This window comes from Cornus florida, unplaced genomic scaffold (genome assembly GCF_030987335.1).
Source record: "Cornus florida cultivar Cherokee Brave unplaced genomic scaffold, ASM3098733v1 CherokeeBrave_3.0.0_Hap2_Chr06, whole genome shotgun sequence".
Lineage (NCBI taxonomy): Eukaryota > Viridiplantae > Streptophyta > Magnoliopsida > Cornales > Cornaceae > Cornus > Cornus florida.
Window position 1 is genome coordinate 106598681 of NW_026775576.1, and position 72089 is coordinate 106670769.

The 72089-nt window shown below is 35.9% G+C and overlaps 1 long non-coding RNA gene across 1 annotated transcript; it reads right to left on the minus strand.

Annotated features, from left to right (window-relative positions):
* Positions 1 to 42985: 42985 nt before the first annotated feature.
* LOC132313720 (uncharacterized) lies at positions 42986 to 47560 on the minus strand. Its single transcript, XR_009483460.1, has 2 exons — positions 47258 to 47560; positions 42986 to 43278 (listed from the first exon to the last, which is right to left on the minus strand). It is a non-coding gene; the product is annotated as an uncharacterized LOC132313720 (long non-coding RNA).
* Between the last annotated feature and the right edge of the window lie 24529 nt (positions 47561 to 72089).

Below are 72089 nucleotides of genomic sequence, written 5' to 3' on the forward strand. Positions count from 1 at the left end.
GGGGTGTTATTGTTCAATTTTGCATTCAAAAATAAAAAATGACAATTATGTATTCTTATCATGGTTGGGGGTGTTTTTGTTCAAGTTTGCAAATTTGGGGGCAATTGGAACGCACTCTCCCTAAGTTGTATATTTCTATCTTTATTACAAATTTGATGGGGTGTGAGTACAAATTACCCTTAGTTACACTTTTATTGGACCACTGTTTTGTACTTTTATTTATTTATTTATAGTTTCTCCAATTTATCCTTTTTTATTATAAATATCTATCTGTATAAAACGTCTACGTTTTAGAAACTCCTCGACTCATTCTTGTTCTATAAGGATTATTATACGATCTTTAGTGTAAATTGTTTTCTGATTAGGAGAAGAATTATCACTATATATATATATATATATATATATATAAAGGGTCAAGTGCAAAAAACACCCCTATGGTATGCTTACGGTGCATATTGCACCCTTTCCGTGCAAAAAAACACTCTTAAACTATGACATTTGTGCAAAAAACACCCCTTAGCAATTTTGTGATATGACTAAAATATCCCTCAAATTATTGTAAATTTACAAATTATACACACACACACACACGTATATACACTCATATATATACACACACACACACACACTGATATATATATATTCATGAGTTGAGTACTGGTTTGTTTAAATCTTGAACCTTAAACGAGCCGATCCTAAATTAAACTATTCGCAAACAGTTTAGTTTATTTGCAGTTCAATAATAATGTTAACAACATTTTTATTTGGGCCAAATTTTAGCCCACAACAGGAATCTATCTTTAGTGAATTTGCAGAAACGTGGAATTGCATTAACCTCTATGTGTCACAATTGTTGGAAGAGTTTGGACACAAATGATCATTTATTTTACAATTGTTCTTATGCTCATGCAATTTGGCAAGAAATTTTCAGTTTGCTGCAAATGGACATACCAATTTGTGAATCACTGATGCAAGTTGTTGATTGGTTTTGTTTGCAAACAACTACAAAATCTATAAAGACAAAGTTGTTGAGTGCTATTTTTGCAACTACTGTTTGGAAGATTTGGTCTATCAGAAATGCTGTGCTTCATGCTGGATGCAAAGTTCAAGCCTTTTTTGTTGCTGAAACTATAGTTTGGGAAGTTTTATCATACCTTAAACTTAGTTTAGAAGACTTTACAATTGTGTTTTCATAGATTCATGTTTAACTTTGTCAGTTTTTTATTTTTTCCGGTATATACTGGTTTTGGGCTTTTTGCACTTGTACTAATTTTCTTTTGTATATAATTCCCTTCCCATTCAAAAAAAAAAAAAAAAAATGGTTCAACTAATTTGGCCAATTGGACTCTTAATTACGCAAATGAGGCAGGCCCGGAAAAATATAACTATTTCATTGTTTTGCAAATAACTCTCCTCTCGTACAAAATACCTCCTCTCAAACGTGCACATAAAAGCTACAATATAATGACTATTTTAACAACTATTTTGCCCTTATTTATTTATTTGTCTCTTCAGTAAGAACACTATATCCCTAAGGACCATCAACCTCAGACATTTTACTCACCAAGTTATCGTTCTTAGTGAAGTTCACGCCTTCCACTTGCATGATCTTTTTACATTTGTCCACCATCGATCAACCTCGACCTTCTACTTTAGAAGGTGAGGAAGTACCACCAAGTTACCGTTCTTAGTAAATTGCCATCTTCCACTCGCATGATCCTTTTACATTTGCCTACCATCAAACTACCAATAAGTGCTCTTGTGAAAAGAGGATAGTCGATGATGTGTTTAAAAGAGTCATCAACCTTGACCTTTTACTTTAAAATGTGAGGAAGTACTAACAAGTTACCGTTCTTAGTAAAACGCACGCCTTCCACTCGCATAATCCTTTTATATTTGTCTGCCATCGAACTACCTATAGGTACTCTTGTGAAAGGAGAACGGTCGAGGATGTGATTAAAAGAGTCTTTGAGAAAGAGCTAATGGTTGCGGATTGACATGTGAAAGGTGAAGAACAAACTAATAATGCTGAAGGAGAATAGAAGTAAAAATATGTTGATATATAATTAAGGGAAAATTGTATAAAAACCCCTTCTATTTTCACTTTTTGACATAAAACCCTCTCAACTATCCCAATGTTGCAAAGCGATGCTATAATGACAAAAATGCCTTTTAATATAATTTTTTTTTTTTTAAGTTTTCTTTTCCTTTTAAGTTTGTTAAAAAATAGAAATATAAGAAAATTAAAAACCATTAAATTGATGTTATGATGACAAAAATTCCCCTTAATATAAATTTAAGAAAATTTAAGCTTTGTTTATATTTTCATTTTAGGTTTTCTTTTTCTTTTTTTTTTTCTTTTTTTTTTAAATAAAAATTTAAGAAAATTATTCATGTGTATTTTTATTTTCTTGTAGATGCACTATTAATTTTTTTTTTTTTTCAAAAATAATTCTTAACAACACAAACGAGCACCATTTTTTAAACTAATTTATATTAAGAAGTATTTTTATTATTATAACATCTCTTTGCAACAATTAAGTAGTTAATGGGAGTTTAATGTCAAAAATATTATGCTAGTTTTGTGTTAAAAATTGAAAGTCAATGGGATTTTAAAGCCACATTGAAGAAAGTGCCACCTAATGTGGTTTTTTTTTTTTTTTTTTTTTTGAATAATAATTTCGACAGTACTTTTTTAACAAGCTAGCTCATATATATATATATATATATCTAGTTGGATGACACTTATTATATATGTTTCTTCTTGATTGGCAATTCACCATATCAAGAGATTGAAGAAGTGTCCCAGATTTAAGCGACGAAGATTTGACAAAAAGTGACACATTGAAGACCTTTGAGGGCTTTAATTATATTGATGACGTACCCAATCAATATTCAATTCAAGGATTGTTTTATTCATCATATCAATAGAAATAAGACCATCCATGGTCTCCACTGTGCCACTTTTCTCTGCAGATTGGCAATTCACAATCATCTGTCTCTCATTCTTTGATTTGGCCATGGCCTGCAATCTCATCTCATCGTCAACCGATAGGGTTAATTAATTGATTTGTGTTTTGATAATGATCTTAATTTCAATAGTACGTATCAGAACTTTGAATCCCTTTGAAAAGGATACAAGTACTAGTCAAAAATTCTTTATCGTTCACAATTTCTGCTCACTGGAAAAAAAAAATAATAATAATAATAATAATAATAATTTCAAATGCTCAAATCAAATCCAAAATTGACGAATATCTCAAATCTTCAATGGAATGTAAAATATAATACAGATAACCAAGAAATCTCAATTCATTTGCTCAACACCTCATGCCGCATCAATAGCAATATATTTCACACTACTTGAGGCTACTACTTACTACTAACACAAGAATAAATCCAATGAATGAAGTTTACAAGAACTGACACAACCGAAACCTAAACTCGATCAGGCGCCAACCATATTAAAAACTTTTCTGTTCATTGCACCTTTGTTTTTTTTTATTTATCCGTTCACTTTTGTTTTCTATCGTTCAGAAGTAAAACAAAAGATAACAGAAAGCTCACCCACAAAACTGGCTGGTCAATTTTTTTTCTTTTCCCATTTCTCAGTAGCTGTGCCGAGTTGAAGTGCATTGGAAGGTATACTCAAGCATGACGATCTCAAACAAGAACTGGACAGCAATTAGGTTTCAGCGGCCGGTTTTTGGATGTTTCATTCCACTAGTGTTAAAAGGTGATGCACTGCTACTTGAACCTGGACTATCTTCTCTGAAATTTGAATTCAGCAGAGCTAGTTCACGCAATTGCTGCCTCTTTATAAAATCCTGGGACTCATCCTGTACAAGAAAAACTTTACTAAAAACTGGGAAACATAGAGACAAGTGAGACAACCAGCAAATGTGAGCACGGGGCATGTAGTTACCATATATAAGATGCGTATTTGGAAATTAAAAGTGGGAATGTGGGATCAACTCTTTTTCTTTTTTCTCTCCAACTTTGCACACCAATTGATTCAAATGGTGTTTTCAACTGAGATCTATAAAGCCTGCAGATCCCACCGAATGATTTCTACTGGCATTTTTAGAATCCTCTTTTAGGTTACATCGTTAAAAGAGAACAAAAGAAACACAAGGGTTACCTAAACTAATTAGAATATCTAATCTTTGAACTCCCAGAATGATCAACCCATTTCCTTTGTTTGAACTCCCAAAAGAATATAAGATATTTCTTCAAACTTGCCACCTCGAACACCAAAATAGTCGAAAATACAAACTACAATATGATCTAAAGGCCAATAACAAGATAAAACATAAGGTTTTGTTTTTAAGTCATTTCCCAAAAATTGCTTCCGAAAACCCATATAGTAAAAGACTCGTGAAAGGGTCAAGTCTGCAGATCAGGATTGTCTCTCCACTGTCACTGATTTCCACTGGTGCATGGACACCATAGTGTCATATTAAAGTGAAGATTGATTGTTATCCCCTAGATGCACCAGTAAAAATCAGCGATGGATCCTGATCTCAAGTTTGCTGTAACTTAACCACATGTACCACGATGTTACCACCTCACTGCTACATATATACCATTATGTCTACTAAACAGATACTATTATGTATTCTTTTCGCATATATTAAGTCATATAAAAGATGGAAAGCAATTAAAGCGTGTGGCATTATATAAAAAATGAGAAATTGCATGGAATGTCCAAAGATAAAGCAGGAAGCATTAGGTTTGAGATAAATACCACAGGTTTGAGTAATTCTTCTGTAATTTCCTGTGCCTGTCTCAGCCTTATATCAATAATATTGGCAGGCAAATCACCCTCGATCAAGATGTGGAGAGGTTCATTGAGGTGCTCATAGCCTGGTCTTCCCCGTAGCTTCTCTTCCTTGAGATTGAAAGCATTAAAATATAATTAAGCTTGCATTGTACAGCCAATTTCAGTTGGAAATAAAGACGAAAATAATTGTAATGGATTTCCAACGTAATATTGCCCTTCATTTTCCTGTTGGTTTTGACTGAGGCATTATCAGGGAAAAACTATCAATAGTATCAGAAGAGATGAGAAAAACTATATGAATCACCTTGTCTGGGTCCTTTATGGACCCGTTTTAAACCCTAAACCCTAAACCCTAAACCCTAATAATAGAAGTTAAACAAAATTGAACTAACACCAACAGAAGTTAATAACTCAGTACCATTCTCTAATAATAGAAGCCTTCACATAAAATGAACAAGAAGATTTTAACTAATCAATTATAATCAATCAAAGTATATATAAGAGCTTACATTTCGATTATTATCCAAGGGAATTTCTAAGCGCAAATTTTTTTTTAGCGTATATGAAGTAGGACTTGCTGGTGCCCTGTGCCAGTCCATTGCCATTCCAGGAGGTCCACCTAATATCTGTCATGTAATTAAGAACCTCAGCGCTTAAAATAAGCTTGTTTAATAAGAAAGAAAGAAAAACGAAAGTATATTGATCAGAAAAAACAGTAAAAGGAGCATGAGGATGTTAGGTACACCAGGGAGTAGGGACGGATGATGAGAATTAATAACGTGCATGAACGCCCAATGAACTCAATATTTACCATTTAGAAAATCAACTGAGGTGAAACTTCAATAAACAATTACTTAAAAAAAAAAAAAAAAAAAAACCTATACAGCCAACAACTGCAATAAGAGAAATAATGTGTACCAAGGAACTTGAAAATGGGTAGTAAAAGAACCAACACCCTTATCACAGGTCATAACTCTAATTTTCAGGATATTCATAATTTCATCTGACACATCAGATTATTCGTAATATACTAATTTGCAAGGCATCCCTACTTCCCACTTACAATTTTGTTGCAAATCCAAATAATGATCATAAAATTATAGCACAAGGGTAGTGCAAACCATCTTTCTAGATTCTGAATAACAGCCACTACAAGAAGGAGAATGGTTGTAAAGGAACCAAAAAAACTTCATTAAAGAACAAATGAAGCTGGAGTAGGAAATTCTAAGCCTTCAATAACAAATTTGATTCATCATGTCAATGGTACAATTTTATATCATTTCAAAACTGGTTATATACTCTACAGAATCCCATAAATGAAGAAGATGGTCATAAAAAGGAAATAAAGAAGAAAAAAGAAAGATCAAGGGTAGTGCAAACCATAAGAACACCATCTCTAGTAGCAAGAACAAGAATGTCAGCACAAGAAACCACCCCTGGGCAAACTTCACAGCCAATTTTGCCTATATTATGAGATCCTTCAGAAAACAAAAGAACCAATTCAACCATGAATCATTTTGCTCAAGAGAATACAAATTTGAGAATGTGAAAACCATAAATTTTAGTGGATACCTAGAAGTGCAACAGTTTCCCTTTCACTGAATCCTCTGAGTCCAAACAAACGAAGTGTTTCTGTGATATTGCCGTCTGGCTTTGGGATTTCAGCCATAGCTCTTTGAAAGACAAACACATTAATGATCTGAAAACCAGAGGAAGTTAGCAGGATTCATAAATAACAACCGAATAACAGAGAAAGTGATAGAAAATGGGAAGATCGAAATCAGCGAATTAATCAAGTAAAACAGCAGTGCTAAAATATTTAGAAATCTGATCCATTATGTCAAGAGTACAATTTTACATTAGAAAGAACAATTATAATAATAATAGCCATTACAAGATGGAGAATGGCTGTAAAGGAACCAAAAAACTTCATTCAAGAACAAATGAAGCTGGAATAGGAAATTCTAAGCCTTCAATAACAACTTTGATTCATCATGTCAATGGTACAATTTTATATCATTTCAAAAGTGGTTTTATACTACAGAATCCCATAAATGAATAAGATGGTCATAAAAAGGAAATAAAGAAGAAAAAAGAAAGATTAAGGGCAGTGCAAACCATAAGAACACCATCTTAGTAGCAAGAAACCACCCCTGGGCAAACTACTTCTCATATCATTAAGAACCACAAAATTAAGAACAATTAAATCAAAACCAGATGAAAAATAAAGAACAAAACTCACAATAATATACACAATCAAGAACAACTCAATTCTCATATCATTGTAAAGGAATTCAAAACCTAAGAACAATAACAACTCAATGCACAAATAATTAATGGTGCAGGAAAACATTTCAAAGAAATAAATATATACAAACCAAGAAGAAAAAACTCAATTCCCAGATGATTAATGTCACAGAATCACATTTAAGAAACAAAAGAAGAAAAAAAAAATGATTATACACAAAACAAAAGAACAATTGAAAAAAGGGCAAAAAGCCATCTCAAAGTCCGGATCAATAATGATAAAACCCAATTGAAATAAAGAGAAAAAAATAAGAAGATAGACAAGAAATTAACATCAAACCTCAATGAAGCAATCGTGGAACAATAGACGCAGTAGTTGCGCTGGGGCGGTCCTGTGCTCGAAGACTATTCGACTCATGGTTGACCTGACGATTCTCGCCGCATTAGGGCACGTTTCTCGGTAGAAATCGTACTCGAGATTGAGGGCACCTCCTTCGATACCAGAAAGAAAATCTACAGAAATCCAAGAATCGATTAAAGATTGGGAAGCAGAGGGTTCTGTGTCACCTTTGGGGCTTCTCAGAGATATGACAACGGAGACGATAAGTACCAGAAAGACCCATTTGCTCATCATCGTCATGTTCGACATGGAAGCTAGGTTAAAGAAACTGAAAGAATTTTTAGAGAGAGAAACGAAAAAGTTCAGAGAGAGAAAACAAAAGCGGGAAATGGGAGCGAAGAAGACGAAGGTATGTAGTTATGTATGAACGTGATTTTCCCGATCCGGCTTGGTCTTAAACCTTCTTTTACATACGGTGCAGATAACCAAACATTGCCGATGAGAAACTCGCTGGTGTTCCACAAGTGCCTTTAATGAGTTAAAAGTCCTAGTGCACAAATTGCAAGCCGGCATGTCTGTAGAGGTCTCTGTAAAAATGGGAAGCTAGATTGAAGAAACTGAAAGAATTTTTAGAGAGAGAAACGAAAGAAAGAAAACAAGCGGGAAATGAAAGCGAAGAAGAAGAAGAAGAAGCCCTCTTTCAATATTGATAACCGCTCAAAGTAATTAAACTTTTTTTTACCCTCGGAGTATATACAATTCATGTATAATTTTATCCGGTAGTACCAACTACAATTAATTTTCGGCCTTTTTCAAGACAAGAAAGCTTTCTTTAAAATAGATAAAAAGAAAATTATTACAATCACGCCAGCTCTAGGAGTAAAAACATTTGAGGAATATACTGTGGCTTTAAATGTAAATTGAGCAATAGCTGGTGTACAAAGAATTAGTGGAACAGTAACAGATTTTGGAATTGATGGTGATCAGGATTTTTTATTCAGTGTGAGTTCACACTAATGACGTGTCTTGCAATCAACGTAATATGGACTATGTTAGTGTTTATCCACGTAGGCCGAGTTAATTTATGCGAATTATTTTGATAATTATTTCAAATATTAGGAGTTCGGATTTAGTAATCGAGGTAGACGCAGTAATCGTGAATTTCAGGTAAAACTTGATCTATTTACTTTCAGTATTCTTGGACTAACTTGAAGAAGTTGAATAATTTTTTTAGTATTTTTTATGTTCCTGAAAACAAGTAAGTTTCACTAGTTGCCTTCAATTGGATCGTGGTATAAGTGAACAATTGTTAATGACTAATTTTTTTACTACCAAATTATGAGGAGTTGTTATTTCAAAAATATGAATTGATGAAAAGAGAGTCCATCGGTCAAAAAGTCTACAAATAAAATTTACAAAAAGATAATGGCATCAAAGAAAATTAAAATTTTTGTTAAAGCAAGGAAACAAAATTATTATTATCCTTGGTAACAGTATCTTTTTTGTAAATTTTTTGACAAATAGACTCTCTTTTCGACAATTTTAAATTTTGAAACATTAACTTCTCATACTTTGGTGGTAAAAATTTAGTTATGTACAATCGTTTAATCTTATACCACAATTGAATAAGTTGTGATCCTTGCCTCATTCGATAAAACTATATTTGTTCTCACCAAATTGAAACACACAAGTGAAACTTGTTTGTTTTCAGGTACATAAAAAATGCTCAAAAAATTAATCAACTTCGTCAAGTTAGTCCAAGAGATCTTCAATAATGAAATTCCATTGAAAGTAAGTAGATCAAGTTTTACCTAAAATTCACGACTGTTGCGTCTACCTCGATCACTGAATCCGATCTCTTCATCATCAAAATAATCCACATACGGTGGAGGCCTACATGGATATACAAATAACACAACCCATGTTCGGTTGGTTGCGAGACACATCATCAACACGAACTCGAATTCAACCACGAACTTGGTTCCCACCAATCCCAAAACCCGTTGCTATGAACCGTTCTTCAGTATGCATGACTACCCAAGGGGGCATCACTCTAGGATCATCGTCGACAAAGTGGGTGCTACTAAAACGAGCAATCGTCATTAGCCCAGGGTGCTAAATCAAGTGTCTGATACTAATTGATGTACGAAAGTTATGAATTGACAAAGTAGGGTAACTTTGAATACACAAAGTTGAATAAAAATTACAAAGTAATTGAAATATTATTAATCAAAAGTTTAAATTATGCTCTTGCAACATGTATATTTATAATAAAGAAAACCTAACACTAGAAGGAAACTAAAAACATAAGGAAACTAATCATAGAAATAAGAAAAAAAAAATAAAAAAAATCAATACCTAATCAATAAAAATTACTAAATATAAAGTCTTAGAGCATTCCGACTTCTTTAAGGCTCTGAACAAAAATCCAGAAATAATCATCACTCTTCCTACGACAATAAATGTGATTTCGGAACCCTAAACGAAGTTCTTCAGCCGAAAACCAACATGACCCACAAGCAAAATTTAGTGGGTTTTTTCCAATGAATTGTTTCCACAAACCAACAACACTCTATAGTAAAAAATGGTCTTATAGAATTCTTCATAATTCTGTCCCATATAAAATAAAATTAATAATTATTTTGGGTTATTATAATAATTATTGTGTAATATGAGCCATATGACTAAAAATAATGACGGTTGTTGGATTGCTTACTATTTGAATTTTTGATTTTAAAGTTTTCGCCTCTTGATTTTTTCAAAATAAATTTACTCTTTAATTTATGAGTAAGGATACAATAAGTGATATGGGCCGGTTATAGCTCGCTGGCCTGGGATCGGGGCAAACAGTTCAAGTATAGCCCAAACAAAAGCACCACGGAATGGGCCGAGCTTGGAGGATCCACTGAAGAGGACCGAGTCCATTAGAAAGAAGGCCCAAAAGAGAAAGATCAGCAGCATTGGTAGTTGCCTATAAAAGGGCGGTGAAGAGAATGAAATAGGGGATTGATTTTTCTTTATTGAAAATGTAATAAGATTCTGTAAAAAGAAAGATAGAAAAATCTTTGCATCTTCAATTGGCGCCGTCTGTGGGAACGACGAAGAAAATCGATTCGAGCTTGATCAATGTCATGTTGATTCAAGCAAATTCGTGAACACAAAGTTTGATTTCTGGAAGTTGAATCCAGATCAGTGAGATTGTAGTTTGTTCAGAGAAGATTCTTGATTATTGTTGATTTTGAGGCATTCGCTTTGGAATTACGTAACTGTGATTTGTTCAATTGCAGTTAGATCCGCTGAGTTCAAAGCTAAAAAAGCTCAGATATAGCAAACGGTGACCACTATTCGGTGAAGTTGAGTCCAGATCTGACAGAATTCGCATCGGTGACGCTCAGATCTAATTAGGAATTCGTGATTCATGCCTTTGCTTCGCTCCGGAATCATGATAGGGGGTGAGAACTCCAATACGGTAGAGAATGTCCAGCAAATGAAACTTGATGAGTTGATGAATATGATCGAAGCTCTCAGGAGAGAGAATGCAGATTTAAGGACTGAAATGTAGCGTCAAGAAGTTCCGGTGATTTCGCGACAGCTCCCGGCAGGAGAAGAAGTTGCATGTACCGATGCGGCACAACATGGCGACGAGATAGGGAACAATCAAACAGATCTTCACCGCGATGAGGTCCGGCTAAATGATTTGCCGTCAAATCCTCGTCGTGTTGATGATCGCAAAGGATCAACTCACGTGGATCCACGACGTGAGCAGACCAGGCGAAACGAAGCCATAACTTTCGATCCATGTCAAAAAGCGACCAGCCGAAGAGAAGCAATGGAGTTTGATCGTCACACAGCTGTACCGCTGTGGCACAAAGAACTTATTGAGGATAGATCATTTGATTCAACTTATCGGCCTTCCATGGCGACGTTCGACTATCGCAGCTCAGAGAGAAGATCTGTAGATCAGAGAGCAATCGCGGGGTTTTAGAGGGAAAATGAAGCCCTTCGTTCAGCAGCTCGAACGGTTGATTCACCGTTCACCGATGAAATTCTGAATGCTCCGAGTCTGAGGAAATTTTCCATGCCCGTTTTCATTCTGTTCGACAGAACGACCGATCCGATTGATCATGTGTATCATATCTAGTTGAAAATGGCTCTGAACACTGAGAAAGATTCCTTGATGTGTGAGTGCTTCCCTACAAGTCTAACTAGACCAGCTCTCAATTGGTTCAAGAACCTGCCGAGGGGCTCAGTGGATAGTTTCCGAAGCCTGTGCGATCGGTTCATAAGTCAATATTATGGAAATAAGCGTCCAACAAAGGACATTTCGAGCCTATTCACAATAAAGCAATATGAGGATGAGCGTCTCCAAGCTTCCCTAACCAGGTTTAACCTAACTAAGAGTATGGTGATTAAATGTCATCCTTATACCGCAGTTCAAGCGTTTATATTGGCCATGACTCGTGGCAATCCATTTCACACAAGCTTGGTCGTGAATACGCCAAAGACTATGGATGAACTTAACGAAAGAGCTGATGGATTTATGCGCTTGAAAGAAGAAGAGGCAATTAACGCTCGGAAGACATCCGTCATATCCACAAAGGAGAAAACTAAAGCAAAGATTAGACAAAAGCAGGTTCAGCCACAACGTCAGACCTTGTGGAAATCTGAGAAGAGGCCCAAGGAGGAAGAGCTGGTTATTCCGTTGAAAGTCACCTTAGTAAGGCTGTACCAAGAAAATAAAGATAAGTTCCGATCTCCTTTACCGATCAGACAACCCCTCGAACAGAGGGATCAGTCTAAGCATTGTGCATTTCATTCTGACTTTGGCCATCAGACTAATGAATGCAAGAACTTAAGGAGACAGGTAGAGATGCTGATAGCCAGAGGGGAGTTCGCAAGTTATATTTAAGGCTCGGCGGTGGAACAGAACCGACTAATGGAGCACGTGAAGAGGAATCAGAAGTCGAACTCTCACAGTACACAACCAATTCGAATAATTAATGCAATTCACGGTCGGCCTGAGCCTACTGAGGAGTCAGATGAGCTGCTCCGAACACGCCTTCGCTAGGCACGAATGAAGAGGAGGATAGGCAGTGTCAACAATCTGCACCAACAGAGCGTATCAACACAAATAAAGTTTGACAGAACAGATCTATTGCGTGTCCAGATCCCTCATGAGGACCCGTTGGTCATCAGTTTGACAGTAGCCGAATGTTTGGTACGCAGAGTTCTGATTGATCCTGGGAGTAGTGCGAACGTCATGCCGAGGGGTACATTTGATCGGCTTGAGATCAAGCCAGACCGGCTCAAGCCCACTGGGAATCCCTTGCTAGGGTTTGATGGAAAATGAGTGGAGCCCATCAGTACGGTGGAGGTAGCAGTACACGCTGCAGATAGGGTTTTGATGGAGACCTTTGTAGTTGTCGAGATTCATCCTTCTTACAACCTTCTGATGGGCAGAGGTTGGATCCACAGAGTTCAAGGTGTTCCATCCACTCTGCATCAAATAATGAGATGCCTGGGGCCAGACGGAACCAAGGTGATTGACATTCATGGGGACCAAGTTGCAGCTAAGGAGTGTTATTCAGTAACGCTGAAGTATGTTGGAAAAGGGAAAGCTCCCATCTGTTCAGCAAGCCCGAGATAGTAATTACAGGAGCCTCCCCCCAAGCAGAGTAGGGAGGAGGAGCCAGTGGACTTGACCGAAAAACCCCTGGTTGATGTACAGATTGATCGGTTTCGACCAGAGCGAACAACTAGAGTGGGGGAACGACTGGCTATGGAGGAGAAACAGGAGTTAATAGATTTCTTGTCTCAGAACGCCGATGTATTTGCGTGGAGCCACCTAGACATGCTTGGAATCGATCCTTCCGTGTCATGTCACTCCTTGAACATAAATCCCAATGCAAGACCTGTAAAGCAGAAGCAACGAATGTTTGCTCCAGAGCGTAACCGGATCATAGTCGAGGAGGTTGACAGGCTACTTGATGCGGGATTTATAAGAGAAGTGTATTATCCTGACTGGTTGTCAAACGTTGTTGTTGTGCAGAAGAAGAATGGGAAATGGCGAGTGTGCATTGATTTCACCAATCTGAACAAAGCCTCTCCGAATGATAGCTTTGCGCTGCCGAAAATTGATCAAATGGTGGATGCTACTACTGGGTATGAGCGTTTAACCTTTTTAGACGCTTATTCAGGTTATAATCAGATCCCCATGGATTCTGCTGATGAAGAGAAAACTTCTTTCGTTACCGAACGTGGGACCTATTGCTACAAAGTCATGCCATTCGGACTGAAGAACGCCGGAGCAACTTACCAAAGACTTATTAGCAAAATTTTCAAGGGTTAAATAGGGAAGACCGTGGAAGCTTACATTGATGACATTGTGGTAAAAAGTAAGAAGAAGGTTGACCATTTGAAACATCTACAAGACGTATTTGATGTGTTGAGACAATATGGAATGAAGCTCAATCCAACCAAGTGCTCATTCGGCGTGAGTTCTGGTCAATTCCTGGGACACGTGGTTAATCATAGAGGCATAGAAGCTAGCCTTGCCCAAGAAGGAGCTCTGACTAAGAATGCCGAGCCGACGACACTCAAAGAAGTGCAAACACTTACGGGACGGATCGCTGTATTGAGCCGGTTCATTTCCAAATTGTCAGATCGCTGCAAACCATTTTTTGACACAATACGAAGCCATGGCAGACAAGTTTGGGGGGATAAAAAGCGCCTAGCATTAATTGCTCTGAAAGAATATATGCAGAACCTTCAGGTCCTGTCAACTCCAGAACCAGGCGAAAAACTATTTTTATACCTCGAGGTATCCAGCATCGCGACAAGTGGCGTTTTGATCCGCTTTGTAGAGGGGAAGCAATATCCAGTGTTCTATGTTAGCAAGACAATGACTGAGGCCGAACGACGTTATTCAAAGGCGGAGCGGGTGATACTCTTGCTAGTGCACGCGAAAAGAAAGCTCAGGTATTATTTTGAATCCCACCCTATCATTGTTCTAACCACTTTCCCTATCAGAATAATCCTGCACAAACCAGACCTCTCAGGAAGGATGACGAAATGGGCCATAGAGTTAAGCTCATTTGATATCATATACGAACCCAGAACGACAGTCAAAGGGCAAGCGGTGGCAGATTTTTTTACTAGAATGTGATTCAAAAGACATGGAAGAAAACCTTCATGGTTGCTTGTGGAAACTCTTTATCGATGGATCCTCAAATCAGATGGGGGCAAGCATTGGGATCAAATTACAGACACCAGAAGGTACGTCCTTAAGTCAAGCGCTCCTACTTGAATTCAGAGCTACCAACAATGAAGCAGAGTATGGGGCACTGCTGGGAGGACTTAAGCTTGCCAAGGAGCTGAAGGTCAAGAATTTGACTGTCTTTAGTGACTCGCAATTAATTGTTCAGCAGGTGAATGGCGAGTATGAAACCAAAGATGAAACGATGGAAGCATATCATTCTGCTGTTATGCGGGAAGCTAAAAACTTTGAAAAAATTGAATTCATTCAAATACCGAGAGAACATAACGAGGATGCCGATCGGCTAGCATGTAGTGCTTCGGGTTCTGGAGAAACATTGGCAAGGGTGATTCCAGTAGGAGTATTAAACCAGCCATCTATTTTTGAAGAACCTTCGGGCTCAGATCCTTGGCAAGTGAATGTTATTCCATATGAGCCAAGTTGGATTGATCCGATCATAACTTACATCCGGGATGGTACTCTGCCTGAGCAAAGAGATGAGGTTAGGAAAATCAAATCGAATGCTGCAAAGTACGCCATGGTGCATAACCAGTTATACAGAAGATCTTTTTCCGGGCCTTACTTAAAATGCGTCACCCCCACAGAGGCTCGGCAGATACTGCGAGCTACTCATGAAGGTGTATGTGGAAACCATTCAGGAGGAAGGTCTTTAGCACACAAAACAATGACACAAGGGTACTTCTGGCCGAACATGTCGCGAGATACGGAAGAATTATCCAGAAGGTGCGATAGGTGCCAAAGGTTCGGACTACTGATCCACCAACCACCTGAGGACTTGCACGTAATGGCCACACCATGGCCTTTCGCACAATGGGGGATGGATGTGGTTGGTCCTCTGCCAACTGCCAGAGCTCAGAACAAGTATGTGCTGCTGGTTACAAATTACTTTACTAAGTGGGTGGAAGTAGAGCCGTACCCGAGCGTGACTCAGACTCATGTAAGACGGTTCATTTGGAGTAATATTATTTGCCGTTTTGGTGTTCCGAGGTCAATCATCATGGATAATGGGACCAACCTTGACAGCAAGCAAGTAAGAGAGTTGTTGGAAGAATATGGAGTTAATCAAAAGCTGGCAACAGTAAGTCATCCCCAGGCTAATGGGCAAGCAGAAATCACAAATAGAACAATCTTTGCTTGTATCAAGAAGAAGCTTGAGATAAGAAAGGAAAATCGTTAGACGAACTGCCGAACGTCTTGTGAATAGCCATAACAAGAAGAAGCTTGAACGTCTTGTGAACGACCCCAAGGCGATCGACCGGAAAAAGCCCATTCGCCATGGCATATGGTACCGAGGTAGTTATACCGGTTGAACACTTGGTTCTGACTGTTCGAAGCTTGGCATGGAACCGAGAGCTTAACGACAGTTTGTTGAGGTTTAACCTCGATATGTTGGAGGAAAAAAGAGATGCAGCAGCAGTAAGGCTTGCATCCTACCAACAGACACTTATGAATAGCCATAACAAAAAGGTAAAGCACAGAGACTTTGCATCAGGTGATCTGGTTCTGAAGAAGAAGGTAGGAATGGTTAAGAAAATGGTGGTACCTTGGGAAGGCCCATATAGAGTTGCAGAAGTCTTAGGGAAGGGAGCTTACACTTTAGAAACCATGGCCGGAAGGCTGGTCAACAAGCCATGGAATGCTACGTCTTTGAAAAGGTATTATCAATAGAAAATCGAGTTTCAATTTTATCATTGATCATTCTCAAATTGTGTACGCATGAATGAATGGAATTTTGAAATCTATAAAGAGTTATCTTTTTATGAAAAAATTGAATGTTTAAATATCAACAAAGTAAGTGGCAGCTGGCACTATGAGCAGAACGCCAAAAACTTGCCAAAAAATAAAAGAGTGAAAGTGGCAAGTGGCATTCTAGCTGAGCGCCAATCACTCAACAAAGTAAGTGGCAGCTAGCACTATGAGTCGAACACCAAAAACTTGCCAAAAAATAAAAGAGTGAAAGTGGCAAGTGGCATTCTAGCTGAGTGTCAACCACTCAACAAAGTAAGTGGCAGCTGGCACCATGAGCAGAACGCCGGAAACTTGCCAAAAAATAAAAGAGTGAAAGTGGCAAGTGGCATTCTAGCCGAGCGCCAACCACTCAACAAAGTAAGTGGCAGCTGGCACTATGAGCCGAACGCCAGAAACTTGCCAAAAAATAAAAGAGTGAAAGTGGCAAGTGGCATTCTAGCCGAGCGCCAACCACTCAGTAAAGTAAGTGGCAGCTGGCACCATGAGCCGAACGCTAGAAACTTGTACAAAAAACTTTTGCTGTGACACACTAGCTGAAAACCAACCACTGACATACAGAGAAGAACCAGATTAGATAACATTGAATCATTAAATCAAGGGATTTATGGTAAGAGTTCGATCAAAAGTCGGCTATCTCATTAATGATGAAGTTTAAGAGTTACAAAAAATGATAAGGTATACAGATGGCAAAAATACAAAAGAAGGAAGGTCAATACATCAAAAAGGTTCTAACTAGAAGCATTTGCCCCGTCAGCTTCTTGATGGTGCTGAACGGCCTCCTCATCATTGTTGGCGTTACCATCTTCATAGGGAGGAGAATCGAGCTGAAAGACAGAATCATTCTGCTGAGTCCTATCCTCAATAGCATTGGAAGAATCATTCCGTCGAGGGTTATCTTCAGCAGCAGTGACAGATGGAGTCACGGTGGACAGAGAAAGAACGTCCAAAGTCGGAGCGGTAGAAGGAGTAGGAGTGATCCGGGAAGAGGCAATCTCTTGGCACTCATCAAATATGCCCTCAGCAGGGGTGGAGTCTGGATCTGCACAAATACCCGGAGGATCAATCTCCAGCTCCCTATCAACCTCATCAGGGGTAGAACCAGTCTGACCCTCACCCGGAACACAATCGGCATAACCCTCTCGGAACCCTTGAGCATATCTGAGGGCCCCAACTCTGGAAAACCGAGCGTGCAGGGCTAGTATACCACCATTTACCCTACTAATGGTGTCGAGTAAATCATTACGCTCGTCCAAGACCCTTTTCTCAAAGGCCATCCGAGCGGATTGCTCATCACTCAGAAGGCATAGCAGTTCTTCCTTTTCAGCCTTAAGGGATTCTTACTCGGTATGCCAGACGCTCTTCTCGAGCTGCAAAACATTCCTCTCATCCTGAAGAGAGTCCGTCTCATTCCTCAGGGAGTCTCTCTCCTTTTCAACTTTGCTAAGCTGAACCATGAACCCGGTCTTCTGAGAAGCCAAAGCATCGTTCTCCTTATTAGCTGCACTAAGGCTATCAGAGAGCGTGCGAACCTTGGCATTCACCAGCTCAACCTGTTTTTGCATAGCCATCATCCCGAACAGGGTCTGTAGAGATATACATGACAACTGGTTAAGCCGAGCAGATGGTTAGAAGAAATCAAGTGTAAAGACTGTATAAAGATTCATTGACTAAGAGACAGAAGTTACCTCCATGGCAGATAAGGGATATCGGCTGAACACTTCTTTCTAAGACAGACCTTTGGCTACCTCAATGTCCTTAGGAGTCCACATGCTCCTGTAGTATGCCATAGCGGTCTGATCATCTTTGAACATGGTCTCATTCGGCTTTACAGACGATCCGTCTGTTCGAATGAAGCGAGGGTTCCATGGTGCCGTTCCTGAGGCAGAGGCATGCCCAGAAGGGGTAGGAGGCCTAGTTAGAGGAGGCCTGGTTAGAGGTTGCACGGACACATTCGGCCTAGAAGGCCTAACCCTTTGTGACAAAGGAACGTCATCGAGGCTAAGGGCACTATCAGGCTGATGCCTTTTTCCTCTTGTCTTTTCCCGTGCGGAAGCAGTAGTAGAGCTGGGAAGGTTGCTGACAGAGGGGGTCACGTTCGAACTAATGGTCGTTGTGTTGGAGATCGGGTCAATGGCAGTCCCGATTGGATCGGTGGAAGGAGTGGTATCAGAGATGGTGGCGGAGGAAGATACTAAAGCTGGAGAAGAAGTTGTTGTAGGGGCAACAACGGGCCTGGGGGCAGTTTTCCTCCTGCCAAAGGAAGGGATCTGGAGTTGACTCATTGTCTTGCCGAAGGCTGAGAGAGCAAGGAGGTTATCTGAAGTAAGGAGGTCCGAGTAGGAGGGAATGCTGGTCAGAACGTACTGCTTCAGGTAGTTATCCCTATCCTTGCACACACCGTAGCTCAAATCATCACAAGGAATGCCTAAGGAACGGCACAAGAAAGTACAAAAATGAGGAATGCAAATCTCGTAAGGACAGTCACTCTTATGGATTTTGTATTTTTTATAAGAAGAGACAGAGCACTCTCCAAAAGCGCTCGGGATAGGGAAATCCTCTGTAGTTGGAGAAAACCAGGCTCCCCTAACCCCGATTATATTTTTCCTCCAACCCTTCTCGGTTTTGATCTTATCTTTGCAGATGGACCTCTTCTCAATGGGGTAGAAGTGGTAAAACGGTTCATCAGTTCTAATTTAACCTTGTAACAGAGGAGAAGATCTATGAGGTCCAGATCTAGACCTCTGTCACGGATCAAAAGCAACATAACATATAAAATCCTAAGGAAGTTTGGGTTTACTTGCAAAAGGGAAAGTTTCAGTTTATTAAAAACGTACCAAAAAAAGGGATGTAAAGGGAACCTGAGGAGGTTAAGATGAAGATGTGAAAACAGAACCTCATCGGGAAGAAGGCCAGCACCGGTTCTAATATTCACCTCTTTAGGGTAGTTTCTAATTTGTATATCGTCAGGAAGGTGAAGTCTCATGCAAAGAACATCTAGATCTACAGTCATGGTGAGAATGAACGAGGATTTTAAAGAAGAAAAAGAGGTCTTCCGAAAGAAAAAAGGCAAATGAAACTAACCTCAGAGAGTGAGAACGTCAAGGAGTACTGCAAGGTCGCTGGAAAAATGAGCTTTTGTAAGAAATAGCCGGAGAATATTCGAGCAATGAAAAAGTGAGATGGAGACGGTAAAGAGAATCGATGGAACATCTATGAGGCTTATAAAGACAAGGTGGGCCCGAGGGCCGAGGAGTCAGGAACGCTAGGAGTTTTTTGAATCTCGAAGCACCGACCCCAAATCCAACCGTCCATTCTCCCATGCGATCTTCTCGAGCCGTCAAGTCATGATTAGCAGTCTTTAATAATTACTCCCTAATTATTAGGGAGTAATTATGGCGGCAGTTGAGGATACAATAAGTGATATGGGCCGGTTATAGCTCGCTGGCCTGGGATCGGGGCAAACAATTGAAGTATAGCCCAAACAAAAGCACCACGGAATGGGCCGAGCTTGGAGGATCCACTGAAGAGGACCGAGCCCATTAGAAAGAAGGCCCAAAAGAGATAGATCAGCAGCATTGGTAGTTGCCTATAAAAGGGCGGTGAAGAGAATGAAATAGGGGATTGATTTTTCATTATTGAAAATGTAATAAGATTCTGTAAAAAGAAAGAAAAATCTTTGCATCTTCAATGAGTTTTCCATATTAATCATTTTATTGTTGTGTATTGTCTTCTCTACATATATTTGATCACTAATAATGATCAACATATAACCAGCAAATGGTGGAGATGATAATATATATATATATATAAATTGATTATCTGTTTTTGACACCGTACCATGACGTATATGGACAATACAAATTAAAATTAGCGTTGGGGAAGACATGGAGGTATTTAGATTGGATAGAACCTTTGGACATTTTTTTTTTTTTTAACAGGATGTGTATCGACTCTACAATACAAGTATCATTTAAGTTAGGAGTGCGGTTCAAAAACGAAATTTTAAAGACTTACTTTTCGAATCCCTACCGTATACCCTGGGACGGACTCAGCTTATTTGTTTAAGCGATGAATTAACTTTTTTATGTTGATATTAACTTTTTGGTACATTTAAAATATAAAGTGTTGTAGTACTTATTTGTTATAAAATTGATAATTTAGAGTGTTTATGCAGGTGAAGGGGTATGATATGCGAGACAAAAATAATGTTTTATGCACTTACACGTGTTTATAATAATTAATTGTTTGAGGTGGAAAAGTAAGATTTTGAAAAAAATTACCATTTTTTTTCCCCTAATGAATTGACTTTGTGTTCTGATAATGATTTTTCAACCATTGGTATTCAGATTAAAAAAATGGTAATTTTTCAACCATTAATTGGTTTGTGTTCTGATAATGATTTTTCAACCATTGGTATTCAGATTAAAATTTATATAAATGGCATGACAAGGGACTATATATGCTTAATATTCTGCAATTCACTATCATCAAGCCATGGTATATATGGCATGTTTTCTTTTTCTGCATGAGTTATTATACATATTGTGTATGATAATATATTTCATTCTTCATTTCATGCTCGTCCGATTATATATATTTCAATTCCAAGATTTAATATAAAATATATTTGCATACCATTATACATATCATGGTATACAAACACCCTTACCCAAAAAATAAAAAAAAAACCTATACTTCAATATCCAATAATATTTGAACGGGGTTTGGACCTCACCAGATAACATCGATAAGTTATAACTTGTATTTCAATGTCTCATCCGGATGAATAGGTCATCCTCCTTTCACCTTTGGGCTTCTCAAAAAGAAATGACACCGAAGAAGAGAAGTGGCAAAAAGACTCGGAAGAAACTAAAAGGTAGGACAACGAAAAGATTTTGAGACAGATAAGTAAAAGGGAAGAATAAACGCACTATTTATAACAACTAATCGTAATTAGGACTGCAAATTGTTCGTTCAATTGTGGGCTCAGCTTGAGATCGTGACTCAAAAGGCTGAGCTCTAGCTCAGATCATTATTATTTAAAAAAGTTCAAGCTTTGCTCATTTAATACAAAAGTCGTTCAGTTTGATTTGAGCTCTAGTTTGAGATCATTTTCACTTCATCAACCTATACAAGCTTACATAAGCATATGATTATAAACTTGTTCATGTTCCCAAACATATAAGAGTTTATATGAGTTTTATATTCACGAGTTGAGTTTAATGTTGTTGAGGGTTGTACTAAAAAAGTTTAGAGATTGAGTGTTGGTTTGTTTAAATCTTAAAGAGTCAATCCTAAATTAAATTATTCCTAAATAGTTTGGTTCATTTGCACTCCTATAATAATGTTAACAACTTTTTTATTTGGGCCAAATTTCAGCCCTTGACTGGATCAAGTTTGCCTAATTGGGCCAACTGGACTCTTAATTACGCAAATGAGGCTATACTTGAGGCCCGGATAAATATAACTATTTCATTGTTTTGCAAATAACTCTCCTCTGGTACAAAATACCTCCTCAAGTTAAATGTGCACATAAGGCTACCAATAAAATGACTATTTTAACAACAATTTTGCCCTTATTTATTTATTTGTTTCTTCAGTCAGAACACTATATCCCTAAGGACCATCAACCCCGACATTTTATTTTAAATTTGAGGAAGTATCATCAAGTTACCGTTCTTAGTGAAGCTCACTTCTTTTACTCGCATGATATTTTTGCATTTGCCCACCATCGAACTACCTATATGTGCTCTTGTGAAAAGAGGATAGTCGATGATGTGTTTAAAAGCGTCATCAACATCGACCTTTTACTTTAAAATGTGAGAAAGTACCACCAAGTTACCGTTCTTATTAAACTCACGCCTTCCACTTGCATGATCCTTTTACATTTGTCCACCATCGAACTACCTATAGGTGCTTTTGTGAAAAGAGGATAGTCGAGAATGTGTTTAAAAGTATCATCAACCTCGACCTTTTACTTTAAAAGGTTAGAAAGTACTACTAAGTTATTGTTCTTAGTGAAACTTAAGATACTAATAGGCCTGTATCCTACTAGGGAAAAAAAAAACTCACGCTTCCACTCCTATAATCATTTTATATTTGTCCAATCGAACTACCTATAGGTACTATTGTGAAAAGAAGACAATCGTGGATGTGTCTAAAAGAATCTTTGAGACAGAGCTGATGGTTGCGGATTGACATGTGAAAGGTGAAGAACAAACTAATAATGCTGAAGGAGAATAGAAATAAAAATATGTTGATGTATAATTAAGGGAAAACTGTATAAAAACCCCTTCTATTTTCACTTTTTGACATAAAACTTATAAAAAAATTTTAGACAAAAACCCCTTCAACTATCCCAATGTTGCAAAGTGATGCTATAATGACAAAAATGCCTTTTAATATAATTTTTTTTTTTTTAAAGTTTTCTTTTCCTTTTAAGTTTGTTAAAAAATAGAAATATAAGAAAATTAAAACCATTAAATTGATGTTATAATGACAAAAATTCCGCTTAATATAAATTTAAGAAAATTTAAGCTTTGTTTATATTTCATTTTAGGTTTTCTTTTCTGTTCTTATTTTTAAAAATGAAAATTTAAGAAAATTATTCCAGTGTATTTTTTATTTTCTTGTAGATGCACTACTAATTTTTTTTTTTTTTTTTCAAAAATAATTGTTAACAACACAACGAGTTATTTGTATTAATTTTAATCTTATATTGACGAGCACCATTTTAAAAATAATTTATATTAAGGAGCATTTTTATCATTATAATATCACTTTGCAACAATTAAATAGTTAATGGGAGTTTAATGTCAAAAATATTATGCTAGTTTTGTGTTAAAAATTGAAAGTGGATGGGATCTTAAACCAACAAAGTACCACCTAAAGCCACGTTTACCATGCGTTTTGTTTCTGCTATTTATTGTTTTGGAACTGTTATAGTGTCAATTTTGGCAACAAAAACATGTTTGGTCTGGCCTTATTTTATTTTACACAGTACTAAAACACTTCGTGAACAATAGCCCAAAACTAAAACACCAAAAATATGTTTTTTCTTGTTTTGACAACTAGTCATGGCCAAAAAGTATAATTGTGCATATTTCTGTTTCCGACATTTCCACAGCAAAATATCGTTCTGAAATGTGCTTCCCATTTTTTTTCCAAAACACTACTACAGTAAAAACACTGTTTTTGTTTTAGCCAAAAACAAAATGCCTAAAATAAAGTGAATGCCAAACGGGCCCTAAGTTTGATGGATTTTTATTTTTATTTTTTTAATTTCGACAGTACTTTTTTAACAAACTAGCTCATATATATATATATATATAGTTGGATGACACTTATTATATATGTTTCTTCTTTGATTGGCAATTCACCATATCAAGAGATTGAAGAAGTGTCCCAGATTTAAGCGATGATGAAGATTTGACAAAAAGTGACACATTGAAGACCTTTGAGGGCTTTAATTATATTGATAACGTTCCCAATCAATATTCAATTCAACAGAATTAAGGCCATCCATGGTCTTCACTGTGCCACTTTTCTCTGCAGATTGGCAATTCACAATCATCTGTCTCTCTTCTTTGATTTGGCCATGGCCTGCAATATCATCTCATCATCAACCTAGAGGGTTAATTAATTTTATTTGTGTTTTGATGATGAACTTTCAATAGTATGTATCACAACTTTGAATCCCTTTGAAAAGGGTACAAGTACCAGTCAAAAATTCTTTATGGTTCACAATTTCTGCCACTGGGGGGAAAAAAAAAATACAAATGCTCAATCAAATCCAAAATTGACTAATATCTCAAATCTTCAATGGAATGTAAAATATAATACAGATAACCTAGAAATCTCAATTCCTTTGCTCACCACCTCATGCCCTTTAATAGCAATATATTTCACACTACTCATGCATAACGATCTCAAACAAGAACTGGACGGCAATTAGGTTTCAGCGGCCGGTTTTTGGACGTTTCATTCCACTAAGTGTTAAAAGGTGATGCACTGCTACTTGAACCTGGACTATCTTCTCTGAAATTTGAATTCAGCAGAGCTAGTTCACGCAATTGCTGCCTCTTTATAAAATCCTGGGACTCATCCTGTACAAGAAAAAATTTACTAAAAACTGGGAAACATAGAGACAATTGAGACAACCAGTAAAAGTGAACACGGGGCATGTAGTTCCCATATATAAGATGCGTATTTGGAAATTAAAAATGGGGATGTTGGATCAACTCTTTTTCTTTATCCTCTCCAACTTTGCTCACCAATTGATTCAAATGGTGTTTTCAACTGAGATCTATAAAGCCTGCAGATCCCACTGAATGATTTCTACTGGCATTTTTAGAATCCTCTTTTAGGTTACATCGTTAAAAGAGAACAAAAGGAAAACAAGGGTTACCTAAACTAATTAGAATGTTTAATCTTTGAACTCCCAAAATGATCAACCGATTTCCTTTATTTGGATTAACTCAAGTTAACCGGTTTTACAATCCATGGGAAAAGAATATAAGATATTTCTTCAAACTTGCCACCTCGAACACCAAAATACTCGAAAATACAAACTACAATATGATCTCAAGGCCAATAACAAGATAAAACATAAGGTTTTGTTTTCAAGTCATTTTCCAAAAATTGATTCCGAAAACCCATAGTAAAAGACTCGTGAAAGGGTCAAGTCTGCAGACCAGGATTGTCTCTCCACTGTCACTGATTTTCACTGGTCCATCTAGTGGACACCATAGTGTCATATTAAAGTAAAGATTGATTGTTATCCCCTAGATGCACCAGTAAAAATCAGCAATGAATGGAGAGGATCCTGATCTCAAGTCTGCTGTAGCTTAACCACATGTACCACGGATGTTACCACCACCTCTCTGCTACATATATACCAGATAGTCTACTGAACAGATACTATTATAATCAATCAAAGTATATATCTACAGCACCAGTACATTTATACCAAGAGAGAGAAGGAATAATAAAACAGCAAGGTGATAAACAGTGCCAATAAATTTAATTGTACTTATCCAAACTCAAAAAGTCGAGGGTTGGTGAAGTCATGAACGCCAAGTTGGTGAAGTCCAAACTCCCAGTCCACATTGGAGACATCAGGAGAAAACATATGTATGCAACTAATCCGAGTTAAAGAAATAGTCAATTTTTCCAAAAGCCTTGAAACTTGACTCAGCCTACTTGATATGCATTCGGGCTTGACTAAAATACACTTGGGGTCTAGGGTAGACGACTCAATAGTCAAGGTCCTTTTACCATGTCAATTAATTGCACCACTGCGGACGTATCTTGTCTAATTATTTAGCGGGAATTTACTAGAACGGTTAAAAGACTAATTGCATTATTCTAATATTTATAAAATACAAAATATATCAATATATACACCATTTATAAAATTCAATTTGATTTTGTAGGATTTCATGCCGTAATATTTTTATGTTTTTGGAACCAATAACAAACCCAACAGTGAAAAATCCAACCAAACCTATGATCTGGTTCAATTTACCAATTTAATCGATTGTTTGTACATTCTTAATTTCTGACACATTTTTTATATTAGAATTTTTATATACTTGTACTTTATCCATGAATCGAATCAGTTTTTCAATCCCTAATCTATTGACCGAACTGATTCCAGCGGATCTCTACCTTATAAATATAAATCTGTAACCTAACAATTTGATCCACAAGCATAGGAGAGCAAATGGGCACCCTAGCAAGTGTCATCATGTTGAAGAAGTGTCCTTGGTTAACCCTATTTATTTATTTATTTCTTTTGGGTAAATTGTATTGACATGTTTGGATTAAAGAGTCATCTACAACTTAATCACTTTTTAGACAATGACACCTTTAAGTTTGGTAAAATGAACAAACACTCCAACCATGATAAAAGTACACACTTGCCATTTGAATTTTGAATAGACCTATGTGAATCATTAAATTACCTTTATAACCTCCTATTAATTGACCAAAATGGCCCTCAAGAATGAAAAACAAATATGATTTTATTGTGACATGTTTTCTTTTTCTTTTTTCTTTTGTTTTTGTTTTTGTGGAAGAAAAATGTGACATGTTGTGTAAGTAATGTTTCAATAAACGCTAAGAAATAAAAATATTAGTTTGTGTGTGATTACTTGAAGGTGATATTTAATAGTTGAATATTAAAAATAATCTTTTAATATTTAATATTTTACTATGGAATAAAAAATATATATATTTAAAAATTATATTTTTTTGAGGAGTTTTGTATTAGAATTTCGTTTAAATATTAGATAATATAACTCATCCATCTATTTTAGCGTGCTTAACTTGGAGGAGTAGTACCAGGATGGCGACCCTAGGAAAATCTCTGGTCTGAGTGAGCCAAAATCGGATAATATTATGTCTGGCTAAGATGGATTGTTTTTTTTTTTTTTTTTAGTGGGTAAGCTTTATAAATAAATAAAAAAAATACTGTACAACAAAGACCACAAAGCAACACAAGCTATTACAATATCAAAATCAAAAAGGAAGAAGCCAAAAGCCAACTGCGAAAACAATCAGACAAAATCAACTTGGTAACCTTAAGGACTTGAACTCAAAGCTAGAAATCGGTAGAGCCACTGACAACACCCATAGACTATTAAAGGATGATATGCAAAGCATCCACATTCAGTTGGTAGCTGGACTGTAATAGAGCAAATGAACAGGCTGCCAAAGAGAAACAACACAACCTTACTGAAGTAGCTGATGGAAATCCTCTATTGTGCCAATTCTTTAAAGTCTTCACTCCTTCATAGCTTGATTAAGGCACACCCTCAAAGTAAATGAACATTCTGTCTTAGGGAAACAACACAACCTTGCTGAAATAACTGTTGAAGATCTTCCATTGTGCCAATTCTCCTTAAGTCTTCATTCCTTCTTAACTTGATTGAGGCAAGTCCTGTCTTAACATAATTTCTGATTGCTCTGATGAGGATGTAAGGAGGGGATGACTTATTCCTAAATGCCCTTGAGTTCTTTTCCTACCAAATGAAATAAATTACAGCTGACAGTAGTAACTTGTGAATGGTAAAGTCACCATGTTTCCAGAACTTTGAGCACCAACCAATCAGTTCAATCCAGCAACTTGGCAATTTATAAAAACCTACAACATTTTGAATGAAGTTCCAAATGGCACTGCTATATCTACATTTAAAGAAAAGATGGTCCAATGACTCCCAATCAGCCAAACATAAAAAGCATGCATTTGTTCTATGTTTATTTCTCATGGGTTTTGAGTCTAGTGTGTAGAGTCTATTCTTAATGGCCATCCAAACTATATGACCATGCTTTGGGATATGATGCTTAAACCAAATAATGTGGTGCCATGCAAATAAGAAAGATGGTGGAGTAAAGTATTCCATGGTGAGTTTGTGAGAGTAGTCTTGCTGAGAACTTGGTAACCATCGGATTAGGTCTGCTGCTGGTGATATGACTGTGCTATTGAGCTGAGAAATGAATGATTGAGACTGGAAAAATGGATTTTACTGAAAAGATGGAGGGATCATCCACTGAAAATTAGAAATTAGGCTATCAACTTTGACTTGGCAGTCCAGTTGAAGAATTTCCACTTCAGTGAGATTCAGTTGAGATGAGATAGGTCCATTAGGGAGCTAGTAATCAATCCAAAGACTTGTATTCAGACCTATGCCAACCCTGTGCCTAATTAAACCCCTTGCCATACCCCTAAACTTTAATAGCTTTCTCCAGAACCAAGAGCTTAAAGCCGAAGGTTTGACAGTCCAAAAACTTCTATTCTTTATGAGGTATCTGTGAATCCAAACAACCCATAAGGAGTCCTTCCTAGCACACAACTTCCAAATGTGTTTGAGGCTTGAAACCCTGTTTATTAACTCTAGGCAAGGAAAACCCAATCCACCATTAATTTTAGGCATATAAATAGCTGTCCAAACAACCTTTGCCCCTCCCTTCCTCAATTCAATTCCAGACCAGTAGAAGCTTCTAATTATTTGGTTGATTTGATCAATCACTTTTTGTGGCAGTATGAAAGCTTGTGTTCAGTTGGCTTAAATGGAGTAGAGTATGGATCTAATCAGCATTGCTATACCAGCATAAGATAAAAATCTTAAAGTCCACATTGTAATTCTCTTTATGATTCTATTCACCAAAGTTTGACAATCAGTTGCATTGATAGCTGAAGAGGATAGGGATAAACCAAGGTAAGTAGTTGGCAGGCTTCCAACCTCAAACTGTAGGAGAGATAAAATGCTTGCCCTAGTCTGTGTATCCACCCCAGCAAAGAACACTTGACTCTTTGAGTAATTAATTGACAGTCCAAAAATGTGTAAAAATTTGTTCAAGGCTGAAAAAAGCACCTTAACTGAAGTAAAATTACCATAGCAGAAAAGAATAATGTCATCTGTAAATGCAAGATGAGTAATGCCCAATTTACTGCACCTCCAGTGGTATTTAAATAAGGGATTCTGAGAGATGGACTTTGTAATGGCTAGAGAAAGGACTTCCATTACCAAGACAAACAACAATGGTGAAATTGGATCCCCTTGTCTTCTGCCTCTTCTACTCTTAAAAAACCCAAAGAGTTCACCATTCATTGAAATAGAATAAGAGAGGGTTGTGATACATTGTTCAATCCAGTGTATGAGCTAATTGGGAAAGCCAAATTGTGATACCCCTCGATTCTAAAGTCACGGGTGATCAAGTCTAAGCACAGATCCGAGGGATACCAAACAATTAAGTATATAAAATAAACAGAGAATACAAAAGAATAATAAGAAATAAATAAAGGCTGAAAGAAATCTAAAATATAAATCCTTAAAATTAAATAATTAAAATTCAATAATCTCACAACCTCCAAAATTTAACAACTCGGGAATCCATCTAGTGAACCCTTATTAAAATCCCAAACGGAAAAGTAAACAACTGAAATAAAACCTAAACCTAAAACTAAACCATGAAGAGAAATCCTACGTCGTTGAAAGAATGAGTGACCGTCTCTGCTCAGCACGAATAAGCTCTAAGACTGGAAGCGTCCGCTACCTGAAAAATAATAGTGGGTCAGGCCCACAAACAAGTTCTATTCTAATTACAATCCAAACAGAGACCCGATACGCAGATTCATCCCAGACAACTTAACAATAACTATATAGTCCGTACATATATATATATCCACACTAAGGGACTCTCACTGAATTACAGGCTGGTCTCAACCTGACTAGTAGGCAACATGTAAAACGCACCTGAGGTGGGCATGAGTACCTAAACCTAACAACGTACACCTCCAACCATCATAGCCAGCTATGCATCCCAATGCATATACTGCAATACCCTTAATTTTAAAATGATAGTCTCGGCATTTTAATTATTGTTTTATTGCATTTTTGTTTGATTATTTGCTTAATTGTTTAATTGTTTTGTTCTTTATTTGATTTAATTGTTTAATTGTGTATTTAATTACATTATTTGATTACTTGGTAAATTGTTTTATTTAATTGTTTATTTAATTTATTTGTTTTATTTACATGCATTTAACGTAGTGTATAGATTAGGGTTTTATTCTTTTGTGAAATCACGTTGTGGCCGACTAGGATTTAATTAGGGTTTTCCGTCCCTAATTATAAGTGGATCTAGGTTTTATATTTGCCTATAAAAATACTGTTATAAGTCTGCAAAAGGGTTGTAGAACCCTATTCACGTATAGAGATGTAGAGAGAAACAGAGAGAGTATTGTGAGAAAAACAGAGGGATTTTTGTTAGGGTTTGGCTGTGGATTAAAGGATGGACCTAGGAGGAGGGAAGGTTGAGCAGTAGGAGGTTGATAGTGAACGGACGTTGTCAAAAAATTAGGAAGACGGTGATGAGGTTTTGATTCAAAATCTCATAGTCAAGTTTTATTCTGTCTCTCTCCCCTTAACCTGTGTTCTGTGCATGCCTAGATGATCTCTAGGATTTTAATCAGATATTAAATAGATCTTGTTTGCTTAGTATAGGTTAAATTAATCATCTGTATGGGTTTAATTTGATCTGGAATAGTAATCGTCGAACTTGAATTTCATTGTTTGATCTTAAAGCATGTTGAATCGGTAATTGTTTTTATTATTCTTTTTAATGCAAATTGTTTTAAATAAATGACTAGGATGATGGATGTAATTTAGACTCTTAAGTTTAATATTAATGAGGAATAAAAGGGTTGAAGCGGCCGGAGATAAAGTACGCGAAGGAAAACAATTCAGGGCTCTCAGAAAGGGAAAGAGCCGGCTCCATGGAAGAGGGAGCCGGCTCCCTCAAGTGCGGAGCCGGCTCCCTTAAGTGCGGAGCTGGCTCTAGGGGTTAGAGAGCCGACTTCTACCCCTCTAGAGCCGGCTCTAAGGTGCATGGAGCCAACTCCATGCTTGGACAAAGCCTGCTCTCAAGTTTTGAGAGCAGGTTCTCTTATATACATGCAATTTGGACTTTTTTGGGCACTGTTTGGACGAGTTTGGTATTCCGGATTGTTTTGGGAAGTGTACTGAGGGTTCTAAATGTAATTTCATGGAATTCTAAAACCTCATATTGCATAATTTACACCGTTATGCTAATGGAATGAATAATAGAAAGTGGACAACTTTGCATGCTGTTAACAGATGAGAATGATTTAATTGCTTAATTTTAATTTAGCAATGTAACGGACTATAGCATGATTACAAATCTTGTTTTGGATGTATAGTATGGTCATTTATTTATCAGACTTGATCTATGCGTACTCTGGATTCTAAATGCTGAAATAATAAACTCTGTTATGCAATTACATGGATTATTGTTTTGGGTTACTAATTGTTGAACTATTAAACTATGTTCTGTCAATTATATGGATTTATATGCTGGACTTTAATTGCTGAATTATTATATTAAATTCTGTCAATTACATGGATCATATGCATTATATGCACCGGTATGGGACGGTGGCATATTAGGTGTCGCGCCCGGGTTTTTCCCCACCCTCTATAGCGTTATATTAAACACTTAATGGGTCAGAAAATAGGCTTAATGCGACGGAGTGACTATGGTCAAATTATTATTTATTTTTAGAGTAGGGCCAATTTATTAATAATCGGAGTCGCCACCTAGCATGGGATTATGGTGTGCTAGGTCACCTATGGTGTCTAAGGACTTTGGAAAAATAGATGGACACATGAAAGGTCTAATTTGGGCCCTAATGTATTTGACATCCACTTAGTCTATGAAAACCAGATTAATGAGCTCGGGGGTTTGGTTGTGCATGGGGAAGGTGTCAGGCACCCCATGGCACCCGTGGAACACGGTTACCTTACTTTTTATATTGCATCCCTAAGAAGAAATATATGTGTAGTTTTAAAAAGATATTTTATTTAATAATGCTTTAAAGGCTTTAATCTTATCTACAGGAAAATAAGATGTTTTCATAGTTTGAGAAATATATATTTAAACATATGAGTTTTATATATTTTAGATATTGACGTGACCGAACCTAGGAGTGACCCAGGTTGCTTACATACCTCATTTCATAAAAGGTGAGGATCAGGTCAAATGTAGTTCAACCGACATTAAATAATTATCTTACTAGATATGTTTCTAAGGGAAATTATTTATTTATTTTTTTATAAAATTTATTTCTAACTTGTATTTTACTTTTAAGGAAACTTGTTTACTTTAGGAAGCGAATATTGAAATAAAAAAAATATGATTTTTATTTTAGAATTTATGATTCCCGAAAATATGATTTTTAGGAGATATTTTAAAAGATATGATTGCAAATAGATATATACATATATAGTTTTTTTTTTTTTTTAAGTAAGGAAACTTATATTCTTGTAATTTAAGTGTGTAAAAGAAAATTTGTATGCTTTAAGAAGGTAATATTAAAAAGAGTATATTTTTAACAAAGAATAAGATTTTAGAAAATAATAATTTAAAAGAAATTTGTGAGCTTTAGGAAGCTAATATTTGGAAATAGTATCAAAAAATATGATTTCAATATATAGTTTTAGAACATGTAGATTTAGGAAATATATTTTTAGAAAATATGATTGCTAAGTTAGAAATACAATTTTAGAAATTATTGTTTTAGAAGATACGATTTCTAAAGAAAGTTGTTATTATAAAAATATAATTTTTTTTTAGAAAGTATTACTTCTAAGGAAAGATATGATTGTTTTAGAAAATATGATTTTTGATGTCTTTCTTTTATTTTATTTTTATTTTTTATTCTGATAGATTCCGGTTGGTATTTTTGAAAGCTTTGTTTTAGGAAACAAAGAGTGTAGAAAAGCATAGCTTTTATTTTACCAAATATATATTTAAAATTATTGAAATATACTAGTTTCAAATTAATTATTTATAATTTCATAGAGGAAGCAAACATACTAGTTAGTGTCGTTAGTAGGTTTGCTAGGATTCATTAAACAGTAGCTAATGTTTGTCTAATAAATCCAGAAATCCAACTTGAACAGTGAGAACTTAAGAGTTCTTAAAGACTAGATTTGTATGATAGGATATTTGATAATTAAGGTAGAGATTTGAACTAATCCGACATCAATTTCGAAAGATATGTGAGTTTTTCCAATTTCAAAGGAATCGAAGTTTTATCGTTTTTGATAGATTTTTTATGGCGGCTGTGCACCAAACTATGGAATCAAAATAATAATATAATTGATCCATATCATAACTTGTGCCATATCAATACTCTCAACATATATTGGTGTAATTTAAATTGCAAGATATCAGTATGCATGCATGATTCTAATAAATAAAAGAAGGGTCTGCACACCAAATTGTAGAAACGAAATAAACAAATTTTTATTTGTTACTGTTTTTTTTATTATTCATATTATTAACCTTTGGTACGGTGCTGATACCACAAACTATATAATTGATCTCAAGGGAAAATATTGTTTAGGAAAATACGATTTCAAGGCAATATACACAATATGCACCTCATTCATGAAATCAAGAAAACAAATACTTAATATTCATGATATTCAGAAACAAATAAAGGAGTGAGATATTTATTGTATATGAACACATAAACAATAGAATAAAAGATTTACATAAAAGAAATCTAACAAGAACTACAATTTTGAAGGGTCTATAAATAGATGTTACAAGTGGATCTGTATGAAGAGAAGTTTAAGAAAAATACCTCTTGGAAGCACCATAATTTTATTTCTATTTTAGGGACCTTTGGGCAGAACTTCGGATTCTCTTTGGACATTGGAAGGTTGCCGGCCCGAGATTTGATTCAGTGTCTCTGTGGATCAGCAATTGGTGCCTATATTGTGGATTGACGATTGGAGTTTCAACTCCTCTTTGAATGCTGCAGATTAATTGCTCGAGTTTCGACTCGGTTTCACTGTGAGTGTAGTGTATGTGTTTGTGGCTGTAATTGGCAAAACTTGGTCTGTGTGTATTGGTGTGTATAGTGGATGGGTGGATAACCAATATGCTTGGAAAAACCCGGTCCCTCCATGGTGAATGAATGTGTATACAGTCAGTGGATAATCCGCCTCTTCTATACTTAGAGAGAGTTGGAGGCTTTTAGGATTTGTAATTGGTCTCCCACCAAGCCAGGGGAGGAACTCGTAATGGGCTAACCTGGGCTATAGCTCAGGTTCAATTGAAAAAAAAAAAAATAGTATTATTATTCCTATAAGCCTATTTATTACTCTTCCTCCTTCTATCAACCCAGCCCAATCTATAATATTTCTATAAATAAAAAGAGTTATAAAATTTACAAAGGTCAAGCCTTAAATATAAACAAGCCCACAAGCCATAGACATGTCCAATCACAAAATAAACCATAATAAAATATAATAGGCCCAGCCTAGTAAATTAAACACATTGTCAGTCTATGAAAGAAGACCTAAACTCTTATTATTTAAGGCACTAAGGCATAAGTGGATGGATATCATAGATTATTATTGTTAATCCATTGAAATATTGAATTCTATGTTTGTAAAAATATAAAATAAAAAATAAAAAATAAAAAAGGGCTTTGTTGATGACTTGATAATTTCTTGTTAAATTGGGTAATTTACTATATAATGGATTAATAACTAGTCAGGGGCGGGGCACATATGTCTTACTTTCTAATGTAAATTTATTAATAAGAAACATATATATCTTGCATTCTTGTAATTGTTTGTTTTAATACTTGTATGAAGCAAACTTTAATGAATTCTTGACTGTGAAAATACGTTAGAGTTTGGAAGTGTAAATGTGTTAGAAGGTTGTAGATTATTGGGTTTTATTGAATAACTGATACATGATAATTATGTATTTAGAGCATGGATGACACACTAATCAATCATGGGTTAATTATTTTTAGCCCTCCGTACTTTGCAATCCCGGCTCCGCCCCTGCACCAAGCTGAGTTTTTTTTTGGTGATCTTTGCCAATCGAAGAGGACTTTAATTAGGACTGTAACATAGGCTAGGTATATGGTAACCAAGGAAAGATATTAAGGCTCAAAGATATTATTTCCATATGAGATTCACAAACCGTGATCACTACAAAAAATGAACTGCCCCAGCTTAGGGCATGTTTCTCATGTTAGTCTAAATGATTTTTTTTTTTTTATAACTAAGCAATCATCCTTAATCAGAGAGGACTTTATGTAGGTTGTATTATGGCTATAGGTTTAGGGTGATGAAAAGAATGTATAAAGGCCCAAGAATAATGTGAATTGGGGGTAAACTGACCAAGGATCATTTTTCATCAACTTGTGCTTTTGCTTTTGTGTCCTTCATCTTGGTCTTTGACCGTTCTTCGGAGTTTAGCTTGACTTTTCTTCTAGACCCAGGTGCTTGATTTGCCTTTTTGGGCATATTTGTTTGATTTTTATTTTGGGCACCTTTGCTTGCTTGATCCTTCTTTTGGGCACCTTGTATTTTTCCTGTTTTCACTTTCTTGGGAAAGAATAACATACTTGTAATGATCCTTGGTAGGTTATAAGGAAAGAATGTAACAAAGCTCTATGGGCTTTTCAAAGGAAATTATGATGAACTATGGATGATAGAAATGATGGCCTTTCTTCATTTTAATTCAGATTGGTTAATTATAAAAAATTCCAACTAGACTAACATAAGATTAGCTGAATTTGTGATATTACCTTAGAAATTGCCCCAGTGTGGGGTGTGATCATCGATGGGCGTTATAAAATAAAAATTTATTATAGCACGAGGGACTAGCAATAGATAATAGTGTATAGGATAGCAGAAATGATGGCCTCTAGTCCTTTTGGGTATAATCACCTAGGCATTGAAGTTCTTGCTTATTAGTATCTCACTGTCTTTGTATGAGCAAAATTTACTTGATTGTTGCTTCCAAACATAGGGAGTGACCCTTAGCTTGACATAGTAGTACATATCTTGACCTTCAATGGAGATTTTTTTGCAGTGACCGAGCTCAGGGAACGACCAAAGCTGCCTACGTATCTTGATTATGTCAAGAATCAGGTCATACGTAGTTCTGTGATTGCCTTGATCCCGAGAGTCTGCGGCTTGAGAAAAATACATTGATTGCTGAATATGACCTCAATTTTGAGAGTCTACCACTTGAGAAAAATGCTTTAATCATTAACGATAACCTTGATCTTGAGAGTCTGCGGCTTGAGAAAACTAGTTTTATTATTGATGATAATATTGATCATGAGAGTCTATGCCTTGAGAAAAATACTTTGATCATTGAGGATAGTCTTGGTCTTGAGATTCTGAAACTTGAGAGAAATACTCTGATTATTTATAATCTTGATCATAAGAGTTTGTGGCTTGAGTGTGATAAGGTTTTTCTTGAATTCTTCATGTATGTCTTGACTTCAAATAAGATGGTAGGAAAGTTGATTATTTCCTTCTGTTACTGCTTGGTAGGTATGTGTGACTGATGTTGATCTCTGTTAGGATCAATTCTGTGATTTATCTACTAACGTTGTATGTCTCCTTTACGGTTTTGGGAGGGGGGCTGGGTGACTATTCATGTCCATGATTTCTTAAGGTGTGTCAATTGAGTCTTCCTTGGTCAAGACCCATTAGCTCGAAATCAAACTTTATATCAAGATTCATGTTCGTCGAGAGTGATGGCAATGACGTCCCAAGGATCACAGCATTCCAATCGTGGCATCCGATATTTCTTGTTTTGTTGATGATATGGATGCCATCGAACGATGTCTGAATTAGAGATGAACCGAAGGTTTAGGTAACCAATGCCCTTAATGGACTTGACCGTTTCCTTGAGAGACTATGCATCTTAAGGCTGATATTTTCTTGCTTAGGAGTAGACACGTCTTCTTGAACTATGTGAGCTTTCCTTTTACCAGTAGGATCAAGAGACGCTTGTCTTTTAACTATCATAGGAGGGATGATTTGTGTGTATTGACAATTGCCTTGACAATATTAGCCAATTTAGCAAGATCCTTTGATAGTTTATTGAATGCTTCTTGATGGATCCCATGATCAGTGTTTGTCTTGTTGGATTGAATACTTGCACCTGTAAGATAAAATATAAATGCTTCTTTGGAGCAATATTGTTAGCTTATTAACCACTTTAAGAAGAAAAAAGAAAATGAATTAATATTAATGAAAATTATTTACCTTATGTAATGCATGTCTTAATGGTAGTTTTCCTTTATGAAGGGACTTTAAGTATGAAATGTAGGAGTTGGAGGGATGGGCCTTCTCCTTGGATTGAAGCTTTTGAATTTTGTTGATATTATAAGAAATAAAACTCATACAAACTGCCCCAGTTAGGGGCTTAGATTACAACCTTGAAAGTGGAATACTCTGTCCTATACAACTATGGTTTTTCAGACATATTCTTTTCTTGAAATCTTCTTAATTGTTGAACACCCATCCTTACCTACAATATATGAATGCATAGAATAATGTCTTAGGGTTGTGAATAACCGTTAGACTTGACTGGGTAGGTTTTCTTAACTGAGACTAAATATGGTAGTCTCTACTATGGTTTATTTTGGTGGGAATTTAAATATGCATGAAAAATAAAGATAAAATAAGAGGTTAGTTAAATAACAAGATATCCCTCTTTTTTAGTGTCCTAAATGCAGCATTTATACTATATGTAACAAGAGGTTCATGGTTGGCTAATGCAACCTAATAAGGCTCAGTCCCCAAATCTTCAAACCTCTGGTCACTTCCTTTCTCCCCGAGGAAGTGAAAGTGGGTCATCTTGGGTTGGTGATTCGAGCGAGGGAGGTTCCACTGCGCTACCACTGGCTCCGGCATACGCCAGTGTCTAATGGGCGGCCAGCATACATACCCCCTCTATCTAACTTACAAGGTTAAATAGGGTTATGTGATGCAAAATAGTGTGTGCCGTTAAAAGAGAGGCAAACATGCTTTTATAACAATATAATAATTATTTAAAGCATATAAATAATTCAATAATATTCAGAACTAATAATAATTCAATAATATGAATAAAAATAATATTTTTGAGATTTAATGAATAAAACATTATGGTAAATGGGTAAAAATGAATATTATCATATTATCATTAAATAAAATGCAATATGATGCAATAAAAGGAATGCAATATAAAAATGTTTTTTTTCGGCTTAAACCCACTTAAGCATATGTGAGAGGTCCCCAGCAGAGTCGCCAGTTGTCGCGCCCTTTTTCTCCACCCTTTCGATATAAGGGTTATATTAAACACTTAATGGGTCAGAAAAAAAGGGTTTAATGCGATGGAGTGACTATGGTCAAATTATTATTTATTTTGGAGTCGCCACTTAACATAGGTTTTATTGGTGTGTTAGGTCATCCTATGATGTCTAAGGACTAAAAAATGATATTTGAGTATTATTTATTTGACATCCATTTTAGTCTACGAAAACCAGATTAATAGGTCCGGGAGTTTGATTGTGCATGGGGAAGGTGTTAGGCACCCCATGACACCCGTAGAACACGGTTACCTTATTTTTTTATTGCATTCCCGAGAAGAAATATATGTTTAGTTTTTAAAAAGATATTTTATTTAATAATGCTTTAAAGACTCTAATCTTATCTATAGGAAAATAAGATGTTTGAGATATGTATATCTAAACATACGAGTTTTATAAGAGAGATTTTAGTTATTGATGTGACCGAACCTAGGAGTGACCTAGGTTGCCTACATACCCCATTTCATAAAAGGTGAGGATCAGGTCAAATGTAGTTCAACGAGTATTTAATAATTATTTTAGGAGAAATGTTTCTAAGAGAAAATATTTTTTTAATAACTCGTTGAACTACATTTGACCTGATCCTCACCTTTTATAAAATGGGGTATGTAGGCAACCTAGGTCACTCCTAGGTTCTGTCACATCAATATCTAAAATATATATTCTCTTATAAAACTCGTATGTTTAAATATACATATCTTAAACATCTTATTTTCCTATAAATAAGATTAGAGCCTTTAAAGCATTATTAAATAAAATATCTTTTTAAAAACTAAACATATATTTCTTCTCAGGAATGCAATAAAAAAATAAGGTAACCGTGTTCCACGGGTATCATGGGGTGCCTAACACCTTCCCCATGCACAATCAGACCCCCGGACCCATTAATCTGGTTTTCATAAACTAAAATGGATGTCAAATAAATAATACTTAAATATCATTTTTTAGTCCTTAGACATCATAGGTGACCTAACACACCAATAAAACCTATGTTAGGTGGCGACTCCAAAATAAATAATAATTTGACCATAGTCACTCCATCGCATTAAACCCCTTTTTTCTAACCCATTAAGTGTTTAATATAACCCTTATATTGAAAAGGTGGAGAAAAAAACCGGGCGCGACATTAGGGATGGATTAAATCAAAATGCTAATTCTTACCTATTCATACATATGGAATGGATTAACTAAAATAGTTAAATCCTACATGGATTCATGTCTTGTAAACTAGAACAGTTGAACGACATATTGGATGTTTATTTTTTATTTGATGTACTGTTTTAAATGTTGCATCATTTATGGATAATATGCATTATATGCACCGGTATGGGACGATGGCATATTAGGGATGGATTAGATCAAAATGCTAATTCCTACCTATTCATACATACGGAATGGATTAACTAAAACAGTTAAATCCTACATGGATTTATGTCTTGTCGATAAAAACAGTTGAACGACATACTGGATGTTGTTTTATATTTCTGTATTAGGAAGGATTTATATATATATTTATGGTACCGCGATATAAGTTTGAGTCTCGGAGTTAATGGTTAGAGCGCGTATGCAGTGGATGCGTAGCTGGCTATGATAGGTTGAGGTGTACCTTGTTAGGTCTAGGTATTCATGTCCACCTCTTGTGCGTTTTTCATATTGCCTTTTATTCAGGTTGAGACCCGCTTTGTAGTCCAATGAATGTCCCTTAGTGTGGATATATATATGTATGGACTAGATAACTATTGTTGAGATATCTAGAATGTATTTGTGTATCGAGTCTCTGTTTGGATTGTAATTAGAATAGAACTTGTTCGTAGGCCTGACCCATTTTTATTTTTCAGGTATCGGATGGTTCCAGTCTTAGGGCTTGTTCGGGCTGAGCAGAGACGGTCATTTACTCTACCGGCGACGTATGATTTCATTCCATGTTCTAGTTTTGGATTTTATCTTTAGTTATTTATTTTCAATTGAGATTTTATTTAGAGGTCTACTAGATGGATTCCTGAATTATGCTCTTGGAAGTTTTGGAAAGGTTGGATTATATTAATCTTTATCGTTTGGAGGATTTTAATATTTAGAACTCTTTTCAACTTTTATTATTTAATTTATTAATTCATTTTTGTATTCCGTGTTTAATTACATATTAATTATCTGGTATCCCTCGGATCTGTGCTCAGACTTGATCACCCGTTGCTTTAGAATCGAGGGGTATCACATATACGCTCCCTAACCATCGATCCTGAGACTCAAGCTCATATCGTGGTACCATAATCATATATATATATAAATCCATCCAAAACCAAGGTAATGTTATTCAACTGTTCGTTGACCTGACATAAATATAAGTAGAACTTAACGTCTTTGGTTAATCCATTCCCTTATAAACAGATAGGTAGGACTTAACGTCTTTGGTTAATCCTACATTAAAATGCCATCGTCCCATACCGGTGCATTAAATCATACAATTCAATTCATGACGTACAAATATAAAACGATACATCAAATAGTCCAGAATATCACGAGTAATATCATATATTCAATTATTGTATTTATCTAAACAATAAAACAGTTCTAAGTAGTATGCATTTAATTACAGAATATGAAATTAACATGCACCTCAAATAGACTGATTAAACCTCCAAAGCATAACTAAACTATTTAACTCAAGTATTTGACTTAAAACAGTTTAATATCATATATCCATCCATTAATTAATCCTTAAGTTAATTACTTTATAATTAAGCAATAACAACTCTAAATAGCATGCATTAAAATTTACAATTTAAGAAATTTACATGCATCTCAAATAGATTGTACAATCCTACATAACATGATTAAACCATTTAAAATCCAATTAGTTGATTAAAATAGTTTACTACAAATACTCCTCCATAAATTAACCCCTTACGTTAATTAAATTCCAAACTTAGCAGTCTATTGAACATTATATATTCCAGTCTCTGTTTAGGGCAATTTATCCCAATTTTACACCACTAAAACAGATCCAAACATGTCCTAGGCATAAACCCAAAATCCCTGCTCTGAGCCCAAACCGGTCGACGGTTTTCTCCCATGTGTTTAACTGGTTTACACAAACCGATTGATGTAAAATTCCAAATGTCAACTGGTTTCCTTAAACCGGTTGACATCTAGCCTGTAGAAGTCGACGTGAAGCCTCGTTATTTGTCTTCTCCGATTATGTTCTCCTCTGTTAAGGTTCCTAATGGTACTGTTTTACGTCTTAATTAACCCTAAACATTATTTAAAGCCTCCACGCATAATTTAAACAAATTATAATCAAGAATCATGCAAGAAATTCAAAGTTAATCAAACATATACATATATACATAATCTACTATAATTTATCTTTTAAGCATGCATACATGATTAATTTTACTGATTAATGATCATGAAGTTGTCCTAGGCATGCACAGAACACAGATCAAATGGATATAGATAGAAAGAGAACTTGCCTTTGAGATTTCGAATTAAAATCTCAAAGTCGTTTTTCTAGATTTTTTCGGCAACCCTTGATTGTTTTCAACTCCTCTGTTGCCCTTGGTTCAACTCACGAATAACACCCCTTCTTCCTTTCCTTGGTTCAGCCTTGGTTCTTGACCAATTCTTCCTTTCCTCCTCTCTCTGTTCTCTCACCAACTCTCTATTCCTTCTCTACCTCCACTATTACGTGAATAGGGTTCTATAACCCTTGGCAGATACAACTTATATATATATATATTATAAAGTAACCCTAATCCCAATCAATTATTAAGTCAGCTATCTCAAGGGAAAATAAAATAAAATAAAATATACGATGCATATAATAAATATGTTTTACAGAGATTAATACGTGATATATATATATATATAACTATATATATATTGATAAAAATTATAATAAAATATCACCTCCTTATATATACATATATACCCATATATATATGCATAACTTCCCATGGATAATCCCTATACCCATTTAGTGGCCTATCAAAGTAGTCCATGTAACTCAATTGGATGGTCCATTCCTATTATCCAAAATCATTTAAAACAAAATAAAACCAAATAAAAATACCCATTTAAATCTTAATAAATAAATTATAAGTACGCACCTAACATTTAAGCAACCCAAAACACATCATCAATCATACAATTTAATTAGCCAATTATTTTAAATAAACACATAATCAATTAATTCAAATAAACAATTAAAAAACTAAATAAATAGCCAAGAAAATTAATTAAATAATTAAAAATGCAATTAAATCAATTAATTAAATACCAAGACTATCATTTTAAAATTAGGGGTATTACATTCTTCCCCCCTAACAAAAAGAATTCCGTCCTCGGAATTCGCTTACCTTCTTCTAGTATTTTAGAAAACTGCGAGCGAATGACATCCTCCCGTTTCCAAGTAGACTCAGCCTCATTATGGTGATTCCACTGGACACGCACCAAAGGTATAATCTTATTGTGAAGAATTTGATCCCGACGGTCGACAATACGACACAGTGGCTCCAAATATGTTGCATCCGGTTGCAACTCAATCTCTCCAACATCGATATGCTGATACCGATCCTCATCTCGCAGAAATTTCTGCAACATGGAAACATGGAACACATTGTGCACATTATCCAAATGATCCGAAAGTGCCAACCGATAAGCTACAATGCCAACTCGATCCATAATCATGAATGGACCGACAAACCATGGTGACTTCCCTTTCTTCCCAAAGCGCATTACTCCTTTCATAGGAGACACCTTGTGTGATACCCCCTAATTTCAGAACACGGGTTGATCAAGTCCGCGCACAAAATCAGGGAATATCAGCCAATTAATAATAAACAAGCACAGAATACAAGAGAAAAAAACAAATAAATAAATAAATAACATTGAAAGGGAAATCTAAATTAATAATTAAATAATAAATCCTCTAATACAATAATCTCCAATAAATTCTCATTATAAGAATAAAACCTCTAGAGTACAACTTGTGAATCTATACAATGTGGACCCCTAATAAAAAAACCCAAACTTAAGACGAAATAAATAAACGTCTAACTCAAAAATAATAAATAACAAAAACATAGTGGAGGTCCTACGTCTATGACACCGGAAGAGTGATGAAGTCTGGCCTCTGCTCTGCACGAGCTGACTCTACGTCTGGAATTGTAGAGGACCTGGAAAGATAAAAATAAAGGTGGGTCAAAACTCATGAACAAGCCCTTTCTACTACATCCCAAATAGAGACCTGATAAACGATATATCCTAGCCGACTCATGCAATAATTACGTAGGTCAATATACATAAGTATACATACTATAGACTTTCACTGGATTATAAGACAGCCTCAACCGGATAGTAGGTCTCATGCAAGCGCACACAAGGTGGTCACGAGTACTTCTTCTACCAGGGCACACACATCCCTATAACCAGTTACTCATCTCATCTGGCACTATACGCCAACCCTAACCATCGATCCCAAGATCTCAAACTCGTATCATGGTACACTTTCAAAATATACATATGCAAGTAATTTTAGCCATATCCTGACAATGGCACAATCTAAAGTCATAACTATATCCTGACAATAGTATGACAAACCGTATGAGGCTGTGCTTATTTGCCAGCTCACACAGGTATCAACGAACCATATCGTAACAATTGTGTTTCTAAGACCATATCCTAACAATGGTCCTCCTATCATACACTTCTAAACAAGTATGTATACTTTATATACATATACATTCACATGCATTACCATACCATCATCTATAGCAGTCTAAATAACAACATAAGCTTTTACAACTATCATACGAGTAACTTGCAACAGGTAATACCCCTAATTTAAAAAGGATAGTCCTAGTATTTCCTTTATCGGTTAAATTTCACTTTTTAATTGTTTATATATATATATGTGTTTATTTAATTGCTTTTACTTTATTTACTTGTTTTACTTATTGATTTAGTTGTCGTTAATTTATTTAATTGTGTTACTATTTCACTTTTTGATTTAACTAATTATTTAATTGTTATTTAATTATTTTGTGGTACTTCATTGTTTTAATTATTGCTTTAATGTTATGTTTTAATTAAATTTAATTAGTTTTATCGTGACTGTAGGATTGGTTGCATATATAGGTTACATAGTTTCTAGCCGACATTGGTATTAACCTAGGTTTCTGTATTGGCCGAGTAAATCCAGTTAGGGTTTAAGAGAGCCTACGATTAGTGTGGCCTATAAATACTCACCTAGGATGTCTGCCTAGGGTTTTAGAGATACACTACGACATAGTAAGGCTGAGAGAAGTTTGGAGATGGTTGGGAAAGAACAGAGAACAAACAGAGGATTAGCCGGAAAATTGAGACGAATGTCGGTGTAAGGCAAGTATCCTTACTCTCTCCCTTAGGCTTCATATTCTTTGCATTCTTAAACAGTTCTAGGATTAAATTGAATTAATTAAAAAAAAACGTTTTCTGTTCATGCTAAAACTGAAACATATCGGTATGTGTTGTATGCTTGGAAACCTGTTAAAACATGAACTTTACTTGCATAAATTTTTGTTTAAATTCATGTTGGTGATGTAATAAGGGCTTAAACATAGGCTGGGAATATATAGAGGTTCAGTTTCAACCTCTGGAAACCATAGTAGAAGGATATAGAAGGTGCAGAAGACGTCGGAATCGGAGAAGACGAGGCAGAGAGGGAGAGAGCCGGCTCTCCCTAGGAGGGAGTCGGCTCCTTTAAAGTTGGAGGCGGCTCCTTTTGGTTTGGAGCCGGCTCCAATGCTAAAGGAGGCAGCTCCAAACTTTAGGGAGCTGGCTCCTTTATGCATTTTTCATTTTTTTTTCGTTTCCAGTCAGTTTTGGTTACCGTGGTTGGTTTTATGTGGTTTTAGTTGGGTTTTGCGATGCATGTGGGATGTATGGGTGATGCTTAGAGACATAATTAAGGTCCCAAGAGGTATTAATAAACTAATTACTTGGGTAGCTCGGACAGTAGATGGTTTAAATCAATTAATACACTATTTAGAGTTTAAAGATTCTGTTAGCAATTTTCTGAGACGGATAATATAATTAAAACATGTTTCACTTCATATCATGATCATGTACTTGAATTATATTTGTTTTGGATGAGTTGGTATCGAGTGATTTAGGTTTTAAACAAACTTAGCACTACTGAATTCTGGGAACACTATAAGTGAAGCATATCTGTAATTCTATTTTTAATGTTTTCCTGATTACGGTTAGTATCAATTGTTGGAGTTATGAACTTAGTTGATATTTACTTTAATATTTGTACTATCAACTGCTGGTTGTTGTAAGCTATTAAGATTTATACGTAATAGTATATCGGATTTTATGGAACTGTATGTACTGAGCATGTTTATGTGTATACTTTTACTCTACTTATCGATGCTTACATTACTACTGTTGGTATCAATTATTGGATGTATAGATTTAGTTGATAATTATTTTAGTTGTCTGTATTATCAACTGCTGAATGGTTGGAGTATGCACCGGTATGGGACGGTGACATACTTGGGACGGTTTGGATTCAAAATACCAAAACCTACCTACTCTGGATTTATGAATGGATTAACCAAAGGTTAAGTCCTATTAAATTGTAGTGTCATGGCAACCACTAGTTGAGCGGCACTACTAGGATACATGATGGATTTTAAATATATTGTTATGGTACCACGATATGAGCTTGAGTCTCAGGATCGATGGTTAGGAAGCGTATATGCATTGGGATGCATAGCTGGATACGATGGTTGGAGATGTACCCTGTTTAAGCTTAGGTACACATGCCCACCTAGTGTGCGTTTTTAGCATGTTACCTCTATTCAGGTTAAGACCGGCCTGTAATCTAGTGAGAGTCCTTTAGTGTGACTAAATATATATTTACGGACTATTAGCTATTGTTGAATTGTTTAAGGTGTACATGCGTATCGGGCCTCTGTTTGAATTGTAGTAGTATAGAACTTGAGCATGGGCTTGACCCACTTTTATTTTTCAGGTACACGACAGTTCCATACTTAGATGTGTTCGTGCTGAGGAGAGGTTTCTACTCACTCTACTGACGACGTAGGGTTTCTCTCCATAGCTTATATCAGGATGTTATTTCAGTTGTTTTATTTCAGTTTGGATCAATTATTAGGGGTCCACTAGAGATGGATTCCCGAGTTGTTTAAATCTATGGGAGGTTTTGGATTGTTGGGATTTAAGTATTTATCTTTAAAGGGATTATTTTAGTTTCTGTCAGCTTTTAATATTTAATCTTATTTTATTTTGTATTCTGTGTTCATTAAAGTATTTAATTGTCTGATATTTTCCTCGGGTTTGGGCTTTGACCTGATCAACCCATGTCTCGGATATGAGGGGTATCACACAACACAAGTAAAGCCTTAGCTACTAGACCCCTATGATAATTATTATATATTTATCTGCTATCAATATTAAACTATTTAAGCTTTTTGTTGCGATATATAAGTAACTTGCAGTGCAAGAGAAATTATAACTACAATGCATGCATGATTTATTTCACATAATAACCTCCACCAACAATGTTGTAACATTCTAGAAAATAAAAAAAATAAATAAAATGAATATTAAATACATAGTTCACAACTTAGTAAAATCATTATAATGATATACTATGTCCAAAATAGATGATCTGCCCACGTAAGAAAATCATGTTTAATCATGGGAGTGACTTTCAGTCCCAACAAGCCTATGGAACTAATCAATCAAGTTATTACAGCAAAGGTAACCAAAAATCCCCAAACTTTTTTCCCCAAATGGGTGTCAGTTTTTCCAACAGAAGGTCACGCAAAAGACACCTTTCCTCTAAGAAATAGGAAATGGATTTAATGGGATCAGAAGACTCGGCATTAAACCCAAACCCAAATCAAACCAATTGGCTTCTTCAATCAAATTAGTTCCTAAAGTCTGTATCTAAGCTCCATAGCATCCCAATAGCCCATACTAAGCACGGTTCATGATTTTACACCATTGAAACATCGATAATTGCATTTAAATTAAAAAAAAATAACAACTAAAATCATGAACAAATATATAAATAAAATTTTAATTATTTCTCTGTTACGATCTATTACCCACAAATAAAAGTTTAATTTAATATGTGATTAATACCCTAAAGCCGTTCAACAGATGTATTGATCACGAAATCAACGAGGATAAGAAAACCAATGACTTTCCTTTTAAGAATTTCAGATCAAAACTCTTTTCTTCTCCGATTTCCCCTTGACGCCGGCGGCTTTTGGGTGGCCGTGGTCTACCTTTGTTGCTCTGAGTATCACCCATAACAGCCTCCTCCTAAGCCTCTTGGTCCGGCCTCACCACTCTCCCCCTTTCTCTCTTCCTCTTTCTCGCGCCGCCCTCTCTCTGTTCTTCCTGTTTCGTGACTTTCCAATACCTAGTTGTATAACACTTTACTTAGATATATAAATAAATATATAATATAATAAACCTAGTAACCTACTTCTAATACCACAACTAGCAGACTCCAAAACCTATAACAACTAAACCACGTGTCATTTAAAGGCTTTAAATATAAATATAATACTTTATAAACATACCAATCTGCCACCAAAAGCTTGAAATATAAAACTTTAATAATACAAAAACAAAATTAAATAATAATAATAAAGATACAATAATCATTACTGTGTAGTGTAAACCTTTTTATATATATATATGCGTATATATATCCATATATTTATATATATATTTACATATATATATATCCATCCATCCATACAACTAACTAAAAATAAATAAAATAACGCCAATAAAAAAAACTTACAATTAACTAAAGAGTTTCCACTAAATAATTAACTTTTAAATGTCAAATAAATACACTCCAAAATGAATTTCATAAACAATTCAATTAGTCAAGTAGATCAATAAAATTAAATAAAATTAACAATAAAAATTAACACTTAAAAGACAAACAAATTAAGGCCAAAAACAAATAATTAACACTTCAAATAGCTATGTAGATAAATGAAATGAATTAAAATAAATAAATAAAATCTTGAAAAATTTAGGGGTATTATACCTTGAGTAGAACTTGATCCTCAACCTGAAACTCCAAAGTATGAGTATGATGATCTGCATAACTCTTCTGCATACTCTGAGCAATACACATATGATCCCGAATAAAAGCGATATTTTCAGAGGTATCCTTTATGAACTCAGGATCCAAGAATCTACTTTTACCAACCTCCATCCAACAAATAGGAGATCGACATGGTCGGCAATACAATGCCTCAAACGGTGCCGTACTAGTAGTCTTCTGGAAGCTATTATTATACGTAAACTCCACAAGTGGCAAATAATCCTCCTAATAGCCCTTGAAATCAAGAACACAAGAACGAAGCATATCTTCCATGATCTGATTAACCCTCTCAGTCTGACCATCTGTCTGAAGATGATAAGTAGTACTAAGATGCAACTCTGTACCCAAAGCCTGCTGAAAACTCTTCCAAAATCCTAAAATAAAGCTCGAATCCCCGTTCGATATAATAGATAACGGAATGCCATGTAACTTCATAATTTCTATAATGTAAAGTCTCGCCAACGGTTCTGAAGTGAAATCAGTGCGAATAGGCAAGAAATGAGCTGATTTAGTCAACCTATAAACGATGACCCAAATGGAATTATGATCCTCAAATGAATTAGGCAATCCCTCCACAAAATCCATCGAAATGTTCTCCTATTTCCACTCCGGTATAGGTAGTGGCTGTAGAGTTCCTGGTGGCCTCTGATGATCAATCTTGACCATCTGACAAGTACTACACTAAGAGATAAAAATAACAATGTCTTTCTTTATACTTGCCCACCAAAACTGCCGCTTCATGTCCTGATACATTTTGTCACCTCCTGGATGAACAGAAAACTCAGAGTGATGAGTCTCAGTCATCACAACCTTCCTCAAATTATCAGCAGAAGCTATCACTAAATGCCCTTTGTATCTCAAACTTCCATCAGTCCCAATATAGTAAAATGGAACCTCCCCAAAAGCTATTTCTGCAACTTTGTCAATGAACTGCTGATCTATGAGTTGTGCCTTCAGAACCTTATGAATGATAGAAGGTGTAACTACCATGGAAATTTAATTGTTTGTTTTCGTTAAATGTTTAATTAGGGTTTTATATTCTGTTTAGGTAATTAAGTTTTTGCCGACTAGTTTTATTTCTCTTTAGTTTTCTGTCTTTTAATATAATTAAAATTTAGTTTAACTTATTGGCCTATATATCTACTTGTATGAGTCTACCAAGGGTTTTAGAACCCTAATCATGTAACAATGGAGGCGATGTGATACAGAGAGTTTTGAGAGGAAAATAAAGAGAAAGAGTTGGGGGTTTCAGTCGTTGATTAAAGGTCGGACCAAGGAGGAAGGTAGAGGTTGACTGTTGAGTTAGAACTGGAGTAATAGGAGGCTTAACGGTAATCGGAACTCGCTGGGAAAATCTAGGAAGACGGCGTTGAGATTTTTATTCAAAGTCTCACAGGCAAGTCTCTATTCTAACTCTTTCCTTTAAACCTGTGTTCTGTGCATGCCTAGGTGGACTCCAGGGTTTAAATAAGTGTTAAAACATATATTTATGCATGTTTAAACTGTATTTGATCTCGTTGAATCAAACTGGTTTGGGGTTGATCGAAGTTGAAATTAAATCTTGCTGCCGTTGGTTTAAAAGCTTGTGTTTAATTCATGTTCGTTGTTGTATAATAATATTTTATGATTAATCTGGGACTGAGATTGAACTATAATAACATAAATATAAGCAGTACAGAGGGTTTGGATATCGCCGAAGGCGAAGAAGATGATCAGAATAGGTGAAATGGCTCATAGGGAGAGAGAGACAGCTCCCTCAATGATAGAGCTGGCTCCCAAGAGTGTGGAGCCAGCTCTCAACTCCTTAGAGCAGGCTCCCACTGTTTTGGAGCAGGCTCTCAACTTGTGAGAGCCTGCTCTCGCCCAGAAACGCGTATTAGCGATTTTAAAGTTTTGTTTGGGCTGTACAGGGTGTTTTTAATCCGTTTAAATTGCATTAAATAATGTAAGAAATTGCAATGGACCTGTAAAAATATGCGGAAGCATTAATTCATATATGGGTTAAAGAATGGAGCAATATGAATTTAAGGAAAAACCTACATGTTGCACATTGTTTTGTTAATTAATTTATTTACTAGAACTTGGAGATTCTTTTGTATATGATTTTATACTGTTTAATCATATTTCAATAGAGTTATAAGTATAGTGAATTATCTGAAATTAACTATGCTTGGTATGGATTAAATTGATATTTAATTTGCCGTAAACTGTGTCAATTTATGGACGGGTTGGAGGATTTAAATGCTTAGATTTATTTTAACTATTTAAAGGATTGGAATATGATTTTTAGGTTTTATAATGAATGCCTAATATTGTTATATATGTTTTAAACTTTATTTATGCATATCTTGGAGAATGGTTGGTGAATACCTATTACTGTTTTATTAGTTATGTTATTTGGAGGATTGTATGCACTGGTATGAGACGGTGGCATACTAGAGATGGATTAGTTCAAACACGAAGTCCTACCTATTTTGGATTGAGGTATGGATTAACTATAAAGATTAAGTCCTACTCGTATTTGTGTTAGGTCAATAAATAATTGAATGACATACTTTGGTTTCTGGATAAATTGTTATACATATGTTAGGTCATTATATCAGATGGATGATATTTTGTATTAGGCTTATACGGACTTTATATATTTATAGTTATGGTGCCATGGTATGAGCTTGAGTCTCAAGACCATGGTTAGGGTGCGTATATCGCCTAGGATGGATAACTGGATATAGTTGTTGATCCTAGTAGGTCTAGGTACACATGACCACATTATGTGCAATTTGTATGGTATCTCTACTCAAGCTAAGACAGACCTATTGGGCTAGTGAGTGTCCTATAGTGTGTATTTATACATATATGGACTATTCTAGTTATTATTGAGCTATTTAGGGTGTATCTGCGTATCGGGTTTCTGTATGGATTATAGTAGGATAGAACTTGCATGTGGGCCTAACCCACTCTTATTTTTCAGGTGTTCGTCAGTTCCAGGGTTAGAGCTTGGTCGTGCAGAGCAGATACAGACACTCACTCCTCTGACTATGTAGGACTGCTTTCCATGCTTAGCTTTATATTTTGTTTCAGTTGTTTCCTTTTCAGTTTGGGATTTTATTAGGGGTCCACTAGATGGATTCCTGGGCTGTTAAATTAAATGGAGGTTTTAGATTATTGGATTTTAATAATAGTATTTTGAGGATTTTTAATTTAGAATTCTTTCAGCCTATTATCTTATTCTTCTTTTAGTTTTGTATTTTGTGCTTATTTACATATTAATTGGTTGGTATCCCTTGGGTCTGTGCTCGGACTTGATCACTCGTGGCTCTAGAAAGGAGGGGTATCACAGTTGGTATCAGAGCACTCCAGGTTCAGTGTTTCTAGGATTCTATTGTATAAGACTTCTGTATAGCGTATTCTCTTGTTTAAAGCTTAAGTTTAGGATTTGTAGTATTCTTTTACGGTCTATTTAAATTGTATTAATGTCTGTCTTTCTGTATTAATAGAATGATTAACGTTGGAAGAGGACAGAACATGCAAGGAAATAGTTGACAAAGGAGAGCGGCACGTAGGCAGCAAGATCGCCTACGGCGTCAGCACATGGAGGGGAAGCAACAACTACCTAGGCTTCAGGAGGAAGGTGGTCAGTTGCGCATCGAACATGAGGATGTACAGCAGATTCAAAGGTCTCAAGATCGGGGCTACAATCAGGGCAGGAATCCAGAGTATTCTCCTCAGTTAGTTTACATCATTGCTAAGGCTGTAATTGCAGGCGTAAAAGCGGCACTTCGGAGTCAGCTATTGTTCAGCTAACACTCGAAGCAGTACCAGCGGTGTAGAATGAGTTTCAAAGTCATTATTTTGCCTACGAAGATTTTGGGCATACATCCAACCAATGTCCTGGGTTAGCTCAAAGACAGCAGAATGAGGGACCACAGGCAGGACGGGATCAGACACAGTCTAACCAGCAGAGTAGGTTGTTTGGTACTTTTAGGGGTACTTACTATACTTTTGGAGAGTATGGCCACACTTCCAGGCAGTGTCCTAAATAAGGAGATATCGGGTCATCCAAGCAGGAGGGTACCGAATCACAAGGAGGATGGCTCTTTTAAGAATAACTTTAATTACTAGTAGTAGTGGAGGTAGCGTAGTACGGATTTGATCACGTACACTAGTACTATGTTAAAGAATATTTTACGATTTTCTTTTGGACAGATTTTGGTTTAAAGAAGTTCTTAATAAAGTGAACTGGTGGTTTTGGTTTTTCTCTTGTGTTTTATGAGAACATTTTAGTGATGATTACACATATGGTTTTACTAAACTGTATTGGAATGTGTATGTTGCGATAATAAAGGATTATCACAGTGGAGTGATTTGTTTTTGACAGGCTAAACAAATATTTGCTTATATGAATGTTGTGTTGAGACTGGACGATTACCAAGAAGTTTATAAATGAAGTTGTGTAAATCAATATGGTAAGTCTGATTTCAAAGGAAGAATTCCCATGATAGAGCGATAATCTAAAAGTGAGTAGATTTCGAAGTATTTTGTTTACCTTACGTATTTTACTCTACAGAGTATTCTGAACCTTTGGGATATAGTTTAGTGGTGACATAAGTGTGCGATAGATCTCAGGGTATATCTACACCTTTTGGCGATACTGTCATTTTTCATGAGAATGATGGGCTTGAGACACTAGATATTGGTAGACTCAGATTTCTAGCCAATCTATTGGTCCTGGACATGCACACTTATGATGTGATACTTGGGATGGATTGGTTATCATACTACCATGCCCAAGTTAATTATTATGATAGGTCTATTGTGTTCACCATACCTGGTCAGGATGTGTACGTCGTTGCTATGCCACATTCTAACAGGGTCACTAGCACTTATTTGTTCCATATGGAGGAGAAAACGGAGGAGGAGATTTCTATAGCATTGGATAACATACCAATTGTATAGGACTTTCTGAATGTTTTTCAGGAGATTCCAAGGTTGCCACCTAGTCGCGAGATAGACTTTGTGATTGACTTAGCTCCAGGCACTACACCTATTGCTAGGGCACCATATAGGATAGCACCAGTAGAGATGCGAGAGCTGAGGGATCAGATTCAACAATTACTAAGCCAAGGCTTTATTCGTAGGAGTACTTCACCTTGGGGAGCACCAGTGTTATTTGTGAAGAAGAAGGATAATTCGCTTCACCTGTGTATAGATTACAGGTGGTTAAACAAGGTTACTATTCGTAACAAGTACCATTTGCCTAGGATTGATGATCTTTTTGATCAATTGAAGGGAACTACATACTTCTCTAAGATTGATTTGCGTTCTGGATATCATTAACTCCGGGTTAAGGAGCAAGATGTTCCGAGGACAGTATTTCTTACTAGATATGGTTCTTATGAGTTTCGTGTCATACCGTTCGGATTGACTAACGCACCAGCAGTTTTCATGGATTTAATGAACAGAGTCTTCAGGGCTTATTTAAATCAATTTGTCATTATCTTCATTGATGACATTTTGATTTATTCAAAATCAGAGGACGATCATGTTAGGCATCTTTGCATAGTCTTGTAGATGCTTTGTGAGCACCAGTTATATGCCAAGTTCGAGAAGTGTGATTTTTGGGAGCGGGAAGTGAAGTTTCTGGGTCACGTGGTGTCAGAAAGGGGAATATCTTTCAGCAGTGGTTGAGTGGGGACAGCCTACTTCACCTACCGAGATTTGTAGTTTCCTCGGATTGGCAGGATATTATCGTAGGTTCATCTAGGGGTTCTCAAAGATAGCGGGACCACTCACTCATCTGACTAAAAAGGGTATACGGTTCGTGTGGGATGAACACTATCAGAAAGCTTTCGATGAGCTAAAACGCAAGTTGACTTCTGCACTGGTTCTGTCTATTCCACAGAGCGAGATTAAGTATCTTGTTTACACAGATGTTTCTTTGTAAGGTCTTGGATGTGTTTTGATGCAGGAGGCGCGACCAATTTTTTATGGATCTCGAAAGCTTAAGCCTCATGAGCTTAATTATCCAACACATGATTTGGAGTTAGCAACAGTGGTATTTGCCTTACGCATTTGGAGGCATTATCTGTTGGGAGAATCGTTCAGGTTGTTTAGTGATCACAAGAGTTTACAGTATTTGTTCACTCAGCGGGAGCTGAATATGAGACATCGTTGATGGTTAGAGTTTGTGAAAAATTAACATTTCTCTATACAGTACCATCCAAGGAAAAACAAATGTGGTGGCAGATGCACTCAGTCGCCGACCCGCTGCTAGTCTTTCTGCTTTATTCACCACTGAGTGGAATGCTTTGAAGATGGTGAATGAGTTATCGGATGCTTTCATGTCTTGCATGGTAGTTACATTTGCTATTATTCACAAAGTTTTGAAGGCGCAACTCACGGATCAGCAGTACATTAACAAAATTGCAGAGATAACATCTAAAGAGGTTCTATTTTACTATGTAGGGACTGATGGAGGTCTGAGGTATAAGGGATGTTTAGTGGTACCTTCTGCTGATGATTTGAGGAAAGATGTAATGACAGAGACTCACCATTTTGAGTTTTTTGTTCATCCAGGAGCAGACAAGATGTATCAGGATATGAAGCAGCAGTTTTGGTGGGCAGGTATGAAAAAGGACATTGCTATTTTTGTTTCTCGGTATAGTACTTGTCAGATGGTTAAGATTGATCATCAGCGGTCGCAAGGAGCTCTACAGTTACTACCGATACCGGAGTGGAAATGGGATAGCATTTCTATAGATTTTGTGGAGGGATTGCCTAATTCCTTTAAGGATCACAATTCCATTTGGGTCATCGTTGATAGATTGACTAAATCAGCTCATTTCTTGCCTATTCGCATTGACTTCACTTCGGAGCAGCTGGCGAGACTTTACATTACTGAGATTGTAAAGTTGTATGGCATTCCGTTGTCTATTATATCGGATAGGGATTCGAGTTTTGTGTTAGGGTTTTGGAAGAGTTTTCAGCAAACTTTGGGTACAGAGTTGTATCTTAGCACTGCTTATCATCCTCAGACTGATGGACAGACCGAGCTTAATCCGATCATGGAGGATATGCTTTGTTCGTGTGTTCTTGATTTCAAAGGCCACTGGGAGAATTATTTGCCACTTATGGAGTTTGCGTATAACAATAATTTCTAGAAGACTATTGGTATGGCACCATTTGAGGCATTATACGGTCGACCGTGTTAATCGCCTGTTTGTTGGATGGAGGTTGGCGAGAGTAAATTTTTAGGTCCTGAGTTCATTAAGGATAAATCTAAAAAGATTGCTTTTATTAGGGATCGCATGCGCACTACCCAGAGTAGACAGAAGAGTTATACAGATCGTCGTACTCGTGCGTTGGAGTTTCAGGTTGGGGATTAGGTTTTACTCAAAGTGTTTCCTCTGAAAGGAGTAATGCTCTTTGGGAAGAAAGGGAAGTTGTCACCACGATTCGTCGATCCATATTACGGATTGAGTTGGCACTGTAGCTTATTGGTTGGCACTTCCGGATAATATGGATCGCGTCCACAATATGTTCCATGTTTCCATGTTGTGAAAATTTCTGCGAAATGAGGATTGGTATCAGTATATTGATGTTGGGGAGATTGAGTTGCAGCCGGATGTAACATATTTGGAGCCACCGTGTCGTATTGTCGACCGTCGGGATCAAGTTCTTCGTAATAAGGTTATCCCTTTGGTATGTGTTCAGTGGAGTCATCACAATGAGGCTGAGTCTACTTGGGAATGAGAGGATGTCATTCGCTCATAGTTTCTTGAAATATTGGAAGAAGGTAAGAGCGAATTTCGAGAACGGTCCTTTTGTTAGGGGGGAAGAATGTAATACCCCTAATCTTAAAAGGATAGTCTCGGTATCTTAATTAATGTTTCATTGCATGTTATTGGCTTATTTGTTTATTGGCCTGTTTGTTTAGTTGTGGTTTATATTTAATTTAATTATTGATGTTTTTATTTAAATTAAATTATTTGTTTAATTATTTTTATTTAGTTAAATTATTTGTTTTTAAATTATTTGTTTTCATTAATGTATGCTGATGTGGAAATTTAATTTTTTGTCTTCCTTAAATGTTTAATTAGGGTTTTATATTCTGTTTAGGTAATTAAGTTTTTGCCGACTAGTTTTATTTCTCTTTTAGTTTTCCGTCTCTTAATATGGTAAACTTATTGGCCTATATATATACATGTATGAGTCTACCAAGGGTTTTAGAACCCTAATCACGTAACAGTGGAGACGACGTGATACAGAGAGTTTTGAAAGGAAAACTGTGATACCCCGGGATTTCTTGATGTGGGTTGGCCAGGCTTACGCCTGATTACCCGAGGATATCAAATCAATTAGACAATAATCGAACACAGAATATAATTAAGATAAATATGAATAAATAAAATTGCTGAAAGAAGACCAAAACGATAATCCAATAATGAACTCCTCAGAATAAAATTTTATTAATAAGAACCATTCTGGTACATCTAAACTTCCAATACAATTACAACTCGGGAATCCATCCCGTGGACCCCTAATAATATCTCAAACTGAAATTGAAATAGCTGAAATAAAATCTCAAGCTAAACATGGAAAATAGTCTTACGTAGTCGGAGGAATGAGTGTCTGTATCTGCTCTGCACGACCAAGTTCTAACCCTGGAACTGACGAGCACCTGAAAAATAAGAGATTGGGTCAGCCCACATGCAAGTCCTATCCTACTACGATCCATACAGAAACTCGATACGCAGATACATCCTAGATAGCTCAACAATAACTAGAGTAGTTCATATATGTATAAGTACACACTATAGGACGTTCACTAGTCCAATAGGTCTGTCTCAGCCTGAGTAGAGATACCATGCAAATTGCACATAATGCGGTCATGTGTACTTATACCTACCAGGGAACAACAACTACTATCTAGTTATCCATCCTAGGCGATATACGCACTCTAACCATGTTCCTGAGACTCAAACTCATACCATGGCACCATAACATAAATATATAAAGTCCGTATACTCTTAATATAAAATTTCATCCATCTGGTATAGTAGCCTGATATATGTATAACAATCCATCCAGAAACCAAAGTAGGTCATTCAATTATTTTATTGACATGACACAAGCATGAGTTAGACTTAACCTTTATGGTTAATCTATACCTCAATCCAAATTAGGTAGGACTTAGTATTTGAATTAATCCGTCCCTAGAATAAGTAGGTCTTAGTGTTTTGAACTAAGCCCTCCCTAATATGCCACCATCCCATACCAGTGCATATACACATATATAAGTAGGACTTAACTTTTATAGTTAATCCAACTTATTTCCAAATAGGTAGGACTTAATATTTTTAACTAATCCATCCCTAGTATGCCACCATCTCATACCGGTGCATACAAAACACAAATCCGTATAATTGACAAAGTAGGAATAAGTAACTCATCAATTATACTCCAAAATTAGCATAAATAAAGTCTAACATGTGTATAACCAAATTATACATCCAATATAAGATTTGAAAATCCTTTCGTAGTCCTTTAGATGGATAAAATAAGTCTAAGCATTTAATCCTCCAAACAGTACCATAATTGATGCAATTAATCGCAAATTATATACCGATTTAATCCAAACCAAGCATAGTTAATTTCAAGTAATTCACTATACTTAAAACTCTATTTAAATATGATTAATCAATATTGAATCACATATAAATGAATCTCCAAGTTCCAATGTGTAAGCTGATTAACAACCAAAGTACAACATGTAGGATTTTTTTTTCCTAATTTTACACAATCCATCCCTTAATCCATTTATGAATTATTGTTTTCCTATCTTTTACAGGTCTATGAGAATCATATACATCATTTAAAATAGTTTAAACGAAGTTAAAACACCCTGCACAATCCAAACAACGCCTTAAAACCCAACTATACGCAATTCTGGGCGAGAGCAGGCTCTCACAAGTTGAGAGCCTGCTCCTTTAGGATGGGAGCCAGCTCCCTAACTTAGGGAGCCTGCTCTGTGATACCCCTCGGATCCGAGACACGGGTTGATCAGGCCCAGGCCCAAACCCGAGGGAGTATCAAACAATTAATATTTTATAGCGAACACAGAATACAAAATGACTTAAAAAAAAAAAAGTTTAAAGCTGAAAAGAAACTAAAAGAAAATCCTTAAATAATTAAATACTTAAATTTGATAAACCAAATATCCATAATTTGAACAACTCGGGAATCCATCTCTAGTGGACCCCTAATAAAAATCTCACACTAAATGAAAGTAAAATAAAAGATAAAACCCAAATCCAAGATCTGGAAAGAAACCCTACATCTTCGGTAGAATGGAAGATCGTCTCTGCTCTGCACGAACAAGCTCAAGCCTGGAACTGACGTACACCTGAAAAATAGGAGTGGGTCAGGCCCACGAACAAGTTCTAACATACTACAATCCAAGCAGAGACTCGATACACATGTACATACTAAATAGTTCAACAATAACTAATAATTCGTACATAAATATATCCACACTACTGGACTCTCGCTAGGCCATGAAGGGGGTCTCAACCTGGATAGAAGGCATCACACAATACGCACCTGAGTGGGTACGAGTACCTAAACCTAAACAGGGTATACCTCAACCTTCACAGTCAGCTACACATCCAACTGCATATACGCACCCTAACCGTCGACCCTGAGACTCAAGCTCATGACACGGTAACATAAAAATATATCTAAACTCCGTTTCTATCCATCCACCAGAAATCCAGTAAGTCACTCGGCGTAATCAACCGTACCGACTTATATATATAAGGAGGATTGTAGTTTATAACCCGTGCCCTTACTCCAAAATAGGTAGGACTTAGCAATTTGAGCTAATCCAACCTAGTATGTCACCGTCCCATACCGGTACATACAATCCAATCCGTCCAATAGTTGATAAAGCATCGATAATTATAACAACAATATCAACAATTCCATACTAAACATAATAGAATGCATTAGCAACCATTCTTAAAAATACCAATAATTGATTCACATTGAAAATATAAATATCAATGTCAACTACTCCTTACTATGCATATTGAAATAGATAATCAACATGCTTATTTACATGCACAGTTGACAAAATAATGACCATATAAATGTCAATACCAACAGTCCAAACTAAACATGTTAGAACAGATTAACCAACATGCTTAAGTAAGCCAATTCAGAATCCATAATTTGATCATACAGGGCTTTCTTTATAATGATAACCTATTCCCAGTTTCCATAGAATTAACAGAGCCTAAATAGATATTTTCCCACTCACATCCATAGCATGCAGAATAAATATAAGTAATCTATTATACTTATAATTTCCTGTCCAACAACTTGCCGCACCAACCGTTAAATTTAATCATCAACTAAGTTTCAGTGAAATATAAATTTTAGCATAGTTTCTATTGTCATGAACATATAATTCGAGTGGACAAGCTCTCACAGAAAATTTCTAATATAACTAAGAAATTAGAAACTCCAAATCTACACAGTCTACAAGACCTTCGTAATTAACTCCATGTAATCCTAATGGTTAACGCTTTGTGTCCAATTTTATATAATCTGGTCTTTGCATATTTATGTTTACCCTAGACCACTCCTAAATCACCCATTACAGTATTCATTCACCAATAAACACATTAAAACAATCACTAGGAAGCCTAATCACTGAAAAAAATTTGGAAAAACAACCCACAGAATCAAAACTCACGCATAAACAACCGGGAGCCGGCTCCAGAATATTGGAGCCGCCTCCAATGGCCCTGTAGCCGGCTCCTAGACCATTGGAGCCGCCTCCAGTCCAAGGGGAGCCGGCTCCAATCCAATAGGAGCCGGCTCTCCCCCTCCTCTTCTTCGTGTTTTCCTCTCCGGTCGCCGTTTACGCCTCCGACACTTCACAGTAGAAGGTTTCAGAGAGTTTCAATTAATCCTAGAAGATTCCAGTCCTTAACTCAGTCCTTATTATGCTACTAATATGGATTAAACCAAGAATTAAATAAGATAGTTCAAAGTTAAACAGTTTACAAGTTTTAAACCAAATTCAGTTTCAGTTACACTCTAAACATGACACAGACAACGTCTTTTATTTTTAAACCTGCAATTCATCCTGGAACCATTGAGTATGCAAAGAACACGAGTATAAGGGAGAGAGTAAGGTTAGAACTTGCCTTTTGAGATTTTGTTAAAATCTCTACGTTGTCTTCTACAATCTCCGGCGACTCCTACTGCAACTTCCTCCGTTCCTCGTTTCTAATTCCACAGACGTGTTTTGGTTGTATTATTTTGTTCCCTAAGCAGAATTTTCTTATGTATTTATAGGCAACCAAAACCCTAAGTCCAATTATACCTACCGTCTGAAACGAGGCCCATAAACTCAACCTGTTTTGGTTGTATTATTTTGTTCCCTAAGCAGAATTTTCTTATGTATTTATAGGCAACCAAAACCCTAAGTCCAATTATACCTACCGTCTGAAACGAGGCCCATAAACTCAACCTAGGTTATAAACCTTGTCGGCTCCATAAACCTAAACCTAAACAGAACTAAAACCCTAACCACACTTTTATACCTAGTCACAAATTAAAACATGTAATTACTAAGTCAACAATAAAAATTCCAAGTTAACTACTAATTCAATTAAAGAAACAAATAAAAATTCAAGTTAACCGTAAAACAGAAAATAACATACAATTTACAGAGAATGTAAAGCCAAATAAATAATTAAAACAATTAACTTAAATAACACAAATAAGTCAACTAAATCAAATCATTAAAAAGTCAATTAAAACACAAACTCAAAACAATTAATGAACCAAAAATAATGAATAATGAACCAAAAATAATTAATAAACAGAAAACAATTAAACAAATTACCGAGACTATCCTTTTAAAATTAGGGGTATTACATGCTCTATGCAGCCAGGAGTCGGTTCTATACTCCTTGGAGCTGGCTCTATTGATGAGGGAGCTGGCTCCCTTCTTTTGGGAGCCTGCTCTCTCATTCCTTGAAGCCGTTTCACGTATCTGCTTCATTTTCCTCACCTCCGGCGATTCCCAAGCCCTCTATAATCTTTTAAGCACTTGTTCTAATGTTCATTCAGTGTCCCAGATTATTTTAAAGACATCAACATGCAGCAACAATCTCAATTAAACAAGGTTTAACAACATATACAGAAGAATTCAATTAAACGGTTTAAGAATTTTCAAAACAACTTAACACAATGAAGCAAATTCCATTTTAAAAAAGCATCACGGATATGTTTTAGCATTAATTAAAGCCCTGGAGTCTACCTAGGCATGCATAGAACACAGGTTTAAGGGAAAACGACAGAATAGAGACTTACCTCTAGGTTTTGAATTGAAATTTTTAACCATCCTCTGTCTAGAATTTCCAGCGACCTCTGATTGTCGTCAACTCCTTTGTTACCCTAGGTTTAACCCACGAGTAAGCATCCAATACCCCTTCTCAGTTCAGCCTAATTATTTTGCCCAAACCCTCTCTCCGGTAACAGGATTTCTCTTATCTCCTCTCTGTTCTTTCTCTTACTCCTCTATTACCACTCACGTTTATAAGGTGGCGTGAATAAGGTTTATGAACCCTAAGACAGACAAGACTACAAATATATATAGGTTTAAACCAAACCCTAATCCCTACCCAATACTAAGTCGGCTGAAAAGAAAAGAAAATAAAATAAAATACAATTACGTATACATATACTGCCCTGTACGTATTATCTAATTATATACATATAATTTCTTATTAATATATACATAACCTAGTAACATAAAATTATCATTATTATCATTAAGATAAACAACGAATAATAATAATAATCTATATTCTCTAATATATATATATATATATATATAACCAACCATATATGGGAATTACTCGTACCCATCTCCAATCTCTATTCAAGTAGTTTATGAGACCTACTGTTGGTCTTTCACTACTATCCAAATCCATCATTTTAAACTAAAAATAAAATAAAATAAAATACACACAAAAATCAAATATCAAATAATAATTCAACACTTAACGAAAACAAAACACTTAAGCATTCACAAAATTAAACATTTAATTTAATTTCACATATATCATGAACCATAACAATGCATAGCCACGTAAGCACCTAAAATTCAATAAAATAAAAATTAAATCCCAATTATATCCTTTTGAAAACTAGGGGTATTACATTCTTCCCCCCTAACAAAAGTAATTCCGTCCTCGGAATTTATGAAACTCTTAATTATTTGCTTTTAAAATTCTTTCCGTTCGCGTGTGGACTCAGCCTCTGTGTATAAGCTCCACCGAATTCCAATGCATCCAACAATAAACAAGTTTCCTATATTTAAGAAACACCACTAATGTACAACTCTTAGGTTGTATTTAACAACGACTCAATCTTACCCAATATTTAATTACGGGTAACGATCCCTATTCCTCTAAGTTCTATAGGATATTCGCACAACATTCATATACATCCAGTGCTAACAAGTTGGTAATGCTAATATATAAGCAATACTAACAGCCAATAACGAATTTATCAAAGCAATTGTAATTATGCTTTAGCAATTCAACCATGCCAGTACGAATATATTTATTTTTACTTGGGCAATTCAACCATGCCTCCTTAAGTATATTTAGTTATACTTTGGTAAATCAACCATGCCGAAAATTTAACCATGTCTGTGGCAAATCAACCATATCTACTTAAGTATATTTAGTTATACTTTGGCAAATCAAGCATGCCGACAATTCAACCATGTCTGTGACAAATCAACCATGCCTCCTTAAGTATTACTTATACTTTAGCAAATCAACCATGCCGACAATTCAACCATGTACCGATTTTTTTAAAAAAACTTAACAATGAACTAAATCACACATAGTCATCTAACCCATCCAGATATACTAAGTTAAACATGTCCTTACACCAACTGGTTCATTAGAACAGATATTTGATATCTCTATGAACCCTATAATCGTCTGAGTGCATTGAGAAGATTTGACAAATTTTTACATCTCGTTCACTCCGACAACATTTACAGAACTTCTAAGCCTCCTCCAGTACCTTAAGCTCTAACTGAGTAAAGTAACACCACCTCCAGGTCAACTCCAATATTCTAAGTTGACCTCTTCACTTTCCCTGGTAATAGCAAGTGTCATTATAACGCAACAACTAACTAAAAGATTTGAATATCTTATCGATTATTGAGAGCGTCCACTTCCATATTCCCTTCCACCAGACAGAACTTAATATAAAGTGTTAATCACCACTTGATGTATCTAAGTCATCTTGTAATCCACTCTATTCATATGAACTGATGTCCTACCAGTTCGAAAAACCACAAATTGAGCTGATTTCATTTAGAAATCAACCAGTATCCCAACCAGAATCCTGACCCTTTTGTAAAGTCAGCAATCCCTTAACTAAATACGTGAAAATGCTCTATCATTTCCACTTCAGTATAGAAAATGACTGCAAGGATCTAGTGATCTCTACTGGTCCATCTCAATTATCTAATAAATATTAGACTGGGAAACAAAATCACTTTGTCCCAATTTAAAGAACTAATAAATATTTCACTCATCTGCTTCATACCGTGAAACATTTGGTTCCACCAAAATGAATAAAGAACTAAGAGTTGTGAACCTCAGTCCTTACATCCACCTTCCCATTTGTCTATAGAAAGTACCACCTAGTCTGGTACTACTAGCTTGCGTTTGCATCCATTGTTTAAATTAGAGCATTGACAAAAGCTAACCCTGCAACTGAATCCATGCATCACTACTCAGTGATAAACTTACCGATAATGAAAATCAACCGGTAATTCTTTTCATTGCTAGTTAACTAGCTATGACTTTTCCACACACACCGTGCTCCTCTTCTTTATTATAGGTGATCGGTCTCACCATCTTGTCTTTAACACACCCTACTTCTTTAATATAAATAAATGTCAATTTGATTCCTTGTCTCGCTTCAAATGAATATGAAACTTTTTTTTTCCCCTCCATACAGTCATCAATTCCCAAGCAATAGCTAATAGTCACGACATATGACCTATATAAAAATAAAAAAAAAAAAAATTCCATATTAGTTATACAAATGAAGAGACTTTGCTCCCTCCTTGATATGCAATCCTGGCAACTCCTTCCAATAACACACCCTCCTGAATAAAATTCTTGCTTAAGAATAGACTGATGAAGATTTAATCAAGCTACTATCCTTAATAGGCGTCAGTCCAATAAGTACCTAACCGAGTACTAAATCCTCCTTTCGTCTTGGGAATAACCTTCTGAAATTTCCAAGAAGATGTTCTGCACCTCCGACACCTATGATAAACCATCATAGTGTTACAGTGGTCATTATTTACCACAACCTCACGAATACCAAAGTATTAACGACCACCATTTTTTAGACGTTGTAAGAAGATACAAATCCCAAACCTAACGTAAAGTACGACAAACTAATCGTACTAGATTATTTGACTTGTACCGATGGTTTAACTATCCCATCCCAAATAACACCCCATAATGACTCATGTCTAGGTCAAATAAATTGGATAGAATTATATATTTCTACCAAATCCGATGACCACATGCACACAAACCTAGCGCACATAGCGCTATTACTCTATGTTATTAAAAACAGTAGTTGACTGATTACATACTTGTGTTCCCAACTAAACCATATTCCAAATCTTGAATAACTAATGAAAAATGAAACACGTATGATACACACAATAAAACAAAAATATAATTCTACCTCAGATAGCATCCATTCTAGACAAGAAAACCTCATTTGAACTCAACTTGCAAAATTGTTTCACAAAATCCCCTTTTATAGTTTCGTAGGTAATCATCCAACCTCGAAACCTATCTGTTCAACATAGCTTAAAAACAACATTCGTTTGCCTAAGCAAAAACCAAAGACTTAACCCTCATCCTATACGCAAAATACAAACCGTCTAACATGGCTTTATAAAACAACTTAGAACGTCACAACCTAATCCCCATAATCTCTAAAACGTGATATAAAATCATTGCTTCGTTCTGATAAGAACTCCATCTGATTCCCAAACTCCTGAAGAGTACCTTTTTATCTATCTCCCTTAGAAATGATACGAAAATTTAACTATATGCAGATTGGTTCACACCAACTCTACTAGTATCATTCACTATACTACTAGTGAATAAGATCACCCTTGTGCAATCCTTCATCTTAAAAATGTAGTATCCGCTTTTTTGGATACGCTGCAATCTCCTCCCTTAGAATCTTCTTCGGACTCCTACTCCTTGATTGTCTCCTTTTTAACTAAAGTTGTGTTGGCCCCGATATGCGGTGACCTAACACCTACATCTTAATACTTCATTGGATTATACTTTCTAAGTAATGCCAACCTTGGAACTAAACCTTCTATCCCAAGTTCTGCTTCTGGCAAAGAACCTGACAACATACTCCTTTATTCTTTTGGGTCTTAATTGCTTTCGCCTTGAACCCAATCTCGTCCCAGTGTCAACCATTCTGTAACTACAGAATATAATTGACATCAGTTCCTCCTAACGAACCGTAAATAGATTATAACGAATCCTAATAAGACTGTAAGTTTTAAGAGACGCAACGTGGAAGTCCTATAACGAAAGACACTCCTAAGGACACTTGAACCTGGAGTGCTTTGGTACCAATTGTGATACCTTTGGATTTCCGGATACGGGTTGCCAGGTCCACGCTCGATTACCCGAGGATATCAAATCAATTAGGTAATAATCGAACACAGAATATAATTAAGATAAATATGAATAAATAAAATTGCTGAAAGAAGACCAAAACGATAATCCAATAATGAACTCCTCAGAATAAAATTTTATTAATAAGAACCATTCTAGTACATCTAAACTTCCAATACAAATACAACTAGAGAATCCATCCCGTGGACCCCTATTAATATCTCAAACTGAAACTGAAACAGCTGAAATAAAATCTCAAGCTAAACATGGAAAATAGTCCTACGTAGTCAGAGGAATGAGTGTCTGTATCTGCTCTGCACGACCAAGCTCTAACCCTAGAACTGACGAGCACCTGAAAAATAAGAGAGTGGGTCAGGCCTACATGCAAGTCCAATCCCACTACGATCCATACAGAAACTCGATACGTAGATACATCCTAGATAGCTCAACAATAACTAGAGTAGTCCATATATGTATAAGTACACACTATAGGATGCTCACTAGTCCAATAGGTCTGTCTCAGCCTGAGTAAAGATACCATGCAAATTGCACATAATACAGTCATGTGTACTTATACCTACCAGGGAACAATAACTACTGTCCAGTTATCCATCCTAGGCGATATACGCACCCTAACCATATTCCTGAGACTCAAGCTCATATCATGGCACCATAACATAAATATATAAAGTCCATATACTCCTAGTACAAAATATCATCCATCTGGTATAGTGGCTTGATATATGTATAACAATCCATCCAGAAACCAAAGTAGGTCATTCAATTATTTTATTAACATGACACAAGCATGAGTTGGACTTAACCTTTATGGTTAATCCATACCTCAATCCAGATTAGGTAGGAGTTAGTATTTGAACTAATCCGTCCCTAGAATAGGTAGGTCTTAGTGTTTGGAACTAAGCCCTCCCTAATATGCCACCGTCCTATACCGGTGCATATACACATATATAAGTAGGACTTAACTTTTATTGTTAATCCAACTTATTTCCAAATAGGCAGGACTTAGTATTTTTAACTAATCCATCTCTAGTACGCCACCGTCCCATATCGGTGCATACAAAACACAAATCCGTATAATTGACAAAGCAAGAATAAGTAACTCATCAATCATACTCCAAAATTAACAGAAATAAAGTCTAACATGTGTATAACCAAATTATGCATCCAATATAAGATTTAAAAATCCTTTTGCAGTCCTTTAGATGGATAAAATAAGTCTAAGCATTTAATCCTCCAAACAGTACTATAATTGATGCAATTAATCACAAATTAAATACTGATTTAATCCAAACCAAGCATAGTTAATTTCAAGTAATTCACTATACTTAAAACTCTATTTAAATATGATTAATCAATATTGAATCACATATGAATGAATCTCCAAGTTCCAATGTGTAAGCTGGTTAACAACCAAAGTGCAACATGTAGGATTTTTTTTCCTAATTTTACACTGTCCATCCCTTAATCCATTTATGAAATATTGTTTTCCTATCTTTTATAGGTCTATGAGAATCATATACATCATTTAAAATAGTTTAAACGAAGTTAAAACACCCTACACAGTCCAAATAACGCCTTAAAACCCAACCGTACGCAATTTTGGGCGAGAACAGGTTCTCACAAGTTGAGAGCCTGCTCCTTTGGCATGGGAGCTGGCTCCCTAACTTAAGGAGCCTAGTCTAGGTAGCTAGGATCCAGGTCCATACTCCTTGGAGTCGGCTCCATTGATAAAGGAGCTGGCTCCCTTCTTTTGGGAGCCTGCTCTCTCACTCCCTGAAGCCGTTTCACGTATCTGCTTCGTCTTCCTCGCCTCTGGCAATTCCCAAGCCCTCTATAATCTTTTAAGCACCTGTTCTAATGTTCATTTAGTGTCCCAGATTATTTTAAAGACATCAATATGCATCAACAATCTCAATTAAACAAGGTTTAACAACATATACAGAAGGATTCAATTAAACAGTTTAAGAATTTTCAAAACAGTTTAACACAACGACGCAAATTCCAGTTTAAACATACATCACAGATATGTTTTAGCATTAATTAAACCCTTGGAGTTTACCTAGGCATGCACAGAACACAGGTTTAAGGGAAAGAGACAGAATAGAGACTTGCCTCTAGGTTTCAAATTGAAACCTTTAACCATCCTCTGTCTAGACTTTCCGGCGACCTCTAATTATCGTCAACTCAATTGTTGCCCTAGGTTTAACCCATGAGAAAACATCCAATATCCCTTCTCTGTTCAGCCTAATTATTTTGCCCAAACCCTCTCTCCGGTAATAGGATTTCTCTTCTCTCCTCTTTATTCTTTCTCTTACTCCTCTGTTACCACTCACGTCTATAAGGTGGCGTGAATAAGGTTTATGAACCCTAAGGTAGACAAGACTACAAATATATATAGGTTTAAGCCAAACCCTAATCCCTACCCAATACTAAGTTGGCTGAAAATAAAATAAAATAAAATAAAATACAATTACGTATACATATGCTACCCTATACGTATTATCCAATTATATACATATAATTTCTCATTAATATATACATAACCTAGTAACATAAAATTACCATTATTATCATTAAGATAAACAACGAATAATAATAATAATTTATATTCTCTAATATATATTTTATCAAGTGTATATATATATAACGAACCACATATGGGAATTACTCGTACCCATCTCCAACCTCTATTCAAGTAGTCCATGAGACCTACTGTTAGTCTTTCACTACTATTCAAATCCATTCTTTTAAACTAAAAATAAAATAAAATAAAATAAATACACACAAAAATCAAATATCAAATAATAATTCAACACTTAATGAAAACAAAACACTTGCATTCATAAAATTAAACATTTAATTCAATTTCACATATATCATGAAACCATAACAACAAATAGCCACGTAAGCACCTAAAATTCAATAAAATAAAAATTGAATCCCAATTATATCCTTTTGAAAACTAGGGGTATTACAAAAACAGAGAGAAATAGTTGGGGGTTTCGGCCGTTGATTAAAGGTCAGACCAAGGAGGAAGGTAGAGATTAATTATTGGGTTAGAATTAGAGTAATAGGAGGCTTGACGGTAATTGGAACTCGCCGAGAAAATCTAGGAAGGAGGCGTTGAGATTTTATCCAAAGTCTCACAGGCAAGTCTCTATTTTAACTCCTTCCATTAAACCTGTGTTCGGTGCATGCCTAGGTGGACTCCAGGGTTTAAATAAATGTTAACACATATCTTTATGCATGTTTAAACTGTATTTGATCTCGTTGAATCAAACTGGTTTGGGGTTGATTGAAGTTGAAATTAAATTTTGCTGCCGTTGGTTTAAAAGCTTGTGTTTAATTCATGTTCATTGTTGTATAATAATGTTTTATGATTAATCTGGGACTGAGATTGAACTCTAATAACATAAATATAAGCAGTACCGAGGGTTTGGATATCGCTCGAGGCGAAGAAGATGAGCAGAATAGGTGAAACGGCTCATAGGGAGAGTGAGACGGCTCCCTGAATGAGGGAGCCAGCTCCCTCAATGATAGAGCCGGTTCCCAAGAGTGTGGAGCCAGCTCCCAACTCCTTAGAGTAGGCTCCCATTGTTTTGGAGCAGGCTCTCAACTTGGGAGAGCCTGCTCTCGCCCAGAAACGCGTATTAACGATTTTAAAGTTTTGTTTGGGCTGTACAGGGCGTTTTTAATCTGTTTAAATTGCATGAAATGATGTAAGTAATTGCAATGGACCTATAAATATATGGGGAAACATTAATTCATAAATGGGTTAAAGAATGGAGCAATATGAATTTAAGGAAAAACCTACATGTTGCACACTGTTTTGTTAATTAATTTATTTATTGGAACTTGCAGATTCTTTTGTATATGATTTTATACTGTTTAATCATATTTCAACAGAGTTATAAGTATAGTGGATTATCTAAAATTAACTATGCTTGGTATGGATTAAATTGATATTTAATTTGCCGTAAATTGTGTCAATTTATGGACGGTTTGGAGGATTTAAATGCTTAGATTTATTTTAGTAATTTAAAGGATTAGAACATGATTTTTAGGTCTTATAATGAATGTCTAATATTGTCATATATGTATTAAACTTTATTTATGCATATCTTACAGAATGGTTGGTGAATACTTGTCACTGTTTTATCAGTTATGTTATTTGGGGGATTGTATACACCAGTATGGGACGGTGGCATACTAGGGATGGATTAGTTCAAACACTGAGTCCTACCTATTCTGAATTAAGGTATGGATTAACCATAAAGGTTAAGTCCTACTCGAATTTATGTCAGGTCAATAAACAATTAAATGACATACTTTGGTTTCTGGATGGATTGTTATACATATGTCAAACCACTATATCACTTGGATGATATTTTGTATTAGGCTTATACGGACTTTATATATTTATAGTTATGGTACCATGGTATGAGCTTGAGTCTCAGGACCATGGTTAGGGTGCGTATATCGCCTAGGATGGATAACTTGACATAGTTGTTGTTCCCTGGTAGGTCTAGGTACACATGACCACGTTATGTGTGATTTGCATGGTATCTCTACTCAGGATGAGACAGACCATTGGGCTAGTGAGCGTCCTATAGTGTGTATTTATACATATATGGACTATTATAGTTATTGTTGAGCTATTTAGGATGTATCTCCGTATCGGGTTTCTGTATGGATTGTAGTAGGATAGAACTTGCATGTAGGCCTGACCCACTCTTATTTTTCAGGTGTTCGTTAGTTCCAGGGTTAGAGCTTGGTCGTGCAGAGCAGATATAAACACTTACTCCTCCGGCTACGTAGGACTACTTTCCATGTTTAGTTTTATATTTTATTTCAGTTGTTTCCTTTTCAGTTTGGGATTTTATTAGGGGTACACTAGATGAATTCCCGAGTTGTTAAATTAAACGGAGGTTTTGGATTATGGGATTTTAATAATAGTATTTTGAGGATATTTAATTTAGAATTCTTTCAACCTATTATTTGATTCTTATTTCAGATTTGTATCTGTGCTTATTTACATATTAATTGGTTGGTATCCCTCGGGCCTGTGCTTGGACTTAATCACCCGTGGCTCTAGAAACGAGGGGTATCACATTGTCTCATATTCAGCTCCCGCTGAGTGAACAAATATTGCAGACTTTTGTGATCACTAAATAATCTGAAGGACTCTCCCAACAGATAATGCCTCAAAATGCGTAAGGTAAAGACCAGAACTGCCAACTCTAAATCATGTATTGGATAATTAAGCTCATGAGACTTAAGCTTACGAGATCCATACGAAATCGGTCATTTTTTCTGCATCAAAACACACCCATGGCCTTGCAAAGAAGCATCTGTGTAGACAAGGTACTCTATTCCGCTCTGTGGAGTAGACAGAACTGGTGCATAAGTCAACCTACTCTTTAGCTCATCAAAAGCTTTCTGACAGTGTTCATCCCACATGAACCGTACACCCTTCTTAGTTAGGTGAGTGAGTGGTCCCGCTATCTTTTAGAACCCCTGAATGAACTTACGATAATATCCTGCCAATCCGATAAAACTCCGAATCTTGGTAGGTAAAGTAGGCTGTCCCCACTCGACCACTGCCGAAACCTTGGCTGGATTTACCGCTATTCCCCTTTCTGACACCACGTAACCCAGAAACTTCACTTCCCGTTGCCAAAATTCACATTTCTCGAACTTGGCATATAACTGGTGTTCACGAAGCATCTGTAACACTGTGCGAAGATGTCTAACATGATCATCCTTTGACTTAGAATAAATCAAAATATCATCAATAAAGACGATAACAAATTGATCTAAGTAAGCCCTGAATACTCTATTCATCAAATCTATGAAAACTACTGGTGCATTAGTTAATCCGAATGGCATGACACGAAACTCATAAGATCCATATCTAGTGAGAAACGCTGTCCTAGGAACATCCTGTTCCCTAACCCGAATTTGATAATATCCAGAACGTAGGTCAATCTTAGAGAAGTATGTAGCTCCCTTTGATAAACACCGAATATTGCATATTTAAGCGCCC